We start from the raw sequence: 72089 nt of genomic DNA on the forward strand, positions 1-72089 counted from the left end.
TGAAGCAAAGAGTGATCTCTGAATGGAGGAGTGCGGTGTTGAGAAAAAAGTGAAAAGCGGAGGAAGAAAAGTAGGGGTTAGAGAAAAAGGAGAAAGAGACAGGCCTTAGGTAATGGGAAAGCCTTCAAGTGAGACAGTAATCTGGGTAATATGTCAGGCTGCTTTCAGCTGGGGAGCTTGACGTTTTCCCAATTAAGCGCTGGTGTAAAGGCAGCCTTTTCCCTAATTGTTTAACATGTAGTGGAGCGGCCGACTAGCATGACCCGCACGCAAGTTGTGTAGATCACAGGGTGTTGATTGACACAGACGTCCCTCTGGGCTGTCTGCACCATGAACTTCATCAGCCTCCAATTCACATGTGGAGAAGAACTTGTGGCTCCGTTTAAAATGAGGAGCTGAGGAAGGAAACACAGGAAGGATAATAAAGCTGTTATCAATGCTGGAGGTTATCAGACATATGCAATTTGATGGAGTCCATTTATCTTTATTATACCTCAAAATGTTCATTCACAGATCTGTTATATGCCCATTTTTCCAACCATATGGAGCAATTCAAAGAGCCGTTTAGGGACCAGCTTTATCCGAGGTCTTCTTTCAGGCAAATAAAACGTTTTCTCCTCCTGTCTGCCCTGTCTGTTCCTTAAATTCCTGCCATGTGTTCAGCCATTGTCACAGAAACTGTAGGGCTCAAAGAAGGGAAGCGTCCAGTTTTGTGCAGTCTTCTGTCTCCTCCGGTCCTCCGTTTGAGAGGCTGATCACTGCTGAGTTTCACTCTGTTTGGCCAGCTTAATGAAACCTTGATTTCCCAAACTCCCTCTCTGTATGTTTCTCCCCTCATCTCTCTGCCCAAAGTCTCTGTGCCTCAGCAAGTGCCAGGAGCTGCCATTTGGTTTTGTTTGTAGAGTGCTCATAGCCAACTGAACCAACAAGCCCACTGATTAAAATGAAAATGGGCCCTCACTCTTGGCCCTCTATTTCCGTCTCTAGTTTTCTCTCTCTGCTCAGTTGAGGAGGGGCTATGCTACAATCATTCCGCTCTCACGATATACCTCAATATCTACAGCTCTGCCACTAGAAATAAAAACTTAATAAAAGATTAGAACTGTGTGGATGTCATGAGTGTTGAGGCGTCTGTGTTTGGGGATTTGAGCTCTAGCACTTCAGCAGAGCTTTTAGCTTCAGAAATGGACAAATAGTGCAGACTCAACCATGATCCATTCTCATCCTTATCATCCGTACACATGATAAGATTACTCTGTGGTTTTCTACATATTGAGTAGCATTTCATTTGAGATGTGTCAATTAGTTGAAAGAGGCAGCTCAGTAACGCAAGTAACCTGTTTTTGGTTCAGTTACAAACTTAAGTCTGTTTGCAAATTCAGTGCAGTTTGTTTTCTCTGGTGTGGAAGCTGTCAATGGAGCCCTGTTGTGGATCAAACAACCGAGATTGCTTGAAAAGGTGGCCGCTTTTTTCTCTGACTCTGGTGCACTTTGTTTGCAGTACGTAAATAAACTCTCGATCTGACCCAGCTGACCGACCATCTTGAAGTGCCTTCAGTGACTCCAGTACATTAACATATAATCGCCTCGGTAACTGTTTGTGCACCAATACAACAAGACAAATTCCTCGTATATGTAAATGTACTCTGCAATAAAACCTGATTCTGATTCTAATTGCAGAGCGCATTTTGAGCCTCATTATCAAACTGTATCGTTTGCTGACAGTGATAATATAAGAACCACAGAGGCACCATAGACATGCAGTTGTCTGTCCATTTTTGAAATTGGAAAGTGGCTTTGGAGCAGCTACAGCAAGGCATTAGTTAACAAGTCTTTGTTTATGTGATGCAAAAAAAATCAAATTCGCCAACATTGTCTTCGTACATCACACATTCTGTTCCATTTGTAAATGTCCCTGTTTGAACACAAACTAAACTTGAGGTAATTGCGGAACAATGTAACAAACTGGTCCATGATTCAGAGAGCAAACGGCCTAAAGGGCTGAATAGAAACGTATATGCATCTTTTTTAAGTGACTAACAGTCATGAATGTCAGTTTGTACAATGATTATGTGAATATATTCAACATAAACGTTGTGAAAAAGTTTTTTCTTTCACGTTTGAGTGATAAAAATAGCTTTCACATTATTTTGATTCGGCTTTACTTCATTGTCCTGCATAAAGAAGATAGCACCATGGCACTTAATGCCAGGTCTTTTTTGAAGACATTTGTCGAAGTTTGTTAGAATCAATAACAGGCTACAAAAAAAGTACAGCACTGCAGTTGGCTGAGATGGTATCACAATTCGGAGGGTTCAATAAGTGATGTCCACGCATGAATTGTTAAGGTTTTGTCTCCTGACTCTAGTCTTAATGATCACTTTTATCTTAGTAATCATCCTTTCTGTCTATTTTCACTCAAGCATCTCCCTCCTACAGGGCTCTCAGTCGGTTTATAGCCACTCAAGTACACACTCAGACATTCAGAAAGATCCTCTCCAAGTCTTTGGGGTGCTGCCCTTATAAAAGGACAGCAGCCGCCCACGTTACTTCAGTGACAGCAGACCAAACCACAGATAGCTTCATCAGACTACTCTGCAGACTTCTGTGCTTCCTGCCATAGTCCACTGCACCTGCCACTGGCTGCTGGATATGCAATGATGCTAAGCACCATCCTGCTGGTGTCATGCTCAACTTTCTCACTTACAGCACAAAGTTTGTCACATCCGGAAAATATGCCACAGCATTACATCAAGAGAACAGCTTATTAGAGCACAAAAACCCCGTTTCCACCAAGCCGGTTTGGTTCAGTACAGTTTGGTACAATAAACCCTGAATCTGCTTAAATTGCAGAGGCCATATGGAGCTGTATAATAGTGTGACATCATAGCAGCCCAAAACAGTCAAACCATCAAGAAGAACAAGGACACAATAAACAAGGGACCCTTTAGGATCAGATTGGTACCCTGTTGGCACCCCAACAGAATTGTACCAAAATAGTAGGACAGTATGGATGCTTCATTTTGGTACCATTTCCAACTTTTAACAGTGGAATCGCCAATAAATGGGTACCATACGAAACCGAACTGAACCGGACCACTTGGTGGAAATCCATTGTACATATCATTATCAGCTTTTAGGAGTAATGCTAAATGAAATGCAGTAAATGCAGTTTTTTTTTTATCTCTGGAAAGGCAAACTTAACTCTTATCTTGTCAACTTTATGCAACCACTTTGAATTGTACAATTTTGTTTGTGTTTCTGTATATAAAGGTGGACTGAGATTTCTAATCCTGGAATAAGAGATCAGAAACAAATATTGCATATTGAGATGATATTCGACTGTGACCACCATGCACAAACTCTGCTCTGCATAAACATGTCAGGGGAAAGTTGTGAAACAAAAGATGTACACAATTAGCCTGCAGTGTATCCTGAGTGTGAGCAGTGCTGTAAATTAGCTGTCTGGGAGGCAGACAGGATCGGGCACAAACTTTGCGTTTGTGCGCTCATCCTGATCACATACCTATGTGTGATACCGCAGGGCACAATGGGTGACATCCTTGGTAATCAGCACCTGCTGCCTGTGACAACAGAGGTATATCGACAGATGACATGTTATGCGGTCACATACTGTGTCATGATGTGTGGGTTTGAGAGGAGAGAGAATAGAGGTGTGAGTCTAGACACAAGAGGGAAGAGGTCTCGGCGGGAGACCGAGAAAAAGTGGCTCACATGCAGAGCCGGTGGTGTGTGTCTGAACGGCTAATGACGAACAAAGTCATCCACTATTCTCAGATGGGATAGGAAGTCCTGGGCGTTAGCTAGCACCCTTCCAGATGCACCAAAGCGTGAATGTCTCCTGTTGGCAAACTGTTACACCTCCCACAGTTTGCACAGATTTGGCTTTCTGTGCAAGAGTGTGTGTGTGTGTGTGTGTGTGTGTCTGGTTGAACCTTTCTTATTAGGGCAACTTTAATTACGTTGCCCACTCACAAAGCTTGTCTCGCAGTTTAGACACAGAAGCTGCAGATGGACTGAGTGCATTAATTATAAAAATACTGGTCTGCACTTCGATCAGAGCAGTCAGCTCCATACAGCATTGTTTCCCCAAACTCCTTATCTATTTCCTCTCCCCTGCACTGGCGTTCAATTAAATCCTTGATTATCATTTTTTGCTTTACCTCCGGGTTGTCAGATGCAAATTGATCCTCTCTTTTCCACACTTTTTAATCAACATCAGCCCGGAGAAAAACAATGCCTCCTACAATGTAACACTGTTTGTCTTCGATATGTAGAAATCAATTCGTCCTGCATTAGTGCTGGGTCCGTTTATGTTGGAGGAGCTGCAGTATCTGATAACTTTGAAAGGCTTCGACCCTCTGTTTCTGTGGATCCCAGAGTGGGAATGAAGTAGTTAGCTCTGTTTGAGTTCTGAAGGTAGACCGCACACACAAACACACTCACTCTGTCCTTGAGCATTTAAGAGACGAGGACTTTCTTTCTCTTGTGCATTGTTAGAAGATTTCAACAGAAGCAGTGGGAATGATTTTTTCGCTCAAACATATTTATTTAAATTGTTTTATTTAAATCTTCTCGCCACTGTTATTGTGCAACGTGTGAAGCTTTTTCTCAGTTTTTAAAAGACCATATAAACCATATTACTAAAACACTGTAAGAATATATAATGTGATAGAGGAGTCTATGTAAACACCTCTTCATTTGTGTCCACTTGTGCTCCGGGGACTTGTGATGTGAGGAGACATGATCTGTGAAAAACTGACTCTGTTCGCCTGATTAAATACACATCACGAAATATAAGTCATTTGGGTTTTTTGCACTTCAAATCGTGACATTGTGTCCACTCTTCATTCATTGTCATGCGTTGTCAATGTTTGGCATATAGTGCCCTTAGGTATTATTGTGCTTATGGACATACTTGTGCACTGCCCTAGACCTTATAGTGTTAACTAGAGGTCTGTGTGCATGAATGTGCTTTGCTTTTTGGTTCAGTAAGTTCCCTGCCATTCATTGTACATGCATAATACAATGTTTAAATTGCACACAGAGAGGCAGATGCAAGCCTATGTGAGCACTTGCAGAAGCTCAGGCTGAAACCTACAGTAAAGATAGTAAATCATTGTCCATGAGCACACAGTAAGAACATGCAGGGAAAAACTGGGGAAAATGCCGGTTTCAGATGTAGGACTAAAGGTGAGTGCAGATTATCTTGTACTACAAAGAGTCACTGTAAAAAATGTGGTTGTTTTAAGTTAAAAAAAAAAAAAAGGAGAGTGTCTGGGCTGCCATAAAATTTGAGATACATCTGTTTCACTGAAAACAAAACAAAATATGTTTGTAGTTACTTGTGATTTTGTTTTTACTTAACTTCTGTGTACAAGATGTTTTGTCAATGCAGTATGTTCCAAGCAGGACCCAAAGGAGCTCCTATGTGTGAGGAGACAGTAGTGTAGCCAATTCCTGAGGTATCTTAATTATTAAAGTGTTTTAAACTGTACATATATAACTGTAAGTATCGTTATGATGTAATTTTAGTTTAATCCTATTTGTCAGAGGAAATGACAGAAACGCAAAATATTGAGTTGTCACAAAATTTATAAGAAATTCTATTCAAATTGGCCACGAAACTGAAGTTCACGCGACAAACAGTTTTGACAGGAGAATACAAAAAAAGACACATTTTTTCCTTCCTTTTTAAATGTATTGAACCTTTATTTGCAAAGGAAAAGAAACACGTTGGGATGAAAAATCACTTTTTAAGAACGTCCTGGCCAAGACAAGCAGCAGCTCATAGTCTGAAACAACAAGCAGCCACACATACAAATAGAAACAAAATACATTATTTAACACTTCCAGACACAAATAATAGATTTAGAAAGCAAATGTTTGTCAAAACAATCCACAAACACATCAGGGAGACCATCGACAGCCATATGTGTCCACCTCCAATTATTGAAACCAGCTTCTATTCTGGGTTATGCCCTTACTGTTTCTGTCTTGCAAAAGTCCAGTCAATTAAATAAAAACAGTACCTGAATTTCCCATGTCCTGGAGTGTATCACACCAAAGCATCTGTGAAGCGTCTGCTAACCTTAAAACATGAGAGGTTTATTTGTCTGTGCCTTTCAAAACCATAACAGATGACTGTTTAAAGAAACACATATTTAATGTAACACCGACATCACTATTCAGGGGAAAGATCATTGTTTGAGTTTGAATAAGTAGCATGTGGAACTTTTCGAAACTCCAGCAGCTCCATGGCTTTTTTCACTTTTGTAAAATGTTGTTTTGTATTATTCAACATCTTATGTATGCTGTTGTCTTTGTAAAGTACCCATTTCCCTTTTTGCCATGGAAGCTAATGTTCTCCTGATGTCAGCCATTGAAGCAGGAGACTCTCAGGCCTTGTTCACATCGCACCTTCAAATCTGATGTTTAGCACATCCAGATTGTATGTCGTTTATTTATTTATTTATTTTTTGCCAGTCTGGACACAAAAAGCCATATGAGATCTGGTGTCTCCAAATCTGATTCAAACTAACATACGTAGGTGGTTTAGAAAGCGACTCAAATCTGATTTCTACAGATCCGACTCAATCTGAACGTGTAGGTCGCTTCAGTGTGTCTTCTGCGTCACTCGCAATGCGACTCCATCCACAATAACAACAATGTAGATCTGAGAGGCCGGAAGTCACCTTCAATCAGTGGAAGAAAACAGCAAGACTCAAAACAAACGCAGTAAAACAACAGACTGTGGACAGGCTGCTCCATAAGATTGTTTGCATCAGAAATAGACACACTTCTCTGTCATCCAATTTGCCCTTGTATTTCTTAGGCGTAACCTGTTACCATAGAAATCAATGTGGATCAGACCATGTCAATATGGACGGGCAGATCGGATCTGGTTACTTGCAGTTTGTAATGTGGACAGTTAGTCAGTTAGATCGGATTCTGATCTGATTTGGGGAAAAATCGGATTTGGCATTCGGCAGTCTGAACAAAGCCTAAGTTACAGTTGATGGAGAAATGTTTTGTCTGCCTCCAGGAGACAAAAACTGTTCAGAGCATTTTGACTCCATCTGGTTGATAAAGATTTTACTTTTACAGCCTGTCGAGGTTAGTCAAATATTTAGTGCTGTGTTAGCGCTGAAGAATATGAAGCATGAGCACGCACCATCTAACCGCAGCACAGTTCATTCAAGTGAATGATTCCCCCACGTCTGCCTATGCAAATGGTCCTCTGAGCAAAAGCAATCCTTCTTTTCATGAGATGTGGTGTCAGTCGTTTTACCATTATCCTGATGAACACGGTAGGAGATACAGCTGTCAAGAGGCCAAATGGAGAAGCTCAGTTCAGTAGTAGGTCAACCCTGAAACAATTCATGGCAAAGTGACAGCGCTGTCATCAACGTCTGCGTTTCAGAGACGCATTAGAGAGAATCATTAGGGAATCGCAGTGAATATCATCTCAGGAAGCTTTGTATTCAAAACACATGGTGGTGTTGTTGTAATTATTGTACTTGTAAATCTGTTATCTGAGCATCTATTTTTGGAAGTCAATAAAATGTATTTGAGTTTATTGAACAAAAGAGTGGTGCTGCACATGAACAAAAAACAACAACAAAAAAGCCCATCAAATTTTCTTCTGTGGTGGATGATTTTTTGTCTACAATCTGTTCTTCCCTTTCAAATCACAGGCTGTCGAGCCCAGAAACTCACACATCCACATGTTGTTGAGTTTTAACGAATACCCAGCTGTCCTGTGTGCTTGCAGCTTGAATTATAAGAAATGGGGCCAGCTCTCTTTTCAGTGGAGCTGCACTTTGGTTCAGATTGTTGAATAGGAAATCTTAGATTGAAAATTGTCTCTGATGATCACTGTTGAACTGTCCTTTTTGGTTGCACATTATGCTCCTGATTTCATCTCACATTTAAGACATGCTTCAGCATTAAAGCAACCTTTTTTTTTTCAGCTGGATACTCTAGTTCAAGATTTATAGCAGCCTTTCTAGTTAGGAAGCATTAACATCCAACAACTTGTGTTTTTAAGAGCAAACATCAATTAGAGTAGGCATGTTGTGTTTCTGCATATTAAGATGTATTCACTTAAATCACCAAGACTGTCAACACACAGATACGCAGCTTTTATTTTCACACTTCTGTTTTGTACTCGGCATATGTTGTCACTAACCTAAACAATAAAAACAAGGGGTTTGAAGATAACCAGAAAGGGAAAAAAAAAAAACAATCAACATTTGGTGTCAGTTGTCAACCAGCGAATGATTTATGTCCGATCGCAGCTCTGGTTTGCCTCTCCTCCTGCCACTCAGCGACTGGCTGCGTTGTTGTGAAGCCGAGGTGCTGCTCGCCGTGCGATTGGAGTGGCGTGGAGAAAAGAGCCAGTGTCACCTTGTCACTCTTGGGCACGTTGCCAAACTGCTGGCGGGGGGGGGGTTGGAGTGGGTGTGTTGCCGAGGAGGGGTGTGTGTTTAGAGGTGGTGGTGATGAATCATTGTGCTGCTCCAGTCTGTCCCCCACCCTCCACCTCACCCCATCACTAACACTGTAATTATCCGCCTGTGGAGGATGGGACATCTGCAATAACACTAGAGTTTGATCATCTCAGGGTGTGTGTGTGTAGTGTTTGAGGACGAGGGTGAGTCACTGAGGCAAGGAGAACAGTGTGTGAGAGGGTGATTTAGATTTTGAATTGGTGAGCCTGTTGTTCTTTTTTTATGGAGTCATTTTCACAAGCAGCTCCAGTTTTCTTGATGGACAGTTGGCAGCAGCTGGACTCTGCTCGCATCATATCAAAGGAGGACCTCGTTGGTCAGAGGTCCTGTGTGCTTCATCTCAAGCTCTGCCCATTAGAGTCTGGTTCTCCATCATGCCTGGGCTCTGCACTTACTGGAGCTCCTGCAGCTGCTCAGGCCAGGGTTTATCTTCCGCACATCTGATCGCAGACTTAGAGTGGAATGTGAAGCCCCCCTCCAAGATCAAGGTTTGCGCCAAAATAGATGCTCCTAAGGCAGCTGGGCCGGATGTCACAAGAGCCACAGCTCAGTGGTGGAGCGGAGAGGTGGGCGGAGGTGACCCTGAGGTACTCGGGGGGGTGGGGGGGGGGGGGTGGGGGGGGGGGGGGGGGGGGCAGTGACACACATGCTCAGTTACTGGCTGCTGGCAATATGGAGTCATAGTGATGGTTCATGATGCTTGATCATCCAGCAGCTCTCTACACACTGGTTCACTGATCAGGCAAAGCAATGTTGCTTAATGTAGCTCACTGACTGTTTCCATGCAAGAAAAGATGTGGAAAGATGTGCTTCATGTTTAACATTAATGATTAGATTTATTTACCCAAGATCTTCCAGATTTCACTTGTCTTGATTCACTTTGACATAACATAGAAGATCACAGAAAAGCTTTAAGTATTATACTATTGAGGATTATAGAGCAAAAATTACGAGCCTACCTACCTACCTACCTACCTACCTACCTACCTACCTACCTACCTACCAAACCTACCTACCTACCTACCTACCTACCTACCTACCTACCTACCTACCTACCTACCTACCTACCTACCTACCTACCTACCTACCAAACCTACCTACCTACCTACCTACCTACCTACCTACCTACCTACCTACCAAACCTACCTACCTACCTACCTACCTACCTACCTACCTACCTACCTACCTACCTACCTACCTACCTACCTACCTACCTACCTACCTACCTACCTACCTACCTACCGACCGACCGACCGACCGACCGACCGACCGACCGACCGACCGACCGACCGACCGACCGACCGACCGACCTACCCTACCTACCTACCAACCCTACCTACCTTCCGACCTACCTATCTAGTTATCTCAGTTTTTTTGTACATATACAAGTGCCTGCAGTGCAAAACTGTAGAAAGAAACATGAACAATCAAGTTCCTGATAGCCCAGCTGTAGATCAGGGATCACAGATAACTCTTTTCATTGATACGATATGAAGTGCTTTTTCACCCTTGAAGTTCAACCTGTTGCGTTATTTCTCGGTGTTCCTCTGCATGTTCTGTATCTCTTTCTCTTTTTTTTTTTTTTTCATTCAATTGCATGTGGAAAACAGTGTTCATCGGAAAACTTTCAAGGCTCTTTTCTTCTCACTGCTGAGCCTCAACAAGGTCACTGGAGTACAGTGCTAATTATCCCTTGAGGGTGCAAGGAACTGGGAAATCCAAACAACCCACCCACCTTGCCACTCACCCGGCCTGTGCATTTACAACCTGGAGCGATGGGTGTGTAAGCTTGCAAGCATGTTTCTCTTTTCTAATAATACATTCATGAGAAAATGCAAGTTGATCAGCTTGTATGCTGTGGGCTTTCTGTGCATGTGATGGAGAACTGATCCCTCGAGGTTTAGTTTGGCACCCCGCTCTGCTGTCAGTCGCGTCTCGGTGGATCTCCCCCTGACTTCTGTGATATGAGACAACACTAGGCAGCAGCCAGCGCCTTATTTGAGGACTAATTAGGTTATTCAGGGGGCAGGCAAGGGTGTGCGCTGCATTAATGGTTTAATGTGTGCTCTTTGAAATGATGAATATTGAGTCCCATTATTGCAGCATGGGTGAGTAAATCACAAGTTAAATACATAAAGTTTTGTGATGGGTAAATGTTTTATTGAATTCTTGCTATTTTAAAACAATCTGCATACATCAGCTGTAAAATCCTCACAATGTGATTGGGTGGATAGGATGCAAATAGCAGCACAGCATGTTTGATGATTTCCAAAGATAAAAAAAAAAAAAAAAAAAAAGGATGGTGGATTGTGTTTAGACAGCAGAGGCAGTAACATCTGTGGAGTCAGGAGAGTGAGGAGGAGATGAAAAGGCTGTCTCTTTGTCTTCCCTCTAACCACCGACTCTAAAAAACATGACAAGGTTAAGAGAAGGTTAGAAGTTTAAGGCAGCTCGATGTGACGGCTGATTTAAATCTGCGACAGGCTGGGCGAAGTTTTCCCACTGAATGTGGGGGGCATTAATTGAGCTGCAACGTGAGGGGGAGGGGGGGGGGGATGACACGTCATGCCAAACATGCTAATCCCAACGAGCCTCCTCATCTTTGACTTCCTCGTCTCAAGAGAAGCCTTGATTGATGTCAACATAAAGAAAAGACTGAGAGAGAATGAAACGGACTGAGAGAGAGAGAGAGAGAGAGAGAGAGAGAAGGATGGAGAGGGAGAGAGAGAGAGAGAGAGAGAAGGATGGAGAGGGAGGATCACCCCGAGGGGGCAGATCCTTCAGATGACCTCTGTGGTCCTCAACTGGTGCTACCTGGAGCACAAACATTGGCATGACATCCAGAGGATATGGAAATTCACCCGTGTCAGCTAACGTCAGCTCATGGATTTGATTTTTCTGTTTTAAATAGAACGTCTATTCATCCATGAGCACCCCGTGAAGAAGCAGAAAAGCCTGAAGTGGAGACCCAAAAAGTGGAAATAAAAGGGAGAAAGAGAGGGAGTGGGACAGTGATAACCTCATCTTATAACCTCCTGTGTTAAGCCATCAGTCTTTCTGACCCCTGTAATTAGCACACAAAGCACAGGGGTGGAGAGAGCGAGTTCAATTGGTCCCTGAGAGACTCCACTCTCAGCCTACAAATAAGATATTGCCGCATAGACAGAATTTTTACTGAAAGCACAGAATAGATTTGTCTCCTTGCAGACACAGCCGATATTTCATCCTGGGGATGCCTGCGGCTTAGGGCCTTGTTGGTATTAGTGCGCCTAAAAGTTGTTGGGAGCTTACAGTCCACACAGGAATACTTTCATGATATCAATTACTTCAAATGCACACAGGCCCTTGTTGGGATTTACACGCGTGCGCGCCGCAGGCCACCAGATAGAAAAAAGGAGGAAACAGGTTGCAGACAGTTAGGGAAATGACAAGAGTATGACAACTGAATTTTGTATTTCTAAATGGCTGAATTGGAACTAATTCTGGTCTATTATGGAGGGAAATGAGCATGATACTGCAGGGAGGTCTGCGCCGGTACCCAAAGCACAACCGTCTTCATTGGTACCCCCACTACCAGCAGCCCCTGGGGGAGCCTAGGCCAGCCGGGTGGAGTAATTGAATAACTTACAGCAGATCACTATTTGGCTGACTTAAGCTCATTGGATAGACAGGAATTCAGAGTCTGCAGACAGCAGACTGTATGCCGGAGCAAGCTGGAGTATAGGCGGCGGGTTGTTCATGTAGCCTAAGTGATCTACAGACCGAGAAAGAGCACCAGAGAGGGCAACAGGGATGTGTAATCTCACAAGGGGCAGGTTTAAAGAGTTTGCCTTATCTCATAGCTTAAAGACTTTAATGACTTGTAGAAAAAATCAAAAAGTGGTTCAATTACTTTGAGAATCAAAGGAGGGCTTTTTTCCCCCCCCCAAGCCTGTAGAGTCTGGTTTGTGAGGAGTCCACTCACAGCTGAGGCTGCAGCTCTTTGTCTTTGTTCCTGTGAAAAGGACAGGAAGTGTGTGGCAATGTGGAGGAACTAGTTTACTTATTCATCAGGTTTTCAAGTTGTAGTGGAGGCAAGGTTTCTCAGGGATGATAAATGGCCTCCGAAGGCCCAGGTGGATGGGAGAAGGGAGGAGGTAAATAATGGAACAGCCTGACAAACAAAGGAGGCGCCATGATGCATTGTCTGAATGTGAAACAAAGCCACAGGTGTGTGTGTGTGTGTGTGTGTTTGCATGTGTGTGTGTCTGTGTATGCGTGTGTGTGTGTTTGAGGGAGAGTGTGTTAGAAGGACTGATGGTTGCCTCCTTGTCTCTCCATCGTTTCCAGACCCCTGCAGGACAGTCTCGGCTGCTTTTTGAAGTGATCCTCGCGGCAGCACCTCTGTGAAGTGACTGCATGGATGAAGCTGGTGCATTTGGGCACTGATAGAAGATTAAATAAATAAATAAATAAATAAAAGAAGGAACGTCCCTCTAGAGTGGAAATGTAACTCTAATGCAGCAGGAGGAGGTGGACAGGAAAGCTATTAAGGCTAAGCGAGGGCCTGGGGTCCACTCAAGTTTTACACTCCTACTCAGGGCTGCACTGTATGTATTCCTGAAACACACACTTTCTCTCTCTTATGTGCACACGCGCACAACCACACATCCACTCAGCCCCCTGTTCCAGTTCCGTTCCGTCTGAACTCTCTCTCCGCGCTGAGCCGGGCAGACTCAAGGAAACGGTTCATTTAAATGTACATAATTTGCTCTCGGAGGCTCACTCTTGGTCTCAGTGTTCCCCTGCGGCGCCACAGAGAAGCAGCCCAGGAGAGACAGAGAAAAGATTTATCCTGGAGAATTCAGTGGCCTGGACCGAAACACAGGCTGGTAAAAGTTGGGCAGAGAGGGAGCTTCGGGTACAGTGGACAGTGAACACCTATCCTCCAGAGAGTCTGATGCCAACACATGTTTGTCATCTCAACTCACCACTGGACTGTTTTAAAAAAGGGAAGCGCCATAACACGATGTTGAGCATTTATTACTGTGAGGGAAGAATCATCTACTCAAATGCATGCACACACGTTTTTTGTTTTTTTTGTGCTGTGGTCTGTATAAATAATTGTTGGACCTTCTTTGATGTCATCCATTTTTTTCTTCGGTCCATACATGATGCCTTGAGTTCAGTGTTCTGCCGTCTCGTTTTTTTGTTTTTTTTTTGTTTTTTTTCAAGCCAGAAGTTGCCATATTTGGATAAGAGGTTAGAGTGAGAGAGAAGGAAGGTGTTGGCAAACAAGTTATCAAAGCTAAACAGTAAACTGAAGAAAGAACGTCTTCTTTATTCGCTGATGACAGACTTAAGGAGTGAAGAAAGCTTTTGGAGTGGAGTGAACATGCTCACGAAAATCTCAGATGAGTTGCAGGTGAGTGACGTCCCACATAAATAATCGGTCCTCTCATCTCTACCGTCGTTCTTGATCGGTGTTAGATGCAGTTCAACAATATATTGTCAGGAATTTGCAATGGACCAAAAACTAGCACATACAAAGCAAGGGGAAAAAAAACCAATCACGTACAAGGGTGAGAGACAGTACAGGGTGAAAAGAGTGTGACAGGAAGTCAGGGAATAGGAAGAGAGTGAAAAGCGCTTTGGCCTTTGTCAAAGTCAACACTTGGCCTTTTGCAGATCAGGAGGTGATTGTGCTGATTGTGTTGCACAAGCTTGTGTGTTGTCAGAACGTGCAAGACGCCTGCTGTGTCAGAATTATCCAGGTATCCGACATCTGTTTGCGTGAGGCTTTACATAACCGGGGGATTTATACAGGCTAAGACTTTACACTAATACTGACCCGCATTAACCAGGGGAGCGACGCATCTTCCAGCATTTTATGTGTTCAACAACAAAGGAACAGAGAAACTAATCCCCATAATTGATTCTATTTAAGCCGAATCAATTCATATCAAATAATGAGTGAACAATTCAAAGTGTTTGTGTGATAAAATACGTGCTTTTTGTCAGCATGATTTAGTCCTGTTGTGATAGGAATAAAGACAAAACATACAATGATAAAAGAAGAAAAACTGACAGGCTAAGTCAGTGTGCTGAAATCATCCACACTGAGATTTGCCGAGCTTTTTGTAACACCAAAGGTCCCGAAAACAATCCTTTATAATGTGAAAACAGTTCATGTTTTTGACACTGCTCCTAACTTTTCATGGTACAGAATATTAAAATATAAACACAAAACTTCCCCATGTGCTGTCAGAAAATCAAGCTACTCTCTCCTCTGGACCGTATGAAACCGTTTTCACACATTCTGTTTTTGAGGGCAATCATGCTATTAAGTGTCATCATTCTGTTGCTTACTATCTTACATACTAATCATTTTCATCTTCTTTAAAAATGCACAAGTCACTTTTGTTCACATGATACCCTCCTAAATATCTTCAGTAATGCTTTAGTAATAGTACACTTGATAGGAAACCTTGTTAGTATGGGGTAAAACAAATCTGTGCATACTAAGTGAAAGCATTGGTAGATTTAAAAAAAAAAAGTCATGACACGAAGGATATATAATTAAAAGTTATATTTGAGTATTTGTAATGAGTCTGGTCGAATTGAACCGCAAATATCCCATCAGTGAAATGTCAAAGGCAGGTTGTGCATGAACATAAAAAAACAAATGCAAATGTCAAAAACTGAGTATCAGCCTTTCAAAATATTCCCTTAAATGCTGAAGCAATAGCATTTTTAAATGTACTCAGCCTGACCTTAGTGACTGTCTGTGATCACAGTGTTTTAGTGAACTATAGTCATTTAGTACATTTCCATAATAATTAGTCACCTAAGCCCCCAAACTGCCTCCCGAAACACAGTCAGCAGCTGCTTGAAACAGCCAGAGAGCACCACAAAAACACAACAATTGTGATTCCAAAGTCATACAAATTATCACTTGGGGGAAATTACAAGGGAGACCAGTTTATAAAATACCATCATTTCTGTTTTACACACAAAAGAAAAACAGGTGTTGATGGCTTTAATGGTTCAAATTTGATCATTGAACGTGAAGGTGTTGGCAGCAGTCACACTTTGATTTTTGTGAAATATTTAGAAACATCATTTTTTTTTTTTAATTTGTATTCAGAATGGGGAAAAAAAGAAATGTGATGAGGATTGGGTAACCCTGTAATTTCATTGTTTTTTTGTAACTGGTCAGTTTGTCTTGAGCACTTATTGACCACTGATTTAATGCAACAGTCCAGATTTAACACTTTCTTTTTAAAACTTGTTAATTCACCTAAAGTTGATTTGAAAGCTTCCATGTGTGGTAGTTGTTGGATGCGTAATTGTATTTATTAATTTAAATCAATCTTTCGTTGTAGCCTCAATATCAATGCTATTGCATAAGTATCCAATGATTTAACATACAAACAACTTGGTGGTCCCCACACCCCACCCCAGCAATGAAAGCTTGTGTTTTCATTCACTTGCTATTGTTATAGGACAACTTTAAATGACCTTGGGTGGACTAACGTGAAGTAAAAGGTTTTACATTTAAGTGTGGCCTAAGGGTTTGTTTACTGATGACCGATCAACAGGAAGGACCACTGAGACCCTGTATGTTTTCTTTAATAGCTTTCACCTCTGCCCATCTGCCCAAATGCCCCAGGTTACCTCTTAAACCATTGGTTCCCATCCCGGGTCTGTCCCCTCCTAGGGAGGGCGCCAAAATATCTCAAGGGGGGCACAAGGCTCTGTCTGCTCTCAAGTACAAAGGTCTTCTCAGTAAGAAAAAGTGTGTTCAGGCATATGTTGATACAATTATGTAAATGAAAACAATATATTTAGTAATGATTTTTAACAGAAATGCATTCTTTTTTTCCATGTGGGTGCTTTGGAGGCTCAGTTTTTCGTCGTATTTGGGATCTCAGGAAAAAAGGCTTGGAACCACTGTTCTACACACCTTTCTAAGCCTCACTGACACCCAGTTTCAGTGTCATTTCTTCTGAATGATGATCATTACTGGGACAGTCTAATTAAATTAGGAAGGAGTGCACTTTTTTGTTTGTTTTTTTTTGATACAGAGAAATACTAATTTCCAGCATCTTTTTATAGCACACAGTGTGAACACTCCTCGAAACTTCAAGCCAAATTAGCTGTAAGAAATAATTGTGCCTTTGGCCGAAGCTCTATAGTTCTTGCCAAACTTTGCCGGCTGTCATGGCAACGGGTGACACCATGACATTTTCAGCCGAGTGCGTTTATCACCTCACACCCTCCCTTCAATGTGTGCCTCTGACATTTTGTAAGGGGCGGAGCTGGCAGCAGGCACAAAAGCGGCTCTGCTGTTGGCTCAGAAACGCATGTTGATGTCTTCATGTGTTTGTTAATGAACAGACTTTACTGCATGTTGTGACGCTCATGTGTATGCATGTATGTAGATCACTCTTGTCATGTGTTCACACCCCTCCGGAGCTGATTTCTCACTCAAGCTTCAGCATCTCATCACTGTGTGTTCTTTACGCCAAGTGTTGAATTAAAACAAAAATCCAAACAAGTCCAGCTACCATGCAAGTTATCCATGATGGAAATATTATGAATAACTCAGCTGTGTTTGCATGATTCATCCTCTCTCATATTGGATGCACGTGTAAAAAATATCTATTCTATAAACATGTGTGTTTGTGTGTGTATGTAAAATGTTTGTGTATAAACCTTGTGCTTAAGCCTCTAGAACCAGTAATTGAAAATTGAATAGAACAGTGAAGTTGCAGGCTCATGGCTCATGGCCTAATTTGGCAGATGGCTCTCTGAATCTCTCTGTGGAACCATTCCCTCAAGTGTGTGTTTGTGTGTATGTGTGTGCGTTTCTGCTAGTGTAGCTCCTCAGAGACAAAGACTCCTCAAAGCGTCCTTTTAAAGATTCAAGTTTATGTCAGGATCGACACTGTAAGTTTGGAGGTACTTAAAGGTGAGGGGGTTGGTTGTTTTTATTTCTCTCTCTCAGCAAACCCCTTTGGTCTTCTTCACCTTGCAGGGGCTCATTACCTCTTCTGCTTCTCTGAAACGTTGTCTTAATCCCAGCCGTTTACCAGGTTAATGTATTCACTGAAGGAGATGTCATCATGTTGCCTCTGCAATTGCACATGTGTTGAGTGTTTGTGAATCCAGCCCAGAGGAACAGAAGCACTCATGTAGTCAGATTGTTGCCACATTGCAAACAAGTCATTCAAGCACACTGGTACATGTGTGCTCTTGTTCATCTTGTATTTTGGAGGGAAAAAAAAAAGATGCAAGAGTGAAAACTTGTAGGAGCATGGTTGATGGTTAAAAAAATATTTTCTGTCGTTAGATTGGTATAGCCTTCTTTATTTTTATTGGTCATGAGTGTACTTGTTGAAATCACAACACAGTCTAGTAAGGCTGAAACATGATTCACTGTTAGATCAGACCAGTTGTTCGTTGTTGTTGGGGTTTTTTTCTGGCTGTCTGACCAGGTTTTTTTTTTTTTTTGTCCTGTTGCCCTTTGCTTCTTTTTTCGCTCAACTCAGCAAAGACCTTTTATTCCAAGATTGATATCATTGTTAGAGGAAAGGTATCATGACAAACAACAAATAAAGATCCAGATTGTATAAACAGAATTACACCCTGAGATTGGAAAAGAGTGTGAACGTGATAAGGATGTGTATTAATTAACAGACAAGAAAGCTTTGTGACAGTAGCAAAAAAGAGAGAGAGGGCTGTGAAAACTAACATATGGTTATTGGAAGGGACAAACGAATTCTCCTTTTAAACTGCATGCAATTAAATCTGCTTGTCTCCCGAGGTCCTTCCATGTATTATAAACACTTTACAACATAAGTTTCTTGTTCTAGTTCACGCCAAAGGGCGCTTTGAGATAAATACATGTGACTTTATGTGTTTGTGTGTGTGCACTCACTCACCTGTGCAGATGGCTGCAGTCTTGCCACTCCACGATGAAACGTGGAGTTTCAGCAAACACAGTAAATTCCTCTCTTGGAAATGAGTTGGTGGACATCGCCGCGTACCGCGACTTTCGCCTCCTGTTATCGGCGTCTTTTTTTAGGCAAACTTCTGCTGTCAGGAGCAGGTTGTGTGTGAGCGTCTCATCGCACACCTACCAGTCAGTGCTCAACACTGACACATGTCTGTATGTGTTAATCACAGATGTCTATTTCTCCCCCTCTCTGGCCTCCTCCAGACCTCCCATGGCTCTCCCTGTCTCCCTGCCCGGCGCAAGCGCAACACAGGTGACACAAGGCGGCATTACTAGCATGCCACACATCCATCAGACTATGAGAAGCAGCAGGAGGGAACCAAGATTGTAAGGGCTTTTATATTTTAATAAAAGTTTATTGTGGTTTCAGAAAATTACATATCGCGTCTGCATTTACTACTTGTCAATATTTGTTCATCTGCATGCTATTCCGCTATCTGAAACATACTGTTTCATGGCCTATTCTGCTGGAGTGGGAGTTATGTTGAGGGTAATATCTCCTTTTTGACATTTGCCCTCTGCAATTCTGACCTCATCCACCTCACCGTCGTTTCCTGCTTCAGGCCCTGTAGCTCCGTCTGATGTCCGCTCACGCAAACACTGCTGCACTGTGCACACAGGAGCATGCACACTTGCACAAACACACACACACACACACACACACACACACACACACACGGATTTGCAGCAATTAGAGTCATATTGTGTTAGCCTGCTGCCTCCTACGTTTCTAACCAATAGGGTCATATGATAGATGAAGAAAACAAATCCATCCAATTTTTGCAAGTTGGTCGTCTCGAATGTACTCCAAAACCTTTTTCCTTGAACTAAACAAAACATTGAATCTTTTGAATCCTGTTGTATCCACAGTGTTCTCATCTCTCTCCATTTGTGTTTCTGTTTCACTTCAATCCTTGTCTTCTGTTTGTCAACATGTGTAAGACTCTCAGTGTGGAAAAGGTGTGTGAAGATGACGCAATACCTCTTCATTGTTTGAAAATCATAGAATAATTGCTAACTGAATAAAACAAACATTGTACATTGGAAAGTAAACCAGTATGTTTTGCATATTTATGGACCTTATTCTGTACAAACTTTCACACATTTCCATGTTTTTTTCTCCGACAAAGATATTTGTTTGTCTTGGCTACATAATTGAATACAATTAATACAGCAAACACTGCCTCATAGCCAAAAAATGGTTTGATCTTGGCTTAAAGTGTGTCAGCTTTTAGCCCTATTAGTTTGCTCTTCTTTGGGGTGTGTATGCGAAAGCACCAGGGAAACAGCACTTAAAAAGGTCACTAATGCACTCAGCGTGCGGAAGGGGGAAAGAAGCATGTTGGATGTTTCTCTCTCTCTCTCTCTCTCTCTCTCTCTCTCTCTCTCTCTCTCTCTCTCTCTCTCTCTCTCTCTCTCTCTCTCTCTCTCTCTCTCTCTCTCTACACTGAGTTCTCTGGAGATGCAGCCCTACGACATGTAAGGATGCCATGTACTTTTATTTATTTATTTGTGGGTGTGAGGGAACGGGAGATGGAGAAAGACTTGCTGCACTTGATTTTGTTTGTGCCTGCAGCATTGTAAGAGCCAACAAAGACATTTACGAAGAACAGAAGTAGAATAGAAGGAGGGCAAGACAACAGCTGTGAAGAGTTAGAGTTGGAGAAAGGAATAAGGGTCAGAGGTGTCTGAAGTTCTGTAAGTCAACTTTCATTCTGCTGCTGCCAGAAACATGATGTCACTGTTAAAAAAAATAAATTAAAAAAAAATCTACACAAGGCAGTGGAGCAGGGAGGTTAGGTCATGTCAGACAGTTCGTGGGTGGGCCTACAGATAAGCGCCTTGGTGACTCAGCATGGCCAGCATCTCCCTGCTCAGGTAGTGACTGCAGAGAACACCTGGCTTGGCAGATTCAGAACATCCAGGGCCATCCGGGAAAAAAAGGATTCCTCCTCAGCCTCAACCCAAAGTGACAAAGGCAATGATGTGCTGCGATTTAGGGAACACATAGTGAGGTTGACGCTGTTAATGTGTGACTGAACTATCATGCAAAGGTTTTCTGTGTGTCGAGGATTATGTGTGTGTGTGAAGGAGAGGCTCTGGGCAGCAGGAGGAAAGTGTTCCACTTACAGCTGTCTGTGTCTTTAACCTTTGAGTTTGTCATACCAGGTTAAAGACACAACACTTTAAGTAGATTGGAAAAAGGGTGAAAATAAAAGAAAGAGGTCCGGCTCAAACATAGAAGGAAAATATGCTCGACTGCATACAAGTCAGAATTTACAAAGCTGTCAATGTAGACGCAATTCTTTTGTAAAGCCTACAGTGTAAGTATCCGGTGTTTTTGAGAAAGGTCAGGCAACCTTTTCCACCCACTGAATGCTTCTGTGAAACACTGCTGTTAGGGATTATTAATATAACCACCAAGATGACATCTTTTAATTACATTAGCATAAGAAATTAAAAGAGCAGTGGTGTCAGGCCCTTTTTAAATATGCTGTATACCAATCTTGGCTAATCTATAGCTTCATGTTAAAGAAGATAGACAAAGACAATAGCTCAATACAAAATATACATTTATTTAAAAAAAAGAAAAGACAGAAGTTTGCTGTGACTGCTGGTCTTTGAAACTTAAAAAAAAAATCACGTAATATTTGATCCATACTCGACCGTCAATTGTGCTGTGCAGATAAAACCCTTTGGAATCATCTCTTGCGTCATCGCTGACAGGTGTGGAGTTGCACAACAGTAATTTTGTGTAAAAAAAATAAAATAATCATAATCGTAAGACATTGTAGGTCTTTTTGACAACGCTTTAGCTGACAGAAAATACAGTGCACAATATAGTAAATAGAGAGTGATTTGGGACACAGCCAGTTTCTTGTCTATTGAGGTGTATAGAACAGGACCCCGACAGCAGCATGAGACACACCAGGGTTCCTCTTCAGTAGTGCTCTGTTCAGTACAAACACAACGAAGAGAAAAATGATGATGTAAAAAGTGAAGGAGTTGTCTTTTTAAGGCGTGAACTAGTCGGTCTGTGTGTTTTAATTCTATTGTGAGTTTTTAGAGAATACATGCTTGACTCGTCTTTACTTGACTAACAGTGGAAAACACAGAAACATGTCCAATGTCATTGCGTCAATAACCGGAGCATATATGGCAGCTCAACAAATGTCACAGTACAAAACCACCTTGAATATTGGGTTTTGTGATACATTATCTGGTGTAACGTTAAAATGATCTCTGTCTATTCATTCATTTCTGTATTTCATCTGAAGCTATTTAGGGTTTTAGTTTATTTTTTATGCTTTCAGAGTCTGGCTCGTTAGTGGATCCTTAACATTTTCTATGGTTCGATCACTGTGTTCATGGTAACTTTGCACTTCCATTCAATGTTTTTGTTTGTTCATTTTTTTATTTAAATATCACAAATTCTCATGCTGACTATAGTGTGCATTCACTTGTTAAATGCTCAAGGGCAGTAAATAAAATGATACAGAAAGTGGTGACTGGCTCCCTTAAGAGGAGCGCAGTGTGGACCAACACAGCCGCCGGTGTCACATCCTATTCCTGCCAGGTCTGAGGAATGTCCACTCCCTGACACTTGTCCAATCCAAGCCATCTCGCGCTCCCTCCTCCAGCTTCACGCCTGCTAATCTCTCCTGACACTTCACACGGCTCCGACAAGGAATCACTCTACCCTGAAAACAATCCAGCCCTCCTCCCTCTCCCCCCCAAATCTCCACCAGCCCCTCTCTCCCTTCTGTCTGTCTTCCTTTTACTTTCTCTCTCCCGCTCCCTATCTATCCATCTATCCTCTCCCCATTACTTTTCTCCGTGGCCTACTCTTTCTCTCATGTCTCCATCTGTCTTTGTCAAACCACATCCCGCTTCTCTTCTATCTAGCGTCATCTTTCCTCCCCCTGTCTTTCCCCCTCATCCAGACCTTCCTCGCTAGTATATCATGCCTCTGTTGATGAGAATCTGTGAAAAGATGCTGTGATTGCCGGTTGAGGAATAGCCATATCCTCAGGGACTCATCAACATTCAAAAACTGCATTTTACTCCGCTGGTGGATGATGCTGAAGTTGGATGGTCTTTATCTCCGAGTGCATCGTTGCAGCTCCTCAGGATCAGTTAAAGACAGGACAGAGAGAGCATAAAAACAGACTTCTATCCCTTGGTACCCATCAGCCCAAATATACTCCACTTTTTTGAGAGAAAAGAGAGAAGAGGGACTTATTTATTGGGTCTTTTTTTTTTATTTTTTTTTTTATTGTTCGCACTGACAGGCCATTGTTAAATTTCTCAGCTTAAACAGAACAAGAAAACACATTTCTGGTCATGATGTTTGTTATGTTAGTCTCAGAGAGCATACCCGATCCTTTGCAGATCATTTTCCCTAATTAGCGTATTTTGGATACAAGAATTCTCCAGAGACAAGTGACTCAAAAAATCCCATTTATTATTTAAATGTATTCAACGATTCCAAAAGATAAGATAGACAAACATGTCATAGATTTCATTTACAAGCTGTTTGTTCTTCTCATCCTTTCTATAGAGGCTCCCCGCCCTACAGAGCACAATCTCATTGGCTGCTGAGTAAAATATCTTTCATTGGCTGTAGCACAGAATAACTCTGGAAAAAAAAAGTGGTGTAGCTATCGGCACAGCACATGCTAAAATGCAGACACTACAAACGTACTCACACATACAAACATACACACGCGCGCACACACACAAACCTGCAGTCACAACAGACCAAATCACTCTCCCAATCCGTTTCATTTTTAAGCAAGCTGCCAGGCCGCCATGTTGAGTAAATATAACCTTATTAATGCCTGTGTGTCAGTGAAGATGCAGCTAATGAATGGATGACATCCAGTGAAGCTCAGACACTGAAACAGAAAAAAAAAAAAATTGCACACTTACTGTTCGTGTGTCTGAGCCCCCATCTTCGTCAATTCTAACTCAATCCGTCTCTCTACGTCTCGCACGATGTCTTTCTCTTCCTCAATATCCTCTTCAGGAACCACAAGGCTTGTGAGGTCAGCACAGCAAAGTAGAATAAAGCACGGGAGCTTTTTAAATAGGGTGTCTCTTTCTTTTTTTTCTTTTTTTTTTAAAGATCCTGTCTAATCAAACGACTGGTTGGGCTGAGTCGAGTGTCTACATAAAACTAGAACATCGAAAAGACAATTTAAACTCTACGTTGAGTCCGAAAAGCAGCAGGATATTACTGTGTTTGTGTGTTTGGACATCGTGATGAGGTGTGGAGAGGGTATTGTCTCTATGAAATGCTTCCTTTGTTGGATACATAGGAAGGTACAGTGCAGAATGTATTGTTATTCCCCACACGGACAAATATAGTTACTTTGCTGCACCCAGCGATTAAGAAAGATTTCTTTTTTCAGTTTTTAAATCTCCAAGTTGCATCACAGATAACACATCCTCACTTTTCTCAGTCAAACAAGATATCTTCACAAGGGACAAATATATTCTTTTTTTTTCTTTTTTTAAATCTCATCTGTGTAGAATATAATGTATGTCTACAAAATAAAGCACACTCTAAGGAAAATTTCACAGAACAACACTACGGGTTTCAGTCGGTCGTGTCCACTGACGGTACAGCTGACTTTTGCCGTGGTGGAGAGAAGAGGTGAGATCATCCACGTTAGCAGGGTATTTCATTTTTCATGTTGATAATTCTGTGCAATGGAGCAGGGCTGAAGAGGAGAGACACTGAAAGAAAGCGAGGAGTGTCTGACACGTCGGCATTATGGCGAGGAGTGCAGAGAAACATGTCCAGCCATGCCTCCTGCCCCTCTCAGTGTGTCCCCATCCAGGCTTGGCTACAGAGCCCAGACGTCTCATCTGATGGATACGAAGCAGAGGTGTCCGTGATGATGGAGAGAATTAGGAAAACTAGAAAGCATTCCGGCTTTTTAACACACACACCCCTCCCATTGTTGTACAACTTTATCTCTCAATCATTGTCTGACTGTCTGTCTGACTGTCTCTCTGTCTGTCTGTCTCTCAGTCTGCGTAGAGGATGAAGCCAGAGAAGGTGCTATACTTGTTGTTGTTGCCTCCATGAGCTTTTCCTCCGTCCAGTTTGATGTAAACCTCATCTCCTGCATCCAGGTGGAGGATGACGCTGTTTGAGGCGTAGTCGTAGTTCTGGTCGGCATCTTGGGCGATGGCGCTGGCACGGACCTGGATGACCCAGGACAGAAAGACAACAACAGGTAGGCTTGTTAGCAATAAAACACAAGAGGACAATACATTTCATCATTTAGGTAACATCATTCCTTCATACCACAATACGTTGGTTATTGTGTTTTTATTCCCTGTTACTTTAATCTGAAATAGATTCATATATCTCCACCTAGGCTGTATAGTCTGTCTTCTGCATGTGTTACTCAAGAATGAAGAACGAATCAGTGAATTAAATAATGAATGGGAACAGTTCTGGCAAAGTATATACAGTATTTATAATTATCTTACTTTTCTTTTTGGTTCAACAAAGGATTTACGATAAGCAATGCATTCAAAATATTGTTACATTTCTGCATCCATGTCTTGTATATATCTCCACAATAACATATTAACTAAGGCTGACAGACAAGTTTAATTGCAAACAATTGCTATATTTCAATAGGTAGTCTCAATTAGTGGATGCCACATTAAAATCAATAGTCAGACTGTTTGAAGTCTACAATGCTTTTATTTTGAAATAAAGGAAAGCAATTCTGGTGGATGAAAGGGTACAGTAGTAACTTAATCCTGGAACAAAGAACTCTGCAGATCCAGAAACGAAATGAAAACAGCTAAAAGGAACGGTGAAATGTTTGATGTCATAAGGTGGATATTTCTTCAGACTCTTCAGCTGAGCTGTTACAATGTTTTTAAAGACAAATTAGACATTCAAAGATGAAGCAGTGGTGTTGTCATTGTCAGGAAAAGAGCAGAGAACATATTGACGATCAGAAAACATAAAGCAGATATTTAATTACGTGTTCAGAGATCGTAGCGGTTGTGTGCATACAGTCGATGCACCGTGCAGCAGTCACAGAATATAAACACCTTCCTCCCCTCCCATTGGCTCGACTTCAATTCTCTGGATATGCCCTTCTGCGTTCTCACATCAGCCCACTCGGACTCCAAATGAAAGATTTGGTTGTTTGCGTTCACACATACAGCTCCTCCTGGAAATATCAGGATTTGCTGCAAGTGTGAAAGCCCTACAAGTGAACCTACTCAGAGTTGATTAAACAAACGCAAATCAGCTGCATTGGAACTGGAAACTCTGAGTTTCCCACCTGAGGGTGAAATATCTCAGACCTCAGGGTTTAACTGAGAGTTTGTTGAACCTCCTTTCCGAAACGGGCCCGTGACAATTTAACTTGAAAAAAAAAAACAGTAAAGAAAGAGAAAGTCTCAACAGAAATGACTCTTAGGGCTTTTAAAGTGAAGGGACAAAGAACCCACAACTCATCGACCGGAGAGGTGATGAGTCACTGGAATAAGAAAGAATCATATTAAACATTTACGTTCCAAACCATGCAAACTGATACTGCCAGTGTGAGTGTGTGCACATCTCTGTGTGTCTGTGTGTGTGCGCGAGCATGTCCGTGTGTGTGTGTAGGTGTGTGAGCATGCATGTTTGTGTGTGTGCATTCTGCCAGTCTAGCAATAGGACATTTGGAACTGCTTCTAAATAACCTGTCCTAACTAATTAAGACCTCCGGCACAAACATGCGCTCCCTCTCAGGGGAGGAAATGTAGCTGCTGTGCCAAATGGGCGCTGAAACAATAGCTGTGTTTTCAAACATGTTGTGTGTGTTGATTGGCTGAGAGACAAATTGTGCACTATATCGATAAAAAGGGCTGCTTTAAGAAGCGACATCGAGCGTTGCGATTCATAAAGCGTCTCACAGTTCGTCACTTCTCTTTGCCAAATATAGAACAACAGAGAAAACAAAAGTGAAGTGAGTATAGAAAGTGACTGAGGAAGCAGGAACATACAGTGAAGGTCGTTGAATGTTGCCAACATTCAGTGTGTCTTTGTGTGCGGAGCCAACAGGACTAATTAAATGTGATCCTGCACAACAGTCATAAACCTTACTACTGGGATATGAGTATCATGTGTTGTATGGCTCTAAATTTCAGCATACTATCTTTAATAATAAAAATAAATACCCAGCTTGTTGTCCACACATTCCTTCCCCCTTTACAATACCTATCGCATGCATTCTCCACAATGCACCACAGACTAACCACAACAGGATGCAGCCACATACACTTTGATCAGATATTGGGTTTCTATACCTTAACCAGCTACATGGGTACACTAGTCCTATTTGCATTGAGCATTGCCCTATTTGAATTATTCTGAGCTGATTGTTGTCCAAAGTGAGACAAAAAAAATACAGTTCATTTCTCAGAAATGCTCAAAGTCTGCAGAACTCTCAGACAGTGACTAACAAGTAGGGCAGCGTCAGTCTCAAGTCGAATCGAATCGAAGGAGAAGATCATTATTTTCTCTTCAGATAAAAAAGGAAAGTACTGTACATTCTTTAAAGTAGCCACAGGTTGAATAAGCCAATTAGTCACTTAGTCTGGTCACTGAGGTCAAATCGAATCAATATTTTACGTGCATTTGAAGGGTTTTTTGCGGCTCATTATCGGGTCTCTAAAGTCCACTGTGGCCTTTTTTTTGCCTCTGTATTTGTCCACAGAGATTTAAATTGGTATGTTTTTGAACTGGTTTGGACAATCCAGCCCAACAGGCAGCGTATTGGGTGTCTGATAATTATCTGCTGTATTTAGGGAGAACATACAACATGTAGGCATATGGAGAAATGTGAGGAGAAACCAGATACTGACAGGCGCAGAAAGCTGCCCTGTAGGCGGCATTAAACAGTGTCTTTAGATGTTTGTATATATTTAAAATCATACTTTTAAAGGATTCAAGTTGTTTATATGTTTGCACATTTTGATTTAGTGGTTAGAATAAGCCAGTGTTTGTTTTTTTGTATGTACCTTCTTGTTGTTAATTCTCAGAAGTGACGCCACAGTCAATCACTGTAATGTTCAATCTTTTGTGGCTTTATTGTCCCTATTATCCTTCAGCCACCATAATGACTAGCTTATGAGCGTCCTTCAGTTGATTTTTTTTTTAACTAACCAAACATTAAAGTATGAACAGGATGTGCAGAGTTTTCTTTTTTTTTGTTCAAGCTCTGCCTGGTAAAAGAGTTTATAGCCTGTGATAGAAACCAACCTGTACTGTAGGTTCTTAAAGAGAAGTATGCGAGAGTCTTAAGTGCTTCTTTTCAGAGAGACACAATGAAACACAGACTTTAATCCAACACTGCTGTAAAAAGCATTTAGAGTAAGAGTAAGGGGCAATATCTGTGACTCCTGATCGCAGCCAAACCAAGCTGTGTGATAGCTATTTATACATCTCTCCACAACACTTCGTCTTGACTGAGATATTTCCACAAATATCCACCCTAAAAATCTGCAGTGTTTCTCTGCATTGATGTGCGAGATGAACGACCATTCCTTCGATTTGTTTCATTTCATTTCTTTGGGGATATAATAATCAATTCAAAGAGCCAGCACGGACTGTCCACAGACACTCCTCATCCTTTTTAAAGACGGAGCTGTTCTTGAGACCACCTCATTGGATTACGGAGCAGAAAGGAGCAAGGTTGAAACTCTTTCAGCCAACAGTTTTTGGAGTTGATTTGAAAAAAAGAGAGAAGAGTTTTGTAATGGAAGGTGAAATAAGAGAAGAGAAATAAAACTCTTATTATGATTCAGATTTATCTAAAAAGAATGTCAAGCACGGGCAATACACTTAAAGGAAAGTTTGTGCTGAAAAATTATATATAGCCAAATGTCCTTCCTCAGGCTGCAGATAGAGCAACTCGGGTTTTTGCTTTGCTTTATAATCAAACTGTCTCAAACTTGAACAACGTAACAGGCAGTGAAAGTCACGTTGGTATGACATGTGCAGTAGCTTTAAAGGCTAATCTGGATAATGAAATTCTGAGGAGGGGTTTAAAGATACAGGAGTAATATATGGAACATTACACTTTTTTTGATTGTTTATTCTCTTGATTAAATCTAGCGCAGCTCATATCGATGTGCAAACAGAGCCTCCTGTTCTGACAGTGAGATGCCGGCGTCCAGTGCATATTAATATGATATGCTGTGCCCTGAGCGTGCAAAGTCAACAACATCCTATTAGAGGGTTACCGCTGAGGGTTGATGCTGGAGAGGGTGGTGAGGGCTCAGGAGGATTTGTCAGCTGGGATATTAATGGAACTTTATTAAAATATTTGCACTCCAAGTGTTCACACAGAACCTGGGAACCTCTGGCAAAGTCACAGATGTGTAATATAGCCGAAATTATTCTCTTCATTTGCTCTTTAAGGAGCTAAATGTAAATCGTCTTCAAGTTCCCGATTGATGTGCTTTTTTTAGCAGAGGAGGGAGCAGTCCAAATAAAACCAAAGACAACCTGTTTTTTTCTTCAGAAGACACAAAATGAGCAAAGCCCCGGTGAAAGTAAAGTTCCCAGAAATCCTTTTTTCTCCACAATGATATTTTTGTTTTGTTTTGATTCTCTGCTCTAATGGTTTTTATCCCCTTCTGAGACTATAACTGCCGCAGTCTAGGCCTCCTTCGTTTGCTTCCAATGATAAGCACGCATGAATAAAACCTCTCGCTGTTTTTGAAATAATGATCAGGGAGCTTGCGTCTGAGCTATTTTTCCTTTTCTTTTTCTTTTTTTTTTGCACGTCTCCCATGCACACAAGGAACTTGTTAGGGGATATCAGCCAGAGGTTCAATTCCCGGGGAATGGCAGATGTGTTGCGAGCGGGACAAACAGCCAACTGGCAGTGCGTGAACTTGACACCCAATATGTAGAGGAAGTTTGACAAGACAAACAAAGCGTGAGGCTGCGAGCGCCAACTGCGAGCAATGCTAAATGAGGTGTCGTGCGACGTTGTCTTCCTCGTGGCTACTCGTGCATGTTTGCATCCGTCACTTCGTCAACATGATGGCTTTGATTGAATAATATTCTGAGTGGAGACAGAAAATTCAAGGCTGCACCTCGGCCTAATAGATATCTTAATAGATAATGCTCGTCTGGAAATTTGAAGTGTGGATTAGTTTAACATGTGCAATGTGTAACTTTAAATATACACTTTCCAGTTATTATTAATAATAATAATAATGTTTTTTTAAATGACTCAGTTGTATAAATGGCACATACAGTAACTATATGTTGCTAATAAAGTTGGTTCTTTGATAGCCAGTCTCTACGAAAAAGGCATTTTATATATTTATGTGTGTGTGTGTGTGTATATATAAATGTTTTTTTTAATGAGTTTGGTCAAACCAAGTCATCTGATTGGATGGAAGGAATTCCATATGTGCCGATACAACAGGGACCTAATGAATAGATTGATGTAGCGTTGATGTGGGTAAAAGAATAGTTAAAAAAGAGCACTTGGTATATTTTTTAAAACTAATTCCACGTGTAGAATGGTTGTGTTAAACAATATTACACTCAAGTGGATGCTGATGTACTGTATATCTGCACAGCTATGATGATTTTCTACACTCAGCCTGCTGCCTCATATTAGCGGATCGCAACAGTGCTGATATTCAGTACAGCTTGAGTTTAATATTCCCTAATCAGCAGCTGTGTTGTGCGGTGTAAATCTGTAATTAAATGCTCCTTTATTAGAATCATGACAATCTGAAGTATTATCTGTTGTGTTCAGGGATATTCTCACTGGGATGCTGATCTCACACAAGGCTTTGTGACTGTGACAAGGACGCGTCTCACGGCCTCTCTGACAGGGATTTGTTGACTTGATGTTGAGCCTCTATTTTGGATCAACGAGTCTGTTGGTCCTCCTTAAATCAAAGTGTGCTGCCATCTAATTGTGTTTGAACATTCCAGTTGTGAACTGCATGCTTAATAGCAGCTTAAAAAGTCTGCCACAGCCTGGTCCAGCGTTTCACTGCAGCACACTTATAAACACGGGCTTAAGTGACAGCCAGACATCCAAATGGACTTTAGGGCACACATAAACATTAAAAACACAGTTTTAGAAAAAGAAAAAAAAACTTGAACATGTAACACTTTAAAGGTTTTTGGGAGATTTGTAGTGTCTGGAACAATTGCATCTCCCATGTCTTACAAGTTTATTTGTCAGAGGAATCTAAGTTAAAACATGAAAAGAGGGAGGAAATGGTTACTGGAGATTTGATATCTTTCAGAGGAGAGTAAAAAAAATGATGATGGATCAATTTCACCAGCTGTTCTCTTTGTAACTGCTTAGGTTAGCTTAAAACGGCACAAACCTATCTCCATTTATAAAAAAAAAATGCATCCATTAATGCTAAAAGTGAGTCATAAGCAGACCATAGAGCTTTAGTTCTTCAGTGATGCTTCTTATCCAGGTCCTAGGCAAAACCTTGAAAAGGCAAGAATGACAGTATCACAATCCATACAAGGCATCAAAGAGGATAGAATCGGGAGGACTGAATCCGAGTGTTGTCAGAGGCAAGGTGGGAGAAAAAAAAAAGTGTTATCAACTTTGACCTGCAATCCAGCTTCTTCTTTCTTCCTGGTGTGCGACTCATCACACTCAGTTAATTACTGAGATTTACAGTGCTCTGCGCCTCCAGCACCAAGACCAAAAGCACAATCGCTGCAAAGAGGCTTTCACTACAAAATGTTCAACCTTTTGTTCCACTAAGCCTGCTTTTTTATTCCAGGGTGCTTCCTAGTAACCCTGAGGCACTGCAACTTTCCTTCTTTTCTTCATGAAAAAAATACCTCAAATGAGTAAGTGTTGGAAGAGAGGCGGAATTCAGGCTCTTCTATGACATCAATTTTTCATACAGTATCAATTTGTCTTTCCTTTCTGGGGTTGATAGCTTACCCATATTTATTTTAAGTTTGGGGGGGGGGGCAGGGCAGGAGGTGTTAAACATGTTGAGTTATGTCTCAGACTGTGAGTCATTTAAAGCCATTGACTTGCTAGTTCTCCGTGAAGAGGGAAAGGATAATTGTAGGTATCACTGAGAAGTGAATCTGTTGGACGGCTAAATGTCAGGGGCGTGGGGAGAGGCGGAGAGAGATGTTTGCATAAGAGGGCCGGGGGCACTTGTCGATCTCCCATATGGCCCTCATTATAATGAAGAAGCCTTGTGAGTCAACAGCATAGCATCCTTGAGTCAGGCAGTCACAGGAGACGATATATACTCTATTTTAGACCTTATGTTTTCGCTCTCACTAAATACGAGATATTATAGCTGCATTTCATGAGCTACTTAATCTGCGATGCCAACGCGGGGATGTGTGTGTCCACTCCTGGCCTCTAATGGCTTTCTATTTGAGGCTCCACGTTTTTTTAAAGCCACAGAATTATTAAAGATGAGAAGAAGGCAGCTTTCAAGCAAATTTCGAAACTTCACAGATGAATGATAGATTTTCTTCCCTTTGCTCGCCGATGAAGCCCTGATGTCAACTTGACATTTCCAATGTGGGTGGTATTTCCTAACAACATGGGCCAATCTTCGTTTGATAGCCCTCGCACCTAATTAGAGCAGCTCTAATGTTCCACTCGGCAGAGTGTCAAATCCAATGTCCAATTACACGGCAGATCAAGGCCAAAGGTCCGCCTCCACTACCTCTGTGGCTGATTATAGAAGAAATGCCATGGATGCCTCACACAGGAAGCAACTGGTCCGACAGAATAAAGGAAAATGCACATGCATTCACTCTTTAACACATAAGGGGATCAATACCGCAGGCGAATAGGCTGAGGGACTGAGGGTGCCTCTCTCAAACCCAGTCTGTATGTTTGAGACAGAGTCTCTCTGTTACAGCCTGCACACGCACACAGAGGCCTCTCAGTGCTGCAGTCAGACCACGATGGAGACTAGCAGGTCTGAACATTCCCAGAATGTTAAAATCAATCAAGTCCAAGTATTGCTGTAACTATCTGTGGATCACTCAGGCTTGCAAGGTTAACTCACTCTTTTCTTTTCTTCTTGTGCATTGAAATCTCGCAGTATGTCAATGATCAAATTCAAACAGAGCGGAACCTCATCCAGATGGCTCATCGCCGATGTTTAATGTTGAGATTGACACCACATGCCTAACAAAAGTGCGTGGATTCTACCTGCATCCACAACAAGAGGAAATGACACGCCTCAAACAGAAAACTTCACGGTAAAAAAGGAATCCTCTTTTCTTCAACCTGGTCTGTGCAATTTATTATTCAAGAAAAAATGAGTATGAATGGCATTACGTGTCATCAAATCTCTTCAGTGGTACCTCGGTGGGACCTTTTTCTTTCTTTACTTTCCTTTACGAGCAGAAAAGTTGCTGCCCTTTTGGGTTGGAGGGAGGGTTAAACAGTGAGCTCCTGTAAACCTGACATAGAGGAGAGATGGAGGGCAGAGCACAGTTGGGGTGGGCTATGGGAGGGTGGGGCCGGGTGTGAGGGTGGCAAGCGTGCGCGTGTGCAAGCATGTGTGTGTTTGTGAGCAGGAGGCTGCAGCAGTAATTGCTTGGGAAAAGGCATGTGCAAGAAGGACGTTAAAGCTTATTAAAGGAGGAGACAGAGTGATTATTCACTATGGTCCTCTTGAGAGACTGACGCTGAAGTCATTGCTTTTAATTAACTCTGAAACAGTTTTTGCGGATTAATAACAATATTAAGAAGGGAGAGTAGAAGCGCAAACATATCCTGGATGTGGTTCAAGCTTTTTAATTACAATTAAATAGACAAGATGGCACAATAGCATAACAACTATATCTATTATGTCCCCTTTTCTTTCTCGCCCCTTTACCCATCTAACAAATGTATCTTTGTCTCTGCTGTGTCTATACCAGGATGCGTCCGACACAGGTTATAGAAAAAGCATTGATTTACTGGAGAGAGAGTTGAGGGTGGCTTGGAATTGTTGACACACCAGTAAGAGAAGAGGCAATGAAGAAGGCATAATAAAAAAAAAAAAAAAAAAGAAGTTGGATTCCAGATGAAGTGTGCTGAGCTGAAAATAGATTTTCTTGTTTGTTTGTTTACTGGAAGCTCACTTTTGGTCTAGCTTGAAAGTGTCAACGTCCTGGGGACAGAGTTGGGATTCTTGCTTTCCATGCTGTCATATAAAAAAAGTTGAAATGGAAGAAGAGTAACCGGTGGATGTTGGCGTTCTACACAGCTTGTAAGAACCTTTGGAGTGGGAGGAGCAAAAGCTGGCATGCTGCGGCACTGCAGGGCCTGGAAACCTGCCGATTTCCCCGAGCCAAAAGATGATAAAATACTAGTATTGTGTGCAATCCCCTGGCCTCCCTTGTCCCAACTCACTGTGTAGCTTTTTGCAGCCTTAATGAGCTGAGTAAAGCACCAGTGTTTCTCTAGGAGACCCTGTTTGACTCTCAGCACTTCATCAATGATGTAGCATAAGTTTGCCCAACATTTATAACAATTCACAGTCATTTACACAGGCCGGGGCTCTGGGGCCTTCTTCATCAGCCAAGAACACAAAGCTAATAAACACTACAGCGAGAGCGTGTTTATGTAAAAGCTGTGCATAGGATGGAGGAAGCAGTTTCCACTTTATAAACATTACGCAGGTCTCTAGAGAGGAACACTGTGCGTCTAACTTAAGTACCTCCACACCCTCCTCTTGGGAGCACGATGAAGAGGCAACAGAAGGCATTTTATAGGAACATATGTTCCTATTCCCCAATTATATATCAATGCTTTTCCGCCTGCCCATAAACATTACTGTTGAATGAGACATTATATATAGAGCGCAACTGCTGTAATTCTTTTTTTCTTGCTGGGTGTGTTCTTGGCGGGGGTCAGAAATGTAACCTCCAGCTGCAACGATGAGACTGCAGGTTCACAGCACTGAGCTGATGCCAACTATCTTTTTTTTTTTTCTCTCAAAGACACCTAAATGATTGCCTCAGCACTTTTACTGTATAACCCAACAGTGTTATACTTTATTCTAACTGTTTGTATGTATTGACGTGGATTAAAATGAAGGTGGTAAAGAAAAGGAAACACTCAAATGAAGTCCCTTCTGAGCCAGCTGAAGCAGGTCAAAGAGGATTCTGGGCCAAGATGTTAAAAAGACTTTCAGTGGAACAGATTTGGGGGGCTTTTTTTATTTATATTTATTATTAATCTGGTGTCAGTGCAGGGTGTCTCTGACTGTAGAGAAGCCCAAAGTCTTCATGAAATAGACTATAAATAATGCATTTCTTTTGACTTGTGGTGAGTGAGGTATCACTTGTGTTATAAAGTTGTTGGGTTTTTTTAAAAACTGTTACCAGCTGCATTCATGATTGCAAGACTGTGTCTCCATGTCCTATTCACTTTGAATGCAGAGATTTGGGAGTCATGATAAAGTGCAGTCAAGCTCGAGATGGATGCTGTTTTAAGATGGAAAAATGTGACCATTTGTGCAATGCCAAGCTGGCAGTGTCCTAACTTTCTAATTTTATTACCATACATTTTAAGCTATATTCTAACTACAGTAAGTATTTTTAAAGTATTTGAAGTGTTACTTTTGCTGGACCCAAAAGATGCTTCCTGAATCTTTAGCCTTTGAATACAACGCTGCTTCTTTGTTGTTTATTTTATTCACTGTTGTGAATAAAATGTGTTACATTATGTTACTTTTATGAACGTGGAAGAAGTAGAAATACTTGCAGACTGCGCGAAAACAGCGCTATTCTGTAATAACCGTGGGTTTGTATAGTATCCATATTTTTTACACGGGAAACATTAAGAAGCTACTTTGAGGAGAAGAGATCTGACGGCTAATCGGATGGCTGCAAACTCCACCGGCACACATTACCAACCTGAGAAGACCCTCCGGGGCGCGAAATAAAATTAAAGCCCCATTAAAATGATGCATCAAAGAAGCCGAGAATAGACAACACAGACGTCCTAATGTGTTTAACACGACCGAGGAGACAGACGGGTGCAGCGACGGACAAGCAGCATTATCCGGTGGGCTTGAATTTCAACATGGAATAAAAGGAATTTCTAATATTTCCTCCCCTCTTTATATTTCCACTGCAGCTAAGACACTTCAGCGCACCAAGTCCAAGTGTGCGATTTTTAATAACACAAACGGACTTACTTATAATAATTACAGCAGAAATTATTATTTTTAAATTATTAAATATCCTTAAAGCCAATCGCCCACATAATACCAAAGCACTTTTTTTTTTTTTTATCTTAACTTGGTTCTTCAAGTCTTTCACATCAAAATTCTGTAAATATTTGTCGAAATCTAAGACAACTTTATTCCCTCGGAATCAAACGAAATCTGGACAATTAAAGCATAAAACGCTCGTTATTTGTTTTCCAATGTAACATTTTAAAAGCAAAAAGATCGGCGTGCTCCCTGTTCAGCTCAATCTGTGACCGTCCTCTGGATGTGGGGGTCGCACCGCGCACAGAGGGGGACGCGGGATGCCACCCGTCAACACGTCTGTATCTCCAGGCGCGCCGAGTGTCGGCTGTGCGCTCTGGGCTTTTTCAAGCGGATGCGTGAACTTTTCCTTTTTTTTTTCTTTTTTTTTTTTTGTATTGTTATTGACCAAATAAAACAATCGGTCTCTGGAATTTTAAGAGAGCCTCCTTAACAAGCAAGAAGCAAGAGAAGCAACCTGAGGGAGTCAATATGTTCACACTGAGGAGAGCGAAGTGAGATAAAGTTTCAAAAGCACTAACCTGGCCGTTTTTGCAGAGGTCTGCCCACATGCTGGTGCCATCCCCACCTCTCATCAGCACGTGGTAGATGAAGAAGTATGTGCCTGGGATGCTGCAGATGAACTTGCCAGAGATGCCATCATAGTTGTTGCCGAGGTTTGTGACCACATCGTCAAACTTGAGGATCTCGTAGCCTTCATGGGGGTTCTTAAGCCCTGCATAGAAGGCCACCCGAGGCACCGTGCTGTAGGTAGCCGTGCTGATAGCTCCATTCCCCCCAAGACCCAAAATCCCAGTCCTTCCTTGATCCCCTCTGTCTCCAGGAGGCCCTGCTGGTCCCGGTGGCCCTGGTTCTCCTGGCGGTCCTGGTGGTCCCGGTTTCCCTGGCCGTCCAGGCTTCCCCTGTGGGCCCTGCAGTAAGGTGGAGGGTGGAAGTACGTTGCTGTGGTCACTTAGTGCCTCTGCCTCAGCTTGGAGCCCAGTGGAGCTGGTGCTGCTGGCCGGTGTGCCCTTGTTCAAGTAGGGGTCGCACACCATCCGACAGGTGCCCAGCATCTCATAGTGGCTGGCATCTGTTCCTACAGAGCTGACGAGCACCGGGATGAGGACCACCAGCACCAGGACCAGCATAACCCCTACGGCAGCCGCCACCAGGGTCTTCCTCCCGATGCTGAGTCGGGGAAGGGGCTGCGCTGCCAGCGTGGGTCTCCCGGGGGCGGAAATGGTGACTGCTGGGTGTGGGGAGCCTGTCACCGAGGAAAGGGACCCACAGATCCCGAGAAAAGTTGCAAGAGGACCGGCAAGTGTTTGAGGGCAAGACAAAGATCCACATACACTTGATCCTTCTCTCTGCTCTGCATAGACTCACTAAAGAAGACAGACAGTCACTCACACATGCATGAAGAGCTAATGAAACCCTAGCATACTCAGGAAGACATCCAGCCTGCACTTACAAACACAATCTGACTTGTGAGAAGAACCAACAAGGATGCTGAGGAGCCCAGAGGAGCGGAGTGAGAGACAGAGGGAGCGAGACAGAGAGAGAGAGAAAGAGAGAGAGAGAGGAGATGAGTGGGTGAGTGTGAGAGATGCAGAGCAGCCACTGGATCTGTGGGTGCGTGTGTGTATGTGTGTGTGTGTGTGTGTGTGTGTGGTGAGTTTGTGGTGCTGGATTCTCAGGCTTGGCTTTTTATATGGCAGTAGAAGCAAAGCCCCTCTCCTCCCTTCCCCCCTCCCCTCTGCTCCCCCATCAAGTGAAAGGTTGGTGTGGTTACGTCCCCTCTCCTTTCTCTCTCTCTCTCTCTCTCTCTCTCTCTCTCTCTCCCTCCCTCCCTCCCTCTCTTTGGCTCACTCGGAGGAAGGACTCTCATCACATTGCATTTCTCTCTACCACTCTCCTGAGCTGCTGAGGACCCAGCACAACCCCCCCCCCGAACGTCTCTCTCCCCCCTTTTTTCATCCCTCTCCATCCACTCCTTCCCCCCTACTTTTGATGCTGTTTCTCACTCCCTTGCTTTTCTCCCTCTCTTATCAGCATCCAGCCTCTAAAAATAACGATGGATCTGTGCAGACAACCTTTTTTTTTTTTTTTTTTTTTTTTTCCTGGAGGTTGGTTCTAGAGATTCATGCATATACAGTATGTGCATAGACACAAGAAAACACTTTAATTTTCTTTGCCAGGAAATGCAAACAGCTTCTCAGATATATAAAAAAAGGTGTTAATTGCAAAAGTTATTGCCAAGAATGTTGTCATAAGCCAACAGCTTGAACAGTAATGTGGAATTACTGTTTAGAAAATCGTACCGTAACTCATAGGTAAGTCACATAAGGAAACAATATAAAGGTACAAGCATTAATTTATTCCACCAATAGGGGCCACTGAAACTTCTTCTTTCAACAATAAGCACATTTCTCGCTGTATTCACAGTCAACCTTTCTTATTGGTGACTTTTTTGGGGGTATTGATTTCACAGCTTTTATCAAATTAAAGATCCTTTGGAACTGGTTGGGAGAGAAAAAAAATCTATGTGCAGCAGTGATGTCATTTGTTTGACATTTTCATCCCATACAGTGATGAATGGTGCGGTAAGAAGGCAAAAGACTGTCTATCGATGGCCAAAAAAAGAAAGAAAAAAGATAGTCATTGTTGTTTCAAAAAAAGTCCCCTTTTTGCATGTTTTTTTTTTTTTTCCTGTTGGACAAATATACCAAGTTGGATGGAAGAGATTACAGCTTGTTCGTATCATATGAACTGCCAATTGGTTGGAAAAAAAAAAAAAAAAAAAGTATTCATGTCAGTATCCGCCTCACAAAGTCGATGGTTAAAACAGCAGAGGCGGGCAGTTTTATGCCTTGATATCTCTGGCATTGAATCACAAAACGGAGGCCAATACAGCTGCTAGCTGTACACCAAACAAGTCAGTGATGTGCAGTTCAAGGTCCCAAAAACCTAGATGATCAGTTTTATTCAGGAAAGAGGAAAGAGTCCGTATCAGTGCTGTTTGTGCATTTTAAATGAATGATAAAATATGTTTTAGATTCTTTTCAATTCGGGTTTGTTGGGAGATTTTAGTTGTTTAGTTTAATCTGTTCTTCCTTCTTTTGCAGCATCGAGACATTTTTTTGGGATTAAAAAAAGATTTTCATCTCTTCCAGGATGCTTTGGTTTTTATGTCCCCCAGGGAATCCCTTAAACCTATCTAGTTGATTCTCGCTGAATGAGCTGGTAGTCACTGCTTGGATAACAAACTGAAGTTGCTTGACTAACTGTCATAGTGTTCTCTGCCTGGCTTTGATGGGACAGTTTGTTCGTGAGTTGGAGTGAGCTTGTGTGATGGCTTGAGATGGATTAATGAGCAGGATGCCGAACTATTTGTCACCACAACACTTGACATATCACCAGTTATTTTCCTGCATTTCTCTCTCTTTATCATCATTAAACTTCAGTACAAACTTATGGCATCACCAGTTGGGTGTCTAATTTATCACCAAGGAGAGTCTTTGTGACATACACAAATAACTGACACACCAGGTGTGCCTCAGATGCCTATTTGCTCGTTTTGTTGTATTCCTCATATCAGACATGGAGTTTGCCTATAAAAAGGAAGCACACAAACCCTAAATTGGTTTCTGGGTTTGTTTAGAGGGCCATTGTTTGTTCTTCACACCTGCCTTCTGTAACTGCCAGTCATATCATTGTGCCCCAAATCTCTAAATCTCTGAACCAGTGAGATCAATGCGTACCAGAGAGGACAAACAGAGCATGATAGCGATGAAAGAGAGATGAGAAGGATGGGGAGACAAGAAACAGAGAAGCAATGGAGGGAAAAAGCGGTATATCATGGAGAGGAAGTTAACTGTCATGACAGCTGAGCTTTATTTCATCTCAGCTGTTTTGTTTATTGTTATATTTGGGAATGTTGTGCAAATGTAACTGACATGTTTAGAAACCCTACATTGCAATGGTAGACAGATGTTCAAAATGAGTTACCTATAGTGATATGTCAAATTTTCAATTTTTAGCGAGCACCACTCACCACGGTGTAGATTGAAAGGGTTTCTGTCCAACCCAAAGCTTTACTCTCACACCGCCTTAAGATTTCTATTTACCAGAGGGCACATCTGTTTGTTGAGGAACAAGCAAGGGCACTGCAACAGCATAAAGATTTTCCCAAGAAGGCCCATAGGCTGCAAATTCAGACACTATGCAATGCAATGGAAAGTTGCTGCATACCGTTTAGTTTCACAAAGTAAATAAATGATGATTAATAATGATGATGGAATAATAAATTATGGTTTTCGTGAAACTGGATCTTTTTGTTTGTTTGTTTTGAAAAAAACTTTGTTTGACGGACTGATAGCTTTGCTAAAGTAACCACCGTTGAGTTTGCTCGTCAGTGCTCTGAAAAATGAATCGTTAGCAAGTCAGTCTTATAACAGACCATAATCGTAGCTCTGAGTGCTCTCAAAGATCTGAGCATTGGGGAATTGTTGGTGAGTGAACTTTACTTCTGCATACTTCACTGTCTGGACTCACAAGTTGTCAGGCCGCTAACATTAAAGTGACAGTAACAAGGAGATTTTCAGCAGCACAGACCTGCAATTTGAGTATTATTTGTATTTAAACAGTATCACACTCCTTGAAGCTCTGCTCTTTGTCTCAGCCATCGCTGTAGTTAGCTCTTTGGCTACTTAATGGAGCGGCATACAGGCTCACAGTACCAACTGAAAATGGGGGGTCAATCCTAATTAAATTTGTCAGGATTCATTTTGTTTTGTTGAACATGTTAAACAAAATAAATTGATATTTAAATTAGGCTACATGATTCAACAAGGACATTGGCCGAAGTTTTTACGCATTTACAACTTCTACAGGTGACAGATTTTTTTTTTGTTTCTCTTTCAGATCACATGAATTATTAATCAGGACCTAAAGATAATTTCAACCAAAATCTTAAAAAGTGTATCTGGATAAAATGACCTTCCCTGCCTTTAAATAAGACTTCCACTGTAATAATAAAAGACTTCTATGTTAAACATACAGCATTGGGGATGTTTACCGTACTTTTATTACAACTCTTGCCTGTTGGGACTTATACCAGAACATTTTTTATTGGATTTGCAAATTCTTTACTTGGTCTAAATCCATTTGAACTAATTCTGCCCACATTTTATCTGTTGACCTGAACCCCTGAATAGAGTACTCTCAAATCTTAGTCAGAAAATTGAAGCTGAATACATAAAAGGGGATTTTTTTCCCTTTACTTTGACACCTAATGGTAATTGTTAGGAAAATGGAGCTCGAACAGGTCTTATATTATTCTCTGATAGAAATGATTTAGATTATACAATAAGAGAGCGGATGTGAGGACAGGACAAGAACAGGAATCTTTTTTTTTTTTTTGCTCCTTGGTTACAAAGAAAAGGGGAGGCAGAGCAAATGTGTTTTTACGAATTTCAGAAGAGCACAAGGGAAAACCACAAAACATAAGAGACAAAAAAAAAAAGAAGAAGACTTTTATGGATTTTTTTTTTCTCTAAGAGGGAAGTTTAACAGGTCAAAGAAACAAAACAACATCCCGAACACACAAGAAAACACAGAGGAAGCCTCATCTCTCGTTGAGTTTGTGTCTCTGATTGCTTCCCTTGTGTTGCTCCTGGTCGAGGACTATCAAAGAGCTCCTTTCATAAATGCCAGGATCAAGCCACTGCTGTGACTGCTTGGCACCCACTGAGGTGGTTTGGAGGTGGAAATGGGGAGGGGGCTGCAAAACAAAAAAAAGCAAGGCAGAGGAAGTCAAAATTGAAGATGGTAAATGAGAAGGGAGATGGTGCATTTGTGAATTTATAGAGAAAATGGGGGGAAAAAAATAGAGTTTGGAGGGGAATTGCCACGGCTTCTGAAAAGTGTCTATGGAATTAGAGTTTTTGTGTGTGTAAATGTGTGTGTACGTGCGTGTTTTGTCCATGACAGAACGAGGAGTCAGGTGAGGACGATATTTGAGTCTGGGGAGGAGTTGTTTTTATATATATATATATATATATATATATATATATATATATGTATATATGTGTGTGTGTGTATATATATATATATATATATATATATATATATATATATATACTCCATATGTATGTATCTGCTGAAAAAATTATGTATTTGCTTAAAAGCATTCCCTGCCTCTGTGATTTCTTGCTGACGCGCTGTAAAATGCACAGAATATCCAGGTGAATGCAGAAATAGTGAAGGACATGACTCCAGAGAAAACAGACACACAAACGCGTAATGCCTCGAGGCGGTGTGTTTCTCCTCATCACGCCTGGCATCTGCCCTGTTTACTAAAGCATGGGACAGCTTTGCGCTCTTCCACGACATCAGTGTGACTTTACCAGGCAGAGCTAATCTATTTATCGGTGACTCATCGCACGGATCCTTCATGTTCAAGGATTCAAATTGACAATAACATTTTTTTATAGATTATTGTTGCATGCTGTGAATGAAATACTTACAGACTGATTAGATAGTTGTGTAAGTTGGATTTTATCATGAACAGGACCTTTAGTCTTTACTTTGAGTTTACATGTCTTTTTTCTTTCCCTGAGCAGAAACAGTAAGAACAGTTGTTTGTCTCTCTGTATCATCGCATGTAAAGAGTGTGTGTGTGTGTGTGTGTGTGTGTGTGTGTGTGTGTGTGTGTGTGTGTGTGAGTGTGTGAGTGTGTGAGACCGTGTGTGGTTTGATCACGTTTGCTTCCCCTCAGTCTGCCTCGCCTGCAGCGAGCCGGTTGTGGCTTCACTCTAACTTGACTCCTCTCCCTCCAGGCTCCCAAATGATGGGCTGACCTTTCCACCTCAGCCAGGACTGTAGCGTCACTCACAGCTTGAACTGAAAATTCATCTCTCCGCGAAACACTTCACATCCTTCTCTACTCGGCCATCTCCCTCCACATGCATCTGATTTAAATCCTGCTTGACAAAAGGGTCAGGGACAAAACGTGTTAATGTTGCCTTTATCTAACAATGTAGTGAGATTCTAATCTTAGAAAATGTATAACTAAATGCACAACATGTATTATGGACTATGATAGATTCAAAGGTTTATCCTTTTTTTCAGTGATATTGAGTGTACAAAGGACATTATTTTTGTGTTTTTGTTCATCTTCGTCTTGACTGACTCCCTGGGTGGTTTTCTTCATCCAGGCATGAAGACACAAGCCTGTCGAAACCTCAGCTGGATTCCATTGAAGGCTCTCTGTGGCCTGGTCTTGCTCCCAGCATGGCAGGTCTGCATCAGAGAAACCATGGAGGAATATTCTGTTCCCTCGGTGAGGCCGATCAGGCGTTTCGGAATTTGACTTTCCCAGAGGTGAGCTAAAGAGAAGAAGAGTGTCAGGACTGAGGTGTCATTTCTCCTGTGTTCTACACATAAAAAAGTACACTATCTCTACCTTGGTGATATCCAAGGAAAGATCACACCTCTGTCATGTCTGTGAGGCTGTGAAGCAAACAACCCTAGTATTAGAAGATGGTAAAACTAGAGCCTCTAAAGGTTACTTTTTTGAGCTTGTTTTTCTTTTTTTCCCTTTTTTTTTAACAATTAAAAGCACTTTGGATTCACGCAGCCTTTAAAAAAGGTTTTTAAATTTTACTTTTGGAACCAGGCTGTTTACCTTTTGTCTTTGTGCTAAGCTACACTAGCCAGCTTCTTGTGAAGCTGCCTTCCATACGGACGGAGGAACTTTTATTCTAAAACAACTAGTGCTAATTCCTGCATTTCCTTATATCTGATAAGGTAACAATAAACCATGAACTTGTGATGAATCGAGGTGTCAAGGTTCACATCAGTACTCTGAAAAATGAATTGCAATTACATCGTGAGCGTCAGCAGCTGTAGAGCAAAGGCGGTCGCCAGCTGCTGAGCAAGATTTTGAATTTGAGGAAACACCCCCATCTTTAAACTCGGAGGTCTGTAAGCATTTTAGATTCCCCAGACAGAAAATTCAAGAGGTGAGAAGATAACAGGCAAGTCAAAAAACTGTGAGCAAATATTGTGACAAGACACACAGCTACACGAATAACACAACCAATGCAATGCAGCATTTAATTGACACTACAATGAGAAGCTCCAATCACTTCCCATTGTGAGAAAAAAAACCAAAAAAAAAACATTAGAAGGCCAAACCACACTAAGCGGATTTACAGTCCATAAAGACATCTTTTTCAGTCATAACTTGTCTACAGTCTTATTTTGTAAAATAAATCGTATCATGAACCCAGTATCGTGAATCATATCATGAGTTCAGTGAATCATTACATCCCTACTTTTTAATACATTTCTTTGCTTGCATTAGGCTTGCATTTTCGAATATTGTGTGTAATAAGTTAAATATTGTAATATAATGAACTTAGGTTTTTTTCACGCCCAGGTTCTTTTGTTCATGCTTTTTCTGTTTTCCGTTAATACATCGCAGTGAACCTGAAATTACTGCAAAATATTCAACATGATGAATGTATTGCCTTGAATTGTTATTAATATTAAACTCAGTAACTTATAAGGTAATAATTGCATCCTCTTTTTTTAGCTTAGGCGCTGCAGAATTGCACAAGTACATTAAAGGTCAAGGCACTGTGTGGAGGAAACAGATGCATAATGAAAGCACCACATATTTCATCGGGAGCCCTTCGAGCCTGCAGGAAGAAGTCAAGAGGTGGGTGTCTGTGTGGGGGGGTTTTGGGGGGAGAGGAGCAATAAAGCTGCTGATAAAGCATTCTCTTACACAAAGACAGAGTACAGAAAAACAAATGTACAATAAACCTACATAACCATAATGAAAACAATAAAATGGCCGTAATTCCATCGCACTAATCTGCCTGTGATACTCTGAGTTCCTTACAGTGCATTGTCACATGAAGTTATCCTCACTCTCCAAACCCCCTACCCCAACATCACCCCTCTCCCCTCTAGCTGCCAGTCACCCGTGGTATCCTGACCTCCAACCTGCAACCCGAGCCAGTTACACGCCCCATCCTGCAGCTTCTGTGTCACGACACAACCATTCACACAGCATTAAGTATTATGCAATAAGTATGTATTTATGTATATGAGGTCTTACCGGAGAGTCATTCGCAGTGTGGAGGGAATTTCTGATGATCTCTGATCAAGTTCCTGTCCCTTAAGCTCCCGTGTCACACCGCAAACCTGTTCAGTTATATATCATACAGTCATCAGGGGGCAGAGAGTACAGCACAAAACATCATTAATAGTAAAATCATTAATATGGATCTGGGAGCAGGCAGAGTACATCCTGAAATAATGAGATATACATGATAAGTAATGCTGTATCACATTTATTATTATCATTTCAAAATAAGTGGGGGAAGCATTGAGTATACGTTAACAAATAGCTATTAACATAAAAAGATGTACACATTTGTATTATTAGAGCTTTAACTGCAGCCATGTGCTGGTTGAAAAGACAAAGCACCTTCAGCACTGCTCACCTTGACCTTGTTTGTGTCTCTTCATGATATAGATTTCTGCTTAATTTTTGCCTGTAAGAAAAACATGTTTTCATTAGGCCCGGGTTCACACGCTGTCTGCTGAAATCTTTTAAGATTAATGGAAGAGATGACCAGCAGAAAGCCCACTTGGATTCAAAAATGGTCCAAAGTTCTCCCATGAGATTGAGTGAGTGAGAGAGAAAGAGAGAGAGAGAGCGAGGAGGAGAGCAAAGGGGAGCGACCCAAAAAAGTGCTGGTACCCTCCCTCCTTGCACCGTACAGCATGGCAGTTAATTTAAATTCTGCAAGGAGACAACCTATAAATCACCTCCATTCTGACTAATGGCTTCTGCAACTGAGGGAAAACTCTTGCCTCTCTACCTGGAGACATTCTGCACTGCAAAAAATATAGGCTAGGTTTGCGTGTGTAGAGTGCCTATTGTACTGGAAATACGAGTGATCCAGTCAGACAGACAGTTTTTGAAAGAGTCAGCAGACTTACCCCTCCACGTGAGCAGCTTTCACTGGAGGCTGAAATCCCCCTGTGTTGCGCCATAATTAGCTCCCATAACTGCAACACACTGACGTCAGGCGTTTGTGTGTGTGACACTACACTAACCTTGGACTGGATTCCAAAAAAACTCACTCTGAGTTAGCAGACAAGATCAGCTAACTCAGATTTGTAGGTCATGTGAGTGTTCAAAGTGTCTGCAAATGTAATTTCCCAATAGTCTAGAAAGTACTACCCATGGGGTATTTACAGTTTATTTCAGATTTTTTTTGTTTGTTTCTGTAGTAATTGTCAAACTGTATGTTTTCAAGGAGATTTAAACAGAATTTAGTTGAAGTATGGTGTAAATAGACTACTTACTTCCCTTTTGTAAAGTCACTATTAAGCTTTTGCTCTAATGATTATAAGTGGTGTTTCACTTCATAAAAGAACATTTAAAAGTTATAACACCTTTGATTCTTCGCAAAGACAGAGTTGTGGATTGTTCTCTTCTTTCTGAATGAAAGTGTTTGGCTCTGCCAGGAAAGAGGGATGTCACATACTTTACTGTACACCAACAGACAAAAAAAAAACAAATTCATAATTGACATATTAGATTATCAAATAGCTTAAATCAAACCACACCCACTCTGATGAAACCCATAAGCTGTCCAGTTCATTGGCACCAACGTTCAATGGACATTAAATATATTTATATTGTTGGTAAGTCTAAGTCTTGTTGAACCTAAAGTTGTCTGTGTGTAGCATACAACTTAGTCATAACTTAAAGATTGTACCTCACTGTGGAGTACACAGTGATGTCCCACAGTGATGTCATGGGGGGGATCCTGATGCGTCTGCAGCAGCAGACAGGGTTGGTTAGGGACAGTTTGTGACTCCTTGCTGAGGGCAACTGATCGCTTGTGTGCGTTTTTATTTGCGCTGCAGTTTCCTGTCAGTGACGCCCTTTGCTCTGCGCATAGAGACGCGTCTCCTCCGGGCCCCGTTTCCTTGTTCCATGCCTCCCCATGACCCGTCACTATTCATTTGACTACAGCCATATGACCGATAAGAAACATGGAGCAAAGGCTCAAAAACGAATGTGTCCAATGATCCGTCTCGATAGCTTGTGCAGACAAAAGACAAAACAGTCCTGACTTGTGGATGTACAGTACCACTGTGTTTGTTTGTGTGCGTGTGTTTCTTCCCTTTTCCAACAGTATTGAAGATTAACTTTTTACAAACTTTTTTTTTTCTTTTTACAATAATACCTTCTTCTTTTTCTTCTTGATAAACAACCCCAATCAATTTGTAGTTCAGCATGGATTGATACCTTTCTTGTTTTCAAAAACATCTGTTGTTCAGCAACAGAGTCTGTTAAAAAAAAAAAAAAAAGATCAGTTGATGTGAAAAAAAAATCTGCAGAATGATGTAGCTACACACTATTTTGTTCGAGGAAGATTAAAGAATGTGCTTTCGGCGCTGTGATCTGTTACTCTCTGTTACTGTTTAGTCTACACGCTTCACATGAATTGGGGCTATCATTGTGCGCTGACCTGGAGTAAGCAGCACCGGCTAGCTTTGCTTCCTATTCCCTCCCAGTGACACGGATGACCTCTGCTTGTGATTGGGGCCTCTGATCTCCCCCTGTGGGTCATACATGTGTTATAAAAACTCAACGACACGTTTCCCCCCACAATCTTTCAACCTCCTTTCTCCAGTTTCCACCTCTTCAACCAAGTGTATTGTGGGTCGCAGTTTCCTGCTGGGATCTGGCTGAGCTTTGGAGGAGGTTAAATCAGTGGGGCGTGACACAGATCACCCGACTGAGGGAGAGTTCCAGTCCTCTGGAGCACAAGAGTCAAGCTTTATATCCCTCCTGCTTCCATGTCCAGCTGTGGCATACAGATATGAGCCTCTGACATTAAGGCCCCACCCACTGACATACCCTCACTGCCCCAGCATCACAGGCGCTCTCAAGTCCAAACAGCTGGGCAGTGATGGACACCCAACGTATGCTGTAGTTGATACAGGAATTTGCTGCTGCCATGCCTTCCACTTTCCACCCGTCCGACTAACCAATAATGACTGTGATCAATCATATGTGGAGCTAAACTGCAAGAAACTTACACTAGATAAGGACTGAATAGCCAAGCAGGTGTTGCGGGTCTTTTTTAGCAGTTAGAAAAACAGCATGAAGGGTCACTCGGACTGAACTCCAGGACAGATCATTCATCCATTGCATGTGACTCTTGGATCTTGAAACATTTTATTTATTTTTTTTTCACCTTTTTTCCCCCCATCAGACATGAGATTCCTCTTGTGAGTTTTCCCTCTCCTCTTTGAAACCCCGCTCCTATAATCCAATCTCATTAGCCCCTATGAATGGAAGTCTCTCTGCTTGAATCCATTAAGGAGGCTTCCCTGTGGCTCCCTCTCTGTAATCTCTCTAACCCCATGGGATTAATCACCCACAGAGAACTGAAATCGATCCATTTAATCACCAAAAGATGTGACAAAAAATGCTGCAACTTGGCAATATGGTGGAAAATTGTTGTCCAATTGATATTCATTGGATAGTGCATGGAGAGAAATAGAAAAAGAGGAGCAAGATTTATAGAAACTGTATTCTATAGCACCATTATGAGGCAACCATTATGAGGCAATCAATCCACTTATCTGTGCTGCGAGCCCTCGCTAGGATAAGAGGCTTTTTGTTTATCCAGGAAACTAGCAGTGTAAAAAGTCATACTCAAACAAATCAATGATTAAGAATAAAATGGCCCAGAGAATGGGTTTGACCAAGACAATCTTGTAATCTATTGCACGAGAATAACAACATCAACTTCCTAAAAACAAGTACGTCAAGTTAAAGCCTGCCTGTGCGTATACACATTTTCAGGAGAGGTGTGTTTGTGAGAAAACGAGGCCAGTGTGTGCCGAGGAGGGCTGTAACGTTTAAGGTTTGATGATGCCTCCATAAGCCCGTAATGAGAAGGAATGAGGGTCAGCGGGCGACGTTAACCCGCTAATAAAATCTGCCTTCCTTTAAAGGGTGTGAGAAAACCACAATTACCCCACTGACATTTTTTTACTACATGATTTATGAACTGAATATTGCATCTCCCTCTCTAACCCTTATTCTGGCTGCCGAGTAATAAAGGGAAGTTAAGGGGCAGTATCGATGGGCTAAAAAGCAGTCTTTGATTTGCCACAGACCGGCGGATGTATGGTGAGGAGAGGAAAAGAAAGGAGACGAAGAGAGAGGAGCTCAGATATTGATGAGTTTTTCTATCCCACGGCCCTCCACCGTGCAGCCCCCTGGCCGTCTGGACACCCGCCACGTGTGAACAAGCTTTCAGCCCACATCATCTTCTCCACTTCCACCTATAATTGGCCATATGTGTCACCAGCACCCTGCTGCTGCTGCTGGAGGGAAAGAAAGGGAGATCACAGCTTTGACAAGGTGATTGTTGGACGAGTCTGGCTTTGACATGTCTGGTAAGCATGATCTCAGCAAACACTTCTGAACTCATAGGGCCTCTTCTACAGCCTCAATTAGGAGCCACCTGCAATATTACAACAGTCGGCCTGATTGTAAAGGCTGTTTAACTGCACTGGCTGTTAGGATATAGCTGAGGGTTTAAACTTTTAGCACTTTTTAGCACCTTCACATATAGTCATAATGAGATAGTTATACCATCTCAAGAGGATATGGCCTTGGACAGAAAAGGTACAGTAGATCATGAGCAGGCCAACGACTGAATAAGCTGAATATATAATGCCCCAAAGCGGCATGTGGCATGTGGCATTCAATGAGCATTCATTAACCTTTACTGCTGCAGTAAGTTACCTGCATTAAGTAGGGAAGTTAGCTATGTGTGCAGACAGGTTATCGGGTGAATATCATTGGGTGGTGAAATGCAGCTCAAACAAACAGAAAACATATTTTACAAATGTATTGAATGAAATCATTTTTTTCGATTCGTTGTCAGTGTAGTTGGAAGTGAATGTGTCAATTACCACGAGAGAGAAAGATGGGGGGGGGGGGGAGGTCAGAGATTGGGTCAGGGTTTGTCCCTCCTCTCTCATCTAAATGGCAAATGTCACAGCAGCCGGCAGAGCGGACGGCTGCTGCGTGCAGGAGAAAGGTGACAGAAAGGGGTGGGAAAAGTGAGCAAGGGGAAAGCAAGGGGAGGGGAAGGTGAATAAGTGGGGAGGATGGGAAATGTTGCTGAGAGGCTGCTGGGCAAAAGCTAAGTGGCGAGTAATGATAGTGATCACGCCAAGTGGAATAGCAGAGCAGCCAGAGCTGGGCAGCCGGGGGGGTTGGCGATGAGGGCGTTAGCAGCCTTTACATGAAGGCTTAATGTGCCCTCCCTGAGAAGGAGCACTAAGTTACAACCTCCATGCTTTGGTGATGTTCAAAGAATTGATAGTGAGGGATTTTCCATTATTATCTTTTCTGAAAGTTACATTGAATATGTGATGGTTGAAGACATTTTTTTTTTCGTTATTCTTCCTTTTCACACATTTTAGATCATAAATGCAAGATTGTAATTGCGTGAAATTTATAATTATTTTGGTCTTTTTCAGCCTTTTATTGAGAGAGAGAGAGAGACAGTGGATAGTGTAGGAAATCAGGGAGGCCCGGGCCGCCCGCGTGAGGTCTATAGCCTCCATACATGGTGACGCGAACACTACCACTGCGCTACAGGCGTCCCCTGTGAAATCATTTATGGTATGATTAACCATTTGAATCCTTTTTAACTGCAAATACTCCAGGTATTTCCTTCCTAATGCAGAACTTGATCACATGTGTGGCTGTAATCTGAAATACAGATAATTAAAGAAATACCAAGATAAATCAATGTGGGCAGAGTTATTGATTCTGACTCAAAAAGAGAACTTTTTAAACCTGACTTTTTTAAAGAGGCAGGTTAGTGGGACACTTTGACTCTGTATATATGTGCCCTCAATGGCCTATAATAAACAAATGCACAGAGTCCTCTCAGGAATATACGTTGTTTTTTAAAAGCACCCAGTTTGACACACGAGAAGGCTCGTGCTATGAGGGATGTCGTGATGCCATGTTTGCTCTCCGTCGTTCTCTCCCTTGCCGCTTTTAATCTGTTGATTATCTAATAACAGGCGGCTTCAGCACATCGTGACTACCACACAAGTTACAATGTTAATGAGACATTTTGCCAAAGGACATGAAGATTGTATCTTCTTCACCTTCTGACACAGGATGTCAGCGACACTCTGCGTGATCAGGGGAAATGTACAGTGTGTGACTGTGGGATGCCATCATCCCTAGGGCCCATCTATTCAGAGACCACACATCACGTGTGACTGCATGGCTTTGAACCCCAGTTTGTGAGCAGTATATGTCTCTCCTTCTCTTTTCTTGTTTACGCTGAAATAATGCTACTTTTTGATAAGAAAGGCCTTGTTGTAGTTCACACTGTTTCAATGGCATTTAGTCAGCCCATGTCTGATGCCAATACCAGCAGCAATAATAAAAAAAAAATTGTATACAGAGAGCTTTCGCTGTAATCTTATCATCGCATAATAAATGGAACAAGCACATAACACACACTTCTTTATAGATCCGATAATGTGTACTGTCAAGGGGACTATTTGTTTTCTACATAGCTCTTGTTTTAATTTGTTATCTCCTGTGAGTGAAGAGGAAATTAAACCTCATTTAAAGGTACTTTGCCCAAAACTCTGGGGTCTATTGGTTGAGATTAACACTTAAACTTCTGAAGAGTTGAAGCAGGTCCTGGATCTCGAGACCAACTTGGTGATATGTTTTTCTTCAGTTCATTCATATGCATACAGTGCTGGCTCCCATGGCTCCTTCTGTATTTAAGAGAGCATAAGTAAGTCTCCGTGCCACTGAACTAGGAATAAAATGAATGTTTTTTTGTTTCTGCCAAAATGCAAAGATGCTAATGAGCCAGTATCCGTCAACAGGGCCTTTGAACCTATGAATTAAGAATAAATTGTTTATTTTTCTGATATGAAGATGAATGAGTTGGAAGAGCTCAGCTGTGTTTATTGTCTTCTAAAAAGACCTGACTTTATGGCTTTAAGTATCCTTTTCTACTCTCGTGTGTCTGTGAGCACCTGAGAGTGGCCAACCACATCAGAAGGACACCAGGCCAAGACTTTAGGGAATCCAGACCAGGGGGCTTCATCCCCTTCTGAAGGAATAGCAGAGGAGGGCGCTGGCACTCTCTCTGGCCTCATGACTTAGTGAGACACACGGCACCTCTGGAGACAGGCCACCATCTGGTGTCTGTCGTTGAGTTAGCATGACACCATGACGAGTAACACGCAGGTTTTACAATGTACGCCCGCCTCTCTTTCCGTCTCTTTTATTCTCAGAGAGACTGGCAACTGCCACTGCCCCTCCCTCTTCTTCTCTCAACCACGCTCACTGTTCTCCCTCCTCATCTCTCTATATATCTCAGTCTGGTCTGGAGCTGGGCAAGAATCTGCTGTGGGATTATGTACTGTGAGCTGCTAATAATGTTGAAGAGCCTCCTGGGCTCCCACTCCCGAAGCAGCGGTGCAATAAAGCCAGGAGCTGGGAAATACATGGCTATTTAATGGAAACCGAAGCTCCTGAGCTGCTGTGCTATATTTACAGGTAGCCTTTCTGCCTCGACTTTTTGCATCCTGTGCTTGTCTGCCTCGCCCGCCCGTCAGCCACCTTGGAGGAGACCTGACATCTGCTGTTCCCTGTGACTCCCCTACAGCCTCCCACGCCACTGCCAAGTACGCGAACTCTGTGTGTACAGGCAATAAAGCAGAAACTATTCCAGGTAAAATCAGTCTGATGCTGGAATAAAAAAAAAAGGACACTGGGTTATACAATTGACAAAGAAAAAAAAATTACAACTGTATTGAGAAAATGTGGAATATAAAGGGGCGGAAGTGGGTCCTCTCTTGATCACAGTTTGTAGTATGCTCTACTTTGTGCGTCTGCCCAGCTTCCCAACTCTTCAAATCTTGCATTTAGTTAGTGCCATCTGTCTCACACCCAAGTCAGAATGGGCTTGACACAACAGGGCCACTGTTTTGTTGTCTTGTTCTATTTATTCCTCGATAATGAGAAATCAGCAGAGGGACTGGCATGGCGCTCTCTGCCACACATATACACCCATGATAGTCTTCCTGGGCCATATGGCTTGTCTACAGGGGGCTACTTGACTCTTCTGACTCTTATGCACCAGAAGCACACTTCTTGATCTCTCTTCTTCAGAGGGTTGTCATGAATTCACACTGCCATGCATCCTGGTTTAAACAGAATAACTTTTCTGCTGTGTCTCCTCTGGATACTCTGTCATCTCCCCGCAAGTGTTTTCACAGTAATTGACAGGTGGCTAGATTGTCAAAAAAAAAAAAAGCAGAAGCAGCAGCAACAAAACAGGAGAGAAAACATCCTGGAGAAGTGACAGCGCCCAAAGGGACATGCCTCAGGATTTAAGCTGTCATAATTGTCCTTCCTCTTTGTGGGACACTTTGTCCATATGCGGTAATCCTGAGTTTAGCCTTGTGTATTTAGTATGTCACGTCTCCAAAAGAGCAGACAGCACTGTGTGACTAATTACACAGAGTTGGAATGTTTGAAGGGGTGCAGATTGAGGATGGCATGCATGCAATGTTTAATTCAGCGTCTCGGCATGAAGACTTTTAAATCTTGTGACTGGCCGACTCTGCAGCAGCAGGCTCTGGCACAGACGAGGCTTACATGTACTCCCCAGTGTCACAAACAATAATGCACAATCCCTTGCAGTGCAGTACAGTGGTGTGAATGTGTTCCACATAAACCAATGCACACTCCACCATACTGTAGTTAAATTGCATTTCATTTAATTAAAAACTCAATAGCACAGTTAGCAGCACAGCAGCAGCAGTGAAACCAGCCCAGTTCAGTGATACATCTCTGTCTTTGATCTTGCCCTTTTTAATCCTTTTTTTTTTCATGATCACAATGTGGCCGTGGGGTTACAGAGGTTAGTCACTGGGACTGTCCACATCACAAAATAATGCAATATATCAGTCAACTCTTCTCCTCATGTTATCTTAAAGTTTATGTATTGAACTGTATATTTGGAACGACCTAATCCATCCTGCATTTGTTTGTTTGGAATTTCTCTTATGTAAGTTTGTCTTGAGGCACAAGTTGATAGGGAGATTGTTTGGCGTGCAAGATAGTGGATCTCAATTTCTCCTGCTGTCATGTTGTATTTTAAAGCACCCATTGTCATTGGTATATACATTCTACCCACAGCCAGTCAAACTTTGGTTTGACATATGATTTGAATCTGATCACCAACAATATACTGTAGCCTAGCTACAGTATGAATGTTAGCATTAGTCTCTTATATCTGGTTTGACAAGGCAGTATGATAGGTGTGCTCTGTGGTGTAAAAGCGCTTTGAGTAGTCGGAAGACTAGAAAAGCGCTATACAAGCTCAAGTACATTTACATTTACATTTACACTTATCAAAAATCAAAAAGCTCAAGGTTACCGGTAAATTGATTAAAGAATTGAGTCCAGTCTTGAAATCAGGCTGAGGTGGCCTTGAACACTTCGATTGACACCATCGGGGTCATGCTTTTAAGCAGCTCACTCTGCCAATTTTACTCAAAGCAGAGCCAAATTTAAATAGTATCTGTTACAATCACTCAGCTTTTTTTTGCAATCTTGACTAAATCAATTAGAGCAAATGAGGGAGATGAGATGCTCCTGAAAACTAACAGAAAATAATGCAAATAACTTCGAATAATAAGCAATACTGCAAAATACAAGACATTTAGTCTGATTTATACTTGTGTTGATAGAAATCTGCACTGCCAAGCAGCGTTTGGAGGTAGACTACTGCAGAGCTGCACTATTGTGGTCAGAAAACTGTCTTGGTTTTTCGAGCTTGTTCAATCCAGATTCAACCCCCCTTCAACCCTCGTCATTGCTGTCCAAATCCCAGTCGGTAGCCTCGCAAGACACACACATGCTGAGTATCATGCCCCAGCAAGACTACTGCCGTCACAAACAAAGAGTCAGGACCTTTGCAGCTCCCATGTGGAGAGAAGTTTGAAAACCATGCTGAACCATCCCACACAAACATCATCATCCAGCCGGTCCCAAACTACTTCTTGTTGAGCTGACCGAGGTTAAGATTCTGGGCGGGCCCCTGGTCACTCCATGCCTGTCAGGGTTTATTAACGTCCTTTACTTTTGTGTCTTTATATTGACCCTTGTGACAACATGCGGAGAGATTTAAGTCACTTGAAATCTATTCTGACAAAGCTGCAGAGCATTCATCTTTATCTGTTCTGTTCTTATAAGCAGTGTTTACCCCTTAGTTTGATATGTTATGTTTTTATCTTAGATATACTTCAATGGAAGATGCTTGGATTACAAAGCTACTCAGACATGTCTCAGGGCTGAAAGACCTTAAGAATAGCTCAGTATCCTCAGTGAAAAAAGAAGCCTCTAGATGTTGACATTGAGTCATTACAGCTCTGAGCCACAGAAAAAAGCTTGAACTTTCATTCTTTCCATAATAGACATATAGCCACTAAGGTGGCCTCACAGTAAAAGCATTTCAGTCCTCTTTGAATGATATCCTCAATATCTCCACAACAAACTGTGGAGAGTTCAAAGTGTTCTGTGATACCCATGAGTCTTAGATGCTGTTTCTAAGGCAAAAAAAGACACTCTGAGATACGAATTAGAGCTGCTGAATATTCAGAAGGGAACAAACAGTCATGCAATAATGAACAAATTCATGTAAAACCATTCCTCAGTCTACATGTTTACTGATTTCAGCAACAATACAAGCACTAAAACTGATCTGCTCTGCAGAAAGCATTTTAAATTAAGGTTGAATATTTTTTAATTTTTCATTATATGAACAAAGATTTGTTGTTTCTACAATAACAACAAGTAAGATTGAGGGAAACCGCAGAACCAATCAGCTTTCCTCTTTTTTTCCTGGAGAATTGTTTTTTTTCATGTGCTGCATTGTTTCCAGTCCTTTTAGCAACTTGAGAGGAGACCGTTGGTTCATAAGCATTCACGTGTTTCTAGTGAGTCTTGGTTTAAGTGTGAATAGTAAGTCACTCAGAGACTTCACTCAAACTCATTCAGATTAATGTGCCCCAAAAGGGACCCTTAGATAATTGTTATTTCCTTGCAAGAAGTGGGTCTTTAACTTACCGAAATAACAGCATCATGTTGCAGACTTGTGTAAATCAAAATATGCCAGTGTTGTCAGGTCTGTCCTGAAGAGGAGAACTTTTAAAAGGTTTGTTTGGGGGTCTCTTGACTCATTCATGTGGTATTTATTCCCCATAATTTAGGAAATGATTGTATGTATGTTAGCATGTGAACAATGATTTACAGTATGTGTTGGATTCAGCACTGAGCACATCTAAACAAGTGCGAGAGAAACATCCGAGGTGTTGTGTGTATATGCTCAACCCACATGCACTCCTGAAGGTCTCCACAGATTTGTCTCGCTGGCAAAGCACAGACTTGACCAGTTGCCAGTTTGTTTGTTTGTTTTTTTTCAAAAGAGGTTAAACTTTGAGGTCAGTTGTATTTTTTCTTTGTTTAATGCAAATGTGAAAAAAAGCTGCTCTCTTTCTAAGGTGCAGGTGTATAACAGAGTGTCAGGCTGACAGCAAAGAGATGAATCTCCCCTTACATAAACCATGCTGATGTGTGAATGTTATACACCCAATCAGCCGCCCATCCCTCCCTCTTCAGCCTTGTGAGACAGGTGCTTCTGGGACTGAGTGGCATTTTAAACCAAAACTCGCCATTCTTACCTGCACCTGCATTGTGTCTCCTGAGCGCCTGCTTTTCCATTTAGCGCCTGACAATATCCCAGCTTTCTATTCATTTCCCGTCTTTCAGGCAGGGGGAAATGAATCACAGGGCTGTCAAGGAGAGGCACAGGAGCAATAAAGGTAGTGTGAGAGAAAAAGAAACTTTGATATGTGAGGTTTACTCACTCTTTATTCCTCGTGGACCCTTGGGGTATGTTATGGGACATCACACTACTAGACTCTGGCTGCTAAAGCTAACAGACCTGCAGGTGTAATTTCATCTGCCCATCTTTTTCATCCCTGCCTGTGCCTGCCTCCCACTTTCTCTCTCACTTTTCACTTCAGTATCATCCACCTCCCCTTTTCTTTCACACAGAATGTTTGTCCTGTCTCATTTTCATTTAATTCACACACACCAACCTTCTTATTCTTGGTGTGTTCTAAACTCTACAAAATATAGCTGATCTTAAAAGCCATTATAATCGAACTTCCTTACATATTGTGAAAATTCAGCAAGTTTGAAACTGTTAGCTAAACAGGTAGAAAAAGATAAAGACATTGCCCTCTCAAGATTTTCTTCTGTGTGTTAAACAACAACATATGGACAAAGGGCTGGAAGAAGCTTAAAAACAGCATGTCACTATTGTGATTAATTAGCTGTCCATCACAAGGGTGAAGTTTGCAGGGACGGCCAGATTTTTTTAAATTCCGCAATAGAACGAAGCTTGAGCGAAATTGTCTAAGACTGATGGTGGAGGTCAGTCACTGAAGTATCTTTGTTATCAAACACAAACAATATTCACCTCCTCCAGGTGCTAGTTTAGCTCGGGTGGTAGGCCTGGCGCCCATGTACACTATTTGGAAACAGCTCCCGTTCCACTGGTCGCAGGTTTGACTCCTGCTTCTGACTCTGTTAACATTTAATGTCATATTTTCTGTAAAAAAAAAAAGGCCCCAAAAATAAAAGATTTACCCCCTCCAAAAAATCAGCACAGCTCCAGACAGACAGAGTTTACTTTAACGTACATTATATTCATTTTAATGCTTCCCAGCACAACAAAGTTCATCAAATAAATAAAGAATTGAAATAGTGGTGGTATGTTGGTAGAGTTGGAGTTCCATTTCACAGCTTATAACTAATAGCTTTCGTCTTAATAAGTAGTATAGTGTTTCCCAGTATTCAGGCCTCAGTCCCTTAGTATTATATATATAAGTTTTCTGTATCATTAAAAAAAGCATATCTACAAACTGGGAACTCTTGAAATAATAAAATCAAATATTAAATGAATACTCACGCCCACTTTATTTTTTTGCCCGTAGATTAACTCGGACATGATCGTGACATGTCTGTCATTTCAAAGTCACAATGAAAAAAGAAAAAAAACTCAAAATATATATTTTTTTTTTACATAAATATTGTTTATAAAATTAATTACTTGAAATAAATGTAGCCTAATTCTATTTTTGCTAAGTGCTTTAGCACATTAATACACCGTATTAATGCTTAGAAATGATTGCTTTTTTGTAAATGTGCTTATCAACGTTACAATAATCAAATGTGTCCTTGGAAAAATGTCTTACCTGAAAGGAGTCCATGGTCTAAATAAGACTGAGAACCACTGATGTAGACCGTCAAGTCAAGTTTATTTATGAAGCACATTTCAGCAGCAAGGCAATTCAGAGTGCTTCAAACAAGACGTCAAAATCATCAAGACAGAGAAAAAGGAATAGACCAGTGTATGCCTAAGACCCTATAAGAACCTTCTCTGATCTCATTAATAAACAGATCAACTGCAAACCAAAAATGAGACCGTTTTTCACCGACTCAGAGTTTTGGTGTTGACCTAACAGTTGAATGTAACTCAGCACAGATGATGCAATAAGATAAAGACAGATCTGTTTTCTTCTTATCAAAGACCCGTTTTTATGTAAATATGCAAGCAGTATTGATGTTAATTACATGTACTGTGGGACATCTGCAGTATCAAATTCGTGTTCTGAAACATGCAGATGGTGGGATAATCCATGGAATATGTTTTATTAATGTAACAACTTCTTTGACAGCATAATGTTCGCTCAGACCAGGTTGTTATTACTCTAACACCCTTGTGTGTCTCTTTGTTAAAATATCGCAGAACACAGAACTGTTTTGTTAGCATTGTTATGGTAAAAAAAAAAAAAAGGCACTTATATAAATGTGTTATTTTTTTCTGGGTGAAGCACACCACTCAGCCACCTGTTATCTTAACTGCAGAAAATCCTCAGTGTACATTGTTAAGTGTTTTGAATTCCGATGAAGTTTTTGAACAATATCAATGAACTTTCGGATTTTGTTATCAAATAAGTTGTGTTTTCTGGCGACCATTCTATATATACCTATAGCATCTGGTGAGTCATACAGTACCCGGGCAGCACATTGCTCTCGTTCTCCTATGACACCTTGTCTGTTTGAGTTTTTTATTATGGAGCCTGCTGCCTCACTTTCCTGAGCTCTCACCTCTGTGTGCAAACTGATATTTTAAGGTCTGCCATCTGCACAGGTGCCAAAACAACCTGGGAGTTCTACTGAATGTCTTTGGATCAATCAAAGATTATTCCCCAGGTCCTCATGGCTGAAAAGATGGCCCATTGTGCTTGCAAGACGCACGCACGCACGCGCACACACACACACACACACACACAGATTTAATGATTTTTTTCTGGAGTGAGCAAAACAATTAAGTAAAGCCCACAGCATCAAAGTCCTTCAGTTAAAGCTCAGGAGCCTTCAGGGAGATGTAGTGGAACACAAAACAATCAAAGGAATCAAACGCTAAGTGAATAAAAAGGCAACGCATATTTATTCTTTTGCCTCAGGCGTTTATGTGGAGGTTACCTCTGAGGGGTCTCTTTGTGCTCTCCAATGAGCACCTTTGTTCTCCAGCACTAGCACAAACTGTTAGGCTATAGACCAGTGAAGCATTTAAAATCATCAGTAAAAGTGACGTAGTCTGTCAACCCTTGCACCAAGTTGTAGGGCGATGCTTAAGTTTCTTGATCCTTACAGTAATTGTATTTGACTTTTTTTCATTATTAAATAGATATCCAAAAGGAACCTTTTTAGAAGGATGATGTGCATCTGGTTTTTTTTTTGTATGTTCTCTGCACATTTCTAGTTTTTTTCTAAACATCTATATCTATAGATGAAGAATTACTTGAGGAAGGTGCGTAGGTGCTGAAAAGATATGATGCAGAAGTTTGCAAGTAATCTTCTAAAAGCTATTTCAGAATAGTTGATAGTTGAACGGTCGATCGTTAAATACAAGAATATCAGTTTAAAACAAAATCTCCCAAATTCATACGCATGAATTTTGCACAACCAAGCTTATTCTGTCCCAGCCATCTGTCTCCTTGTTAACTGACTCTGAGGTGTCCCCAAGCAGGAATAATCCCTCTGTTTTTTCAGGGGGCAATTATATACATTTTTATGTTTAAGTTCTTGAACGTATTTCATTTCTAACACAATAACAAGTTGTATTTAAATTACCCATGAAGCAATAGATCAGCACACAAACAAAACATGCAATGCAGATAATGATGTGATGATACTGCTTATCCAAGAACTGACAATGTTGATTTTGACAAAACTCTTTTCAACTGACAGAAATTGACAAGATTCATTTCTCTCAACGTGAGAAATGAAAGTGTATGTGCTATATTGATTGGGAGTACATTGATTATACTTGGAATGATTCCCAGTGCCAACACTAGCCCAAAGCTCGCCTGTACGCCTGCTACTCCTTCCAGAAATATAGAAAGAAAAATAGTGTGAGTAAAGGAAGTTCATTTCCAATACCTATTGTGCATAATTTAGTTGCACCTGCTTGCTCACTGAAAAAAAAACTGGCATGCTGTAGACAGACAATTTACAAATCTCCACTCATTAAATACAGGAGCAGTCTGTAAAAAAGAAAGGCAAGCGACACCAATGTACAACACTTATTATTGCAGAAAAATAATTTATGAATCAAAACTGTAATAAAGCCAGTTAACATAACTTTTGGGAATCTTCTCATGTGTTATATAATCATTTCTGGAAAGCTTATTTCTGAAAGTCCTGATCAATTCAGTTCATTGTAATAGCAAACAAACAAAAATGTTTGAGAAGTCTCTCATGTGACACGATTATATTTTATTGTTGTTCTATTTATGCAATTATAGTAACAGCACATTTGTTCTATGAGTAAGGTTTACTTTTTGCCAGCACTTGTTGGCATGATCTAGAGTTGTATTCAACCTTTGCTACTGTTAAAATATTTCTTCGGCTTTTCTCTGCCCATGTGAAGATTAATTTCACTTGTTCTCTTAAGGTGGGACTGTGCATTCGGTTCTTAGAGGCACCTGGTTACTGCTGACTGGGAACACTGGTGGATCAATGGTCTGGACTGATCATGGTGGTGCCTGATGGATGGCTTGCCATCTTCAGTTTTCTTTAACTCAATGGACTGAATCTTTTCTTGTGCATTAAACCTGCTTCTACGTGTGCATACACCTGAGGAGATTGTTTCGTCTCCGTTAAAATGTGAGTAGCATCTTCTGGTTCATTGTGTGTCAGGTCATGTGTCAAACTGAAAATAACATCTCTCCATGTGTGCACAGCATGCTCCTTGGACTGCCGCTGACCCCATTTTAGAGGAGAATGAGTTTGGCTGATCTCAGTCTTTGCAGCATGTTTGGAGTGTTCGTTACGTTTAATAAAAACAGAAACCCCAAAGAACATCAGGGAAGCATTGTGGAGTGAGTATTGATGTCACCTTTTAACGGCAGAGTTTGGTCTCCAGGTCATCACTGAAAATGTCCTTTTGAAAAGCAGGACTTGAGGTGTTCTTAAAGGGATACTTCACCCATTTACATGAAGCTGTGTATCATTAGAAACATGGTAGTAGTGTTGAATGGTCATGTATCCAGCCCTCAAGTATCCCTTTAATTGTTCTTATCTATACTATGGTCATGTTTGAGCTATGTCAGTCATGCTTGATGGCACTTTTTTTTTTTTCTCTAAATTGATCAAAACACATTTTAATAACAATGTCATTCTATTCCTGTATGTATTTCTGACCAATGGCTCAAAAATGTCTATAATGTTGTTGCCCAGTTAGCATGAACATAATTGTGTGAGCTCTGGGAACTTTGATACACAAGAAGTAATTCACCTAGAGGTCGTGTGTTTGCTGAATGTTTCCTAACTTTAAACCTAATGATGGAAATCAATAGCCAAACCACAAAAAGCTATTATTGAATTGTCAATCTCCAACCGCAGCTAGAGGAGGTAAAGAGTAACCCAGGTTGAGCTTACATGGAAATGTGTGTTCTTTCATTGAAGTACAAAAGAGAGACTTAAACGAAACCTTTGGCTCAGTACTAAAAATTTAACAACCTCAAACAATCCACAATTTACACCTCCCACAAATCACCCAGTAAAAAAAAAAGCCTCCATGCGACGCAAGAGTGTGTCTCACTCTTTCAGTAACAAATGACCTTGACACAGGGGGAGTGTAAGTACAGATAGAAACACTCACTTCATCAAAGGCACACAAGGGAAAGGGTGAAGAGAGGGAAAATAACCACAGACAGAAGAAAAAGCCATCTATTGCTCTGTGCCCTTTTAAACTGTCACGTAATGATTTAGGGTAAGTTTGGGTGTTGCACACTCCCTTACAGCTGGGCCCCGTCACCTCAGATGTAAAAAATAAGACAGTGGGAAGGGCAGAGGAGGGATGGGGTAGAGGGTGTGGGAACATAAGGGGAAAAAATAAATCCATATCTATGCCTGGATGCATCTGTCCAGCCTGTCACTCTGAATCCATCGTCAGTCAAAAGCAAAATGTCACACCTTTCATCGGTTCACTTTTAATTGCTCTGGTAAAACCAAGTTTTATCAAAGTGAGGCTGCTGCAGGGACTGAAGCGACGTTTACTGGGAGCAGGAGGGCGAGGTGAGGGGCCATGGCAGTCTGCAATAAGACAAGAAAGCAATAAAACTGATAAATGATGCCAAGACTCGCAGATACTAAGGCCGCACCACCACCCACCACCTTCTCTCCTCTCAAATCAGCCCAACACCTTCCATCCCTCCATCCCCTCTCTAGAGGACTGGACAGCTCTTATTGAGCCCTCGTCTGTTTACAGATCAGCGCTTCCCATCGGGTTTCGGATCAATGGGATTATATTTCTTATAAAGCAGGAGGGAGCGGGGGAAAGTGGGGGTTGCGCAATGTGCGGCGGAGGGCTGTGTGGGTGAGAGGCTGCACGAGAGCTGTTGGAGGATGTGATGACGAAGCGATGATTTGGGGAAGGAGAGGGATGAGGTTGGAGGGATGGTGGGTGTTTAACAGAAGAAAAGCCAATGCCTACAGACGGGATGAAGGGTGGGGAGCTTATTGATCTCCTGTCTGTCTCCTCTTCAGAAGATCCGAGGCAAACAGAGGCCCCGGTGTTTATCGTGTACTCAATGCGAGGATGAGGACATTCTGTCAGGGGATATGGAAATTAATAGCAAACTCTGCAATACAGCATGTTTGCATGACTCAGAAATTGTCCCCAAGTCTCTTTGAAAGATGAAGTGGCCACAAAGGGCAAAAGTCAAGTTGTTTTTTTCAGAAAACAAAGCAAACTGTTGGAGGACAAAAAGCATTATGCATTCACGTTTCTTAATTAGCAGAATTGTGGCAGAATAATCTCACAATGACGAGAACGGATTTGTTTTCATTGCAGACTTTTGACATGCTGTTCAGAAAAAAAAATAGTGCATTTGGTCCCTCCCTGTGGTATTTCTGCTTGTGTTTGAAATGATAATTTCTTTGTATTTCTCAGGGTAGTTTTTTTTCTGTGTATGTCTGAGCTTGTGTTTTAATACATTAATATTACAATTTATGCTCAGAAAAGTACGATAGCAAATAATCATGAATCAAAAAAAAAAAATGTCCAGCTCCCTATTCTAATGGTCAAATTGAATAGTTTGCATGACAAAACCAGGATGGAAAAGGGCTTACTTGAACTATAAATGATGAATATGGTGAATGCATTTGCATATTTTAAAAGGAACAAACGCTGAAGCTTCAAAAGTTAAAGATTACACAAGTGGAATCCTAGAGAAAAAAAAGTATTTAATTTACATTGAGATGTGGGTTGGAGAGAGATACAGACAGGAGAAAGTCCTTAATTACTGGCAGCTCTCCAGAATGAGCTGTGAAACCAGTTCTTGGCTGTTTTTTACTCATTTTGATGTGCTTTGTCTAAACCATGTGTCTGAGCTGCGTTTTCACTCCTTTGTCCCCGAGAAGTGACACAAATGTATTCCTATTGCACACAGCGCCATTGATTTTTTTCTTCGGTGGGAGAATTAATCCGCGTTGAGCACAAATCATCATTTGAAGCAGGCGTTTATTCCCACACTCACCTCTAGTGCAACACCTCGGATGCATTTTATCGTGTGGTAATTTGAGCGGCTGGATGCACTGGCATGCTCTGTCAACTTAAAGCCCCCATCTTCAGTCCTTGCCCTCTTAAAACACACACACCCCAGCCAACATAAACACACACACACTTGTACGCCTGCATGCACAGACACTCACACAGATTAATGTCAAGGACTTTCCTATTTAGAATTCTAAAACATTATACATGCAGATTAAAAGCACATTTCTCTGTTCACCTACTCTGCTAGGGGATGTTCTGCGGGCCTGTCCCCCTGTCCCCTTCATTCCCCCCCTCCCCCAATCCAAGTGGCGCCGAATATAATCCTCCTTAATGGATGTGTAATATTTACACTTATACTATAATCGCTTAAACATTCATTTACGGAGCCACATTTGGTTGTTCGTGGGCCTGACAGCCTATTCATCAAAAAGTAAATGTGCAGAACCTCGCGCCCCCTGCAGCAATCAATCAATATGCTCCTCTCCCGGCTACCATCAGTGCAGATATGTCTCAGGCCAAAATTAATCACAGTGAAGTTTGCATAATCCCTCTCTTCCTCCCCCCCACCCATTAACCCACGTAAGAGCACCTTTACCTTTCAAGACCACTTTGATGACTGAAGGGATTCATCAGAATCTCCCGTTCTGAAGGCTGATGAAAAAGAGTTTATGCAATAGTGAAAAGATGTTATAAAAAACCCAGTGGGTTTTTTTTCTTGCGCAATTAATTGCACTGACTTTTAGATTTCCACTTTTAAGAAACAGGACATAACAAAAAACCGAGAGAAATGCTGCTGCGAATCGGGAAACGTTTAAGTCTGACAAAGCATGCCAGGCTTTATCAGACAATCTAAGTGTAAGTGATTCAAGTTTCAATTTCACTCTTTATAATTGTGATGTGTTAAAACCCAAATGAACCTTCTGAAGTTAGAGGGTAAAATTATGAGAACTTGTATTTGAAAAGTGTGCAACGCATTGTAAATGTTAAGGCATGACAACAGAGTCTTTGGAGCCGAGCATGCTGCTGAAATGAAGCAATGATAAATGAATAGTGTGATCTTCATTTGAATTTAAAAAGTGCACTGTGATTTTTTTGAGACTGTGATTTTTTTTTTTTTTTTTTATATACACATAGACATTTTAGCCTGTTTGAATAGAGCAGATTGTGTTTTCCCAAAACAAACAGTTTGCAGTCTTATAGAGTGATGGAAAGGCTGATGGGGAAAACAACATGTACAGCATAGTACTTGAACTGAACCAAAAGTTAAAAAAAAGATGCTGTTTACAGTTTGTACAATAGATTACTCAGAGTCATTATAGATATTAATGTTCGAGTGGACAAACACACAGAGTATGTTTATGTATACTTTTGGGAGTGTGTAAGAGCATACACATCAAGAAGTTATCTTTATGTCCCACTAGAAATCAGGCGTCCTCTAAATAAGTCAAAACAAAGAAACATTGAACACTGTAACCCTTGAGGAGTCTATGAGATGAGAACTATACAGGTAAAGTGATCAGTTTAGACGAAAATTAACTCAATCTAAACACCCTGCAAGGTTTCTATTTCTATAAACAACATTATAGAATATGACACACTTAAGTAATGACTGATTACACTACCATTGTTTGACCATTGTCATGTAAAACATCATTGTTGGAACAAAACAGAACCACAGCGCACTTTCCATGTGTTCACATCAGGTCCTGTATTTTCTTTCAACTTTCTGAGGATTTAAAGATTACAACCGTTTGTGTTTCCTCAGGAAGAAAACAAAAAACGGAAAAGATATTGTTATTTACCACTTGTGTTTCCAGAAATAAAACTTTATGCAAATGGTATGAAAATAACTTTGAATCAGGTAACGGTATTCTTTTCAGATAATGATGTGTTTTCTTTGGGTCTACATTTAACACAAATTTGGATCAACACCAACTATAGGAAATTGAAGTAGAGCATGCAGGATAACATTAAGAGCTGCTAAATGACTCAATGTTGCTGAGAAGACAAAAATCATGAACGTGTCTATAATTCCACATCAAACTGATTATGCATTCCCTTACAATAAAGTATTAAAAGATGAACTTGTCTTGTCCAGACAATCAACGAGCAGTAAAAATGTGAGGACAAATGCTGCAGTTTTCTACAGATGCATAATTAGAAGTCTGCCATCATTTCAATCTAAAATTAATCAGGCACATCTGCTTAAGCACGCGCCAGAGGAGTAATTTGCGATCACGGTTGTTTTCACACGTCCTAAGTGGCCAATTCTACACAGCAGAGCTCCATTATGTCGATATCACATTTTGTAGTGAAAGAGGGATTCTTTGAAAAGGTCAAAGCAAAATCAGACATTAAGCATTGGATGACAAAGATTTACAATGCGTCTGATAATGGAGGTAACAGTTGGAACACAGCAGCATGAAAAGCAAATGCACATGTCAGATAAAGGTTGAAATAGCAATATCCGTCATTTTACTCAAATGTGAAATGTGTTGTGAAATTCCAGACTGATCAATTGTACTGCTTAAATAGGAAGAATAAGGATGTGCAAAAAATACACATCAGTAGAGTAAGCGTTTGTGTGAGTTTTTTTTATTGTAATATCTTTATACAAATCTATCAAAGCAGAAATAATGTTATTTAGAAATTTAGACAAACATGATTTCTCTAAAACTGACCTGTTTGTAGAAATGTTTTACATTTCTGCCAAAAATGAGAGGAGGAATTTGTCCTCTGACTTCATGGATAAATCTGACAATCGGTCGTGATCTGAGGATAAATATCACAAACCAGAATAGAAATCCTGTGACAGTCTCATATTTCAACACATATTATTCCATGCTATTGAAATTGTTTGTGAATGATTTAATGACATTGTCATGGCAACAGCTGCTCCGCTTCCTGTTCTGCAGCTTTGCATCTGATTCTGTCGAATGATTCATTTTGCTGTTTACTAACACGAAACTGCGGTGTCAGACATGAAATGCCACACCTGCCCACCAGGTGTCTCCTGGCTGTGAGATGACATATTCCCCTCCAGCACGTCTGGGCTGCTCACACCTGGATTTCAAACAGCCTAATTGAGTCATTCTAAGGAGGGAGCAGGGGATATGCTTGTGTTCCGCATATGCTCAACTTGCATGAACCATGCACATGTGTTTGCATTACTGAAACAGCTGTTTTGACCTTAAAGCAGATGTTATAGCTATGCTAGTTAGCTATGCTTAGTTATTCTCCTTGTAGTAAAGCCTATACAGATGACAATAATCTAATCTATTTACATTTCCCCCTGTAAAGTAAAGTAGAGAAATAAATCTTATTAAAACAGACTGCTCAATATTGTATTTATCAAATATTCTATTCGTTCTGTGGCAAGTCAGTTGTGGAATTAATGTTGGCAGCTACAATCTGTCATGTCATTTTGACAAAAATAATGTATGATGTCAGTTCAAATGAACCATTAAACTGGCATCCATGTGAAATAGACTGAGAGATGAATGTTAGCAAAGGTGACTATCAGACTTTAAAGACGCATGAGATACATGAGGTGGAGATACTGATACCGTAGCCACTGTGATAAAATATGCTTTATCTTCAGCCTCCATTTATCTTCGTCATCATAAAACTTTTAAAGCCTCAGCGACATCAGAGAGATTACTGACATTCTGTTTTTTTGTCACCTCCTTAATAGCCTCTTACAAACTCTTCTCAGATATCTCTACACTATAATTACATTTAATAGACCTGCTCGGTATAATAAAATGAAATTCGGATAAATTCTGGCATTAATGGCTTAAATGCAGTTCAAATACACATATTTAAGACTTTTGATTCTGTGTTTTGACAGCATAGGCTGCAAATCCAGGCAGACTATTTGTATATTGTTTCCATTTTAAATCATTTCCTTACTTAAGTAAGACTTGATATATGGTAACTTCTTCTTTACCTGAAGTTGAATGTACATGAATGCAGCCATGGCCATTAAACAGGACTTAATGAAAGGTATGCATACTAAATGAGTTGTTTGTCCGAGATTCTTTGCTATGGACACTGGCTAACCACCAGAAAGCAAATATTAACTGTCAAAGTCTGTGTAGTGCAAACTTATTTTTTCAAATGCATGTTTGGTGCCATCTGGTGACTTCAAGCATCCGAAATGAAGGATTTAAATCAAGTTCAAGGCTCCTGGTGTATGGAATAGAACAGCTGCCACAGCATTACTTGACTTGGGTTGATGTGGAAACAAACCCTATCCAAAATACTCCATGTTTGCGAAACAATGAATTAGGACGAGCCTCAGGACCTATTATCTTATGGATAAATATAACCCTGCAGTGTAGCCTGCTGGGAAATTGTTTTTGTAAGTCGTTCCTATACTTTTGAGAAAGGCTGTCTCCACTTCAATCCACACTCCGTCTCGAGCAGAGTTGGCAGTCAAATATTTTGTGACATAATAGTAAGTGTTGAAATTTATGAGGGAGGGTGCCCATAGGAGTCTGTCGCTATCACCTGAAACAACAACAAGCAATCAGTTGAGCAATAGTCTCATTCTAAACAAGTCAGCACATGAAATGTTCCATTCGGGTCTTCACGAGCTACATTTACCCAACTGCAGAAAGATGAAAGAATAGTTGTGTTTATTAAACTTTTATGAATGACATAACTTGACACGTCTTGCATAAAGATACACCACTGAAGTAAAATGGTTTACTTAGTTAATAGTTTATAATCCTTTAAGATACAGATGAGATACCTTCTATATAATATCTGAATAATATAATGTCATATCTAAAAAAAAAAACACTGCATGAAAACTAGATTTGCCTAAGTAATGTATGAATACTTTGTACTGTGATCATCTATTATAAGTTGGCCTGAGTACTAAGTGCTGTTTGTAGTAGGTTTTTCCACAAGGGATGTTGATTCTCAATTCCAGGCGGACACGCCCGTGCTTATGTTAGAACAAGAACTGCAGAGGTGGAATCACACAAAGGAAGACTCTCTTCAACCCTTTTCAGGAGCTGAGGAAACACAACCTGATACTGCCGTCTAACAACCTGCAAGTCGTACTCCAAAAGGTGAATTTAATTACTGAAGTTTATGGCAAGATTGTAAATATTTGCATGCCTTGCTTGTTTTCTTGGTACTTTCATATATTTATTACTTGAATACTCTGATATGAAACTATACATTTAGAGCTCTATACTTTCTGAATAACTGTACTGTTTTTAGCTGTTGTTCTTGTTCCTCTTGCAGCTAAGATGCCCGAAACAGCAGAGGCTGTGTCAGCCACTCTCACCACCAACAGAAACTGCACCATTGAAATAACCAATGTCAGCAGCGGCTACTGCCTCATCAACCCAAAGTAAGTCTGTCGATAATTTTAAATACTCATAAAAGTAGTGGAAAGAACAAACCAAGGAGGGTGAGGTGTGCGGCAAAGACTTAACGTTCTTTTACAGAAAAAGTGAAAAATTAATGAAGGTTCTCATACTCTAAATGGATGGCTAATGTAAAAACTTAATTGAAACATTTACCAAGAAATGTAGATTAATTGCATGAAATCAGCTTGGGATGTTTTGATCTCTTATTTACATCAACAAAAATAAGATATATGTTGTTGCATTGTATGGCATGTACTTTAGATCAATATGATCTAGTGTTATTGATGTGGATTTATCTAGTGGTATTAATTTCAGTATGTGTAATGCATTTCTTTGAAGTTGCTTTGAGGTTTCAATCCCTTATAATGGCTCCAAAGCAGCATCTTGATCCTATCAGCATGCATTCCCCTAAAAAAAAAAAAAAGTATTTCCTGCACTTTTGCCTTTTTGGGATTTTTTTATTTTTTTTTCAGAATACAAGTGTAAAATTATTAATTGTGGTTTACTGAACATGTATTGCAATGAAACAATAAAACCCTTCTTCTTCTCTACTTTCAGCTTAAAAGTAAAAATGTAGTAACAATAGAATAACTTAACATGACTCATCTTTATTGTAAATTCTGCCCTGCCCCAACATTTATCTAGTGGTGGCAGGACAGACCATATCTTGGATGGGTGGTTTTCATGTGTGACATCACTTGCGTATAACATCCACCACCTATCCATCATGCAGTGACACCCACTGCCTCATTGCACATTGTATGCAGGTACACTGTTGCTTAGAAGTCCGCGGTACTACTTGTGCAGTCACAGTCCATCCATCAGCATAAGGTATTTGAGGCACCCTGGAAAGCCCAGCACTCAAAAAAGTAACCTGACAATCTCCACTAAACTTACAAAACTTGTCTTTCCCCGAAACTCTGAGAAATGGAACAGAAAAGTTATCGTCTGAATGGCTATAATAAGGATTTGTCTCTGCTATCCTTTTATAGGGTTTATATGTCAAGTGGCTTCAGTCATCACCCACCCCAGCCCACCATCAGGACCAACAAGATTGAAGTGTGTACCTTCATAAAGGATGACCACACTGCCACGGGTGCTGTCGGCCTGTTGACGTATGACCTCTTCCATATGCAGAGCCAGGTTTGCTCTGACCGCATGGCCATCATGTTCTCTGTACCCTTTGACCACAACTTGTACAAGAACCGTCTGGCTGTTGGCGTGGTGGAGCAGTCCCGTGCCTGTGACAAACAGCTGTATGACCAGATGTATGATGGGAAAGATCAAAGTAACTTTACCCGCTCTGACAAGTCAGGCTGTGGGCTTCTGTATAAGGCTACTTATGTGGATCTGAGAGCTACAATGTCCAGTATTGGTAAAGCTATAGTTAAAGTGGAGCTCTACGATAAAATGGGTCACTAGAGTAAGATAGTCTTTTAGTTTTCTGACTTTTTGTACTTTTTGGGGGGGATACTTTTGCACCCAACAAAATAAATAAACTCAATTTGATTTGACTACACTTAAATTTTTTCATACAGACACATTGAAAAGAAAGGAAGACTGATTTGCTGTCATCTGTATTTTCTGGCCCTGAAAGACATCAATATCTGACAGTCAGCTCATTGATTCTCCATTAGCTTCTTTCTTGTCCTTGTGTGTATCAAACCTAATTTCTCTTTATCATGATAATAAAAGATTCAGACCAAATGCTTGTTGCTTTGTGTGGATTTATTTTTTTCCTTCACTCAGTGCATGCTTTCATTATTACTGATGAACAGTAATCATTTTTTAATCTCTTAGCTTGATCCATCCAAATCTAATGAGTAGCAACAGATGGAATATCTGCATAGATGTTTTTTTAATCACCATGATGACAATGTTGTTCTTCTGGCTGTAGGACTCTCCATCTTCCTCCGAAATCTGTGGTTTTTGGAATTCAAGATTATCAAACAAAATAAGGAGGTACTCCCTCTGTCAATAAATGGTTAAATGTTTCGATCCGTGGGTTTAAACGTACACGACAGTAAGAAACAGTTGTTAAGTCATCTTTTTATCTCTTTAGTTGAAAATGATCATATTTGCAAAAAAATCAAGTTTAGAGAATTATTTTTTTTTTCATAGGATAAGGTTGCTCTACAGCAGGGGTGTCCAAAGTGCGGCCCGGGAGCCATTTGTGGCCCTTGAGTGGATTTTTTGTGGCCCTTGACTTCAAATCAAGGAATCAGAAGATTTTGGCCCCAGGCCTCATCAGATGGCATATTTCGTTCTTTTTTTCTTTTTCATGTCAGCGAGGGAGACCTATAAAAGCCTGACTATTCTTTCCAAAAAATTAGAACACAACAGTTTCCCACTGCAATTAGTTATTGTGTATTTACATTATTTTTTGAAGAGGTCAAAATACAAAAAGTTCCTTCCAATATTTTAAAAAAAAAAAACCCTGTGGCCTGTGAGCGATTCTAACGTGACAATTTTGGCCCGCAAGAAAAAAAGTTTGGACACCACTGCTCTACAGATATCTGTGTTGTTTTTTCTGTTGCACAATACCACAAAAATGAAATTCCTCGTCCGTAACAGACAGTCAGCAGGA

At 41.1% G+C, this 72089-nt stretch overlaps 2 protein-coding genes and 1 long non-coding RNA gene across 3 annotated transcripts; 2 read left to right on the forward strand and 1 right to left on the reverse strand.

Moving 5' to 3' along the window:
• Positions 1–21580: 21580 nt before the first annotated feature.
• On the reverse strand, positions 21581–37501 carry c1ql1l2 (complement component 1, q subcomponent-like 1-like 2). Its single transcript, XM_079367167.1, has 2 exons — positions 36336–37501; positions 21581–24750 (listed from the first exon to the last, which is right to left on the reverse strand). The coding sequence occupies exons 1-2, from the start codon at positions 36942–36944 to the stop codon at positions 24571–24573; spliced, it is 789 nt and encodes a 262-aa protein (XP_079223293.1). The 5' UTR covers positions 36945–37501; the 3' UTR covers positions 21581–24570.
• On the forward strand, positions 24708–46183 carry LOC306838797. Its single transcript, XR_013781120.1, has 5 exons — positions 24708–24782; positions 42636–42794; positions 43014–43179; positions 44396–44521; positions 44779–46183. It is a non-coding gene; the product is annotated as an uncharacterized lncRNA (long non-coding RNA).
• Positions 46184–61334: 15151 nt separating this feature from the next.
• On the forward strand, positions 61335–71198 carry LOC306837974 (uncharacterized protein). Its single transcript, XM_079365872.1, has 4 exons — positions 61335–61434; positions 69055–69196; positions 69375–69483; positions 70495–71198. The coding sequence occupies exons 3-4, from the start codon at positions 69380–69382 to the stop codon at positions 70922–70924; spliced, it is 534 nt and encodes a 177-aa protein (XP_079221998.1). The 5' UTR covers positions 61335–61434; positions 69055–69196; positions 69375–69379; the 3' UTR covers positions 70925–71198.
• The last annotated feature ends 891 nt before the right edge of the window (positions 71199–72089 follow it).

Source organism: Symphodus melops (assembly GCF_947650265.1).
Source record: "Symphodus melops genome assembly, chromosome: 17".
NCBI classification, from domain to species: Eukaryota; Metazoa; Chordata; class Actinopteri; order Labriformes; family Labridae; genus Symphodus; species Symphodus melops.

Bases quoted from the DNA above. Each gene is read 5' to 3' on its own strand.
- c1ql1l2 (XM_079367167.1), bottom strand. From the start codon at position 36,944: ATGCTGGTCCTGGTGCTGGTGGTCCTCATCCCGGTGCTCGTCAGCTCT. The intron at 24,751-36,335 runs GTTAGTGCTTTT...TGGGTCATCCAG, and splicing joins ACCTCTGCAAAAACGGCCAG to GTCCGTGCCAGCGCCATCGC.
- LOC306837974 (XM_079365872.1), top strand. From the start codon at position 69,380: ATGCCCGAAACAGCAGAGGCTGTGTCAGCCACTCTCACCACCAACAGA. The intron at 69,484-70,494 runs GTAAGTCTGTCG...ATCCTTTTATAG, and splicing joins TACTGCCTCATCAACCCAAA to GGTTTATATGTCAAGTGGCT.